The sequence below is a fragment of the Rhipicephalus microplus genome, chromosome 2 (genome assembly GCF_043290135.1).
Source record: "Rhipicephalus microplus isolate Deutch F79 chromosome 2, USDA_Rmic, whole genome shotgun sequence".
Classification (NCBI taxonomy): Eukaryota; Metazoa; Arthropoda; class Arachnida; order Ixodida; family Ixodidae; genus Rhipicephalus; species Rhipicephalus microplus.
The window spans coordinates 260336743-260408831 of record NC_134701.1 but is presented as its reverse complement, the minus strand read 5'-3'; the positions used below and the strand labels follow the sequence as shown (position 1 = coordinate 260408831).

Below are 72089 nucleotides of genomic sequence, written 5' to 3'. Positions count from 1 at the left end.
GGCCAAAGAGAAAAGAAGTGCGCCTAGAACGAGCGCTATATATAGGCGCGGCCACCCAGCGGTCTCCTACCAAACTAGAGCACGCGCTGAGAGTAGAGCAAGCGTCGCCTGATAATCTGTAGCGGTATCGACGCTCGCTGAGTGATGTTCGGCCAAAGAGAAAAGAAGTGCGCCTAGAACGAGCGCTATATATAGGCGCGGCCACCCAGCGGTCTCCTACCAAACTAGAGCACGCGCTGAGAGTAGAGCAAGCGTCGCCTGATAATCTGTAGCGGTATCGACGCTCGCTGAGTGATGTTCGGCCAAAGAGAAAAGAAGTGCGCCTAGAACGAGCGCTATATATAGGCGCGGCCACCCAGCGGTCTTCTACCAAACTAGAGCACGCGCTGAGAGTAGAGCAAGCGTCGCCTGATAATCTGTAGCGGTATCGACGCTCGCTGAGTGATGTTCGGCCAAAGAGAAAAGAAGTGCGCCTAGAACGAGCGCTATATATAGGCGCGGCCACCCAGCGGTCTCCTACCAAACTAGAGCACGCGCTGACAGTAGAGCAAGCGTCGCCTGATAATCTGTAGCGGTATCGACGCTCGCTGAGTGATGTTCGGCCAAAGAGAAAAGAAGTGCGCCTAGAACGAGCGCTATATATAGGCGCGGCCACCCAGCGGTCTCCTACCAAACTAGAGCACGCGCTGAGAGTAGAGCAAGCGTCGCCTGATAATATGTAGCGGTATCGACGCTCGCTGAGTGATGTTCGGCCAAAGAGAAAAGAAGTGCGCCTAGAACGAGCGCTATATATAGGCGCGGCCACCCAGCGGTCTCCTACCAAACTAGAGCACGCGCTGAGAGTAGAGCAAGCGTCGCCTGATAATATGTAGCGGTATCGACGCTCGCTGAGTGATGTTCGGCCAAAGAGAAAAGAAGTGCGCCTAGAACGAGCGCTATATATAGGCGCGGCCACCCAGCGGTCTCCTACCAAACTAGAGCACGCGCTGAGAGTAGAGCAAGCGTCGCCTGATAATATGTAGCGGTATCGACGCTCACTGAGTGATGTTCGGCCAAAGAGAAAAGAAGTGCGCCTAGAACGAGCGCTATATATAGGCGCGGCCACCCAGCGGTCTCCTACCAAACTAGAGCACGCGCTGAGAGTAGAGCAAGCGTCGCCTGATAATATGTAGCGGTTTCGACGCTCGCTGAGTGATGTTCGGCCAAAGAGAAAAGAAGTGCGCCTAGAACGAGCGCTATATATAGGCGCGGCCACCCAGCGGTCTCCTACCAAACTAGAGCACGCGCTGAGAGTAGAGCAAGCGTCGCCTGATAATATGTAGCGGTATCGACGCTCACTGAGTGATGTTCGGCCAAAGAGAAAAGAAGTGCGCCTAGAACGAGCGCTATATATAGGCGCGGCCACCCAGCGGTCTCCTACCAAACTAGAGCACGCGCTGAGAGTAGAGCAAGCGTCGCCTGATAATATGTAGCGGTATCGACGCTCGCTGAGTGATGTTCGGCCAAAGAGAAAAGAAGTGCGCCTAGAACGAGCGCTATATATAGGCGCGGCCACCCAGCGGTCTCCTACCAAACTAGAGCACGCGCTGAGAGTAGAGCAAGCGTCGCCTGATAATATGTAGCGGTATCGACGCTCACTGAGTGATGTTCGGCCAAAGAGAAAAGAAGTGCGCCTAGAACGAGCGCTATATATAGGCGCGGCCACCCAGCGGTCTCCTACCAAACTAGAGCACGCGCTGACAGTAGAGCAAGCGTCGCCTGATAATCTGTAGCGGTTTCGACGCTCGCTGAGTGATGTTCGGCCAAAGAGAAAAGAAGTGCGCCTAGAACGAGCGCTATATATAGGCGCGGCCACCCAGCGGTCTCCTACCAAACTAGAGCACGCGCTGAGAGTAGAGCAAGCGTCGCCTGATAATATGTAGCGGTATCGACGCTCGCTGAGTGATGTTCGGCCAAAGAGAAAAGAAGTGCGCCTAGAACGAGCGCTATATATAGGCGCGGCCACCCAGCGGTCTCCTACCAAACTAGAGCACGCGCTGAGAGTAGAACAAGCGTCGCCTGATAATATTGTCACGTCACTCCAGGGGGTGTCGACAAGATTTACTGACGTCTGAGCAACAGGGCTCTAACCAAGCGCGTCGGTTGGGCTTGTTTGCCAGAGCGAGGGCCCACGTGCACTTCTTTCTTCTCTGTGGTGTGGGCCTTAACCTTGGCATACGACCCACTACTAGAAAGAGGTGGCAATATTCCCCCTCAACAACAAAAAAGAGCATCGTCCCGATGCTGTAAAGTTATTGAAAAAGAAACCAAAACAAAGTAGTTTAAACAATGAAAAAGGGCACCAATAATGAAATCTTAGACGCGATAAGTTCACCCATGATGAGGCAATTGTCGGAGCACAAATAAAAAAAACACAGGAAAAGTGGTCTTTTAGGAACGCGCAAAATAGGGCTTCATGCGCACCACGTGAACTATGTCAGAGGTCGGTTGTTTTCGTTGTACCCATCGTCAAGACGTAGCGTCCGGAACCACTTCGTAGTTTACGTCGTTCACGCGGCGTAATACTTTATACGGACCGAAGTATCTGCTGAGCAACTTTTCGGAGAGGCCACGGCGTCGAACAGGGGTCCAAATCCAAACTTGGTCTCCCGGTCTGTAAGATACGTCATTGTGACGCATATTGTAACGTCGTGCATCAACCTGTTGCTGCTGACCAATGTGTAGCCGGGCGAGCTGGCGAGTTTCCTCGGCACGCTCTGCAAATTCTTCTGCGTCAGTTGTTAATTGATCGGCGCCTTCACAAGGAAGCATCGCATCCAGCATCGTCTGAACTTCGCGGCCGTAGAGAAGGCGAAACGGTGTAAATCGGGTTGTTTCTTGAACGGCGGTGTTATAAGCGAACGTCACATAAGGCAAAATGCGATCCCATGTTTTGTGTTGGACGTCGATGTGCATGGAGATCATGTTTGTGACTGTCTTATTTAGTCGCTCGGTTAAGCCGTTGCTCTGCGGATGGTAAGCAGTCGTCGTTCGATGCCTAGTGTTACTTAGTCGAAAAACTTCATCAATAAGTTGTGCAGTGAACGCTGTTCCTCTGTCGGTTATCACTGTAGATGGAGCACCGTGGCGCAGAACAATGTGGCACATGAAGAACTGTGCTACCTCAGAAGCCGTGGCTCGTGGTATCGCCTGTGTCTCAGCATAGCGGGTCAAATAGTCAGTTGCAACAATGACCCATTTGTTGCCGTCAGACTATAAAGGAAATGGGCCGAGAATGTCCATGCCGACTTGGTCAAATGGCTTGTGGGGTGGATCAATTGGCTGAAGTAATCCAGCCGGCTTGCTTGGTGGCGACTTTCGACGCTGGCATTCACGACAGCTTTTAACGTACTGCTTCACGCTTGCAGAAAGTCCGGGCCAGTAGTACGCCTCACTTACTCTGGCGAGCGTTCGCGAGTAACCTAGATGACCAGATGTGGGCTCGTCATGACACGCAGAGAGGACTTCATCCCGCATGTCCTTCGGAACGACGAGGAGGTAAGCGCGGCTCGTAGGACGGGCGTTTTTTTTGTACAGGACATTATCTCGGAGGCAGAAAGATGTCACGACGCGAGATAGATGGCGAGGTATAACGGCGCTATGACCCTCCAGATAGTCGATGAGCGGTCGAATCTCTTCATCCTCTCGCTGGCGTCTGCTCAAGTGAGATGAGCTAAGGGCGCCCAGGAAACCGTCATCGTCCTCTTCTTCTTGATTGACTAAAGGTATGGGTGCACGTGACAGCGTATCAGCGTCTTCATGCTTCCGTCCAGACTTATATACGATGGTAACATCAAATTCCTGTAGACGCAAGCTCCATCGGGCCAGTCGTCCAGAGGGATCACGAATGTTTACCAACCAGCAGAGGGCATGGTGGTCCGTCACCACTTTAAATGGACGAACATAGAGGTACGGGCGAAACTTGGTGATCGCCCACACAACTGCGAGACACTCTTTCTCTGTGGTCGTGTAATTCACCTCGGTACGGGACAGTGAGCGGCTGGCATAGGCTATGACTCGTTCTTTGCCGTGTTGATGCTGGACGAGCACTGCGCCGAGGCCGATGTTACTGGCGTCAGTGTGCACCTCTGTGTCAGCATCTTCGTCAAAATGCGCAAGAACAGGGGCTGATTGCATCCGCTGTCGTAGCTCGGCAAAAGCAGCCTGTTGTTCGGTAGCCCATACAAACGGTGTGTCGTCGCGTGTAAGGCGAGTCAAGGGTTCCGCTATCTTCGAAAACCCTCTAATAAATCGTCGATAGTAGGCGCACAAGCCCAGAAAGCGCCGAACAGTCTTTTTGTCTGTAGGATGCGGAAACGCGGCTACAGCGGCAAGTTTGTCGGGGTCGGGTCGTACTCCATTCGCATTGACATGGCCAAGGAATTTGAGCTCTTCATAACCAAAGTGACACTTCTGCGGTTTGAGTGTAAGATCTGCTGATTGAATAGCCTGTAGCACACTCCTGAGGCGGTGAAGGTGTTGCTGGAAGGTTTCAGAAAAAACGACAACATCATCAAGGTATACGAGACAAGTTTGCCACTTCAGACCAGTAAGCACAGTGTCCATCATTCGCTGGAAGGTTGCGGGCGCTGAGCACAAACCAAAAGGAAGGACTCGAAATTCATACAGGCCATCAGGGGTCACAAATGCCGTTTTCTCGCGGTCTCGCTCGTCAACCTCAATCTGCCAGTACCCGCTTTTTAAATCCAAAGAGGAAAAATAGTGGGCGTGGCGTAATCTGTCTAACGAGTCGTCGATGCGTGGCAGCGGGTACACGTCCTTTTTAGTCACGCTGTTCAGCTTCCGGTAATCGACGCAAAAACGTAGCGTTCCGTCTTTCTTCTTGACTAGGACGACCGGAGAGGACCACGCACTGTTGGAAGGCTCGATGATGCCGTCGTCAAGCATTTCTCGAACTTGCGTACGAATGGCTTCTCGTTCCTTCACTGACACACGGTAAGGCTGTTGGTGTACTGGGCGGGCGTCGTCGTAAGTGATGATTCTGTGCCTAGTGATCGAAGTCTGGCGCACCTTAGAGGAAGCAGCGAAGCATGACTTGAATTCAAGCAAGAGTTTCCGCAGTGCTGTCTGGTTTTCTGGTGTGATGTTAGAATTAATATCGATATTGTTTAGAGACGTATCGGCGGCCTCCACTGCTTCCGACGAGAAGCAGATGGGAATGGTTCCTAATTCATCTGCAAACGCTAACGAAGTGCCACGGAAAAGGTGTCGGTGTTCGTTGCTGAAATTTGTAACGAGCAGTTGAGATCGGCCATCACGTAGCTGTATGATACTCCTAGCCACACAAACACCTTGAGTCAGCAGGTGTTCAAAATTACTTTCTGCAATCGCTTCACCATTTCGCAATCCACAGCATGTGACGTCGACAATAACACTGGCTCTTGGAGGAAGCGTTATACTTTCAGCAGAAACACGAAGAACGTCGGTACGTTGTTGGTCATCCTGCTTGTCGATTGCTCGGTCGGCTGAGAAGGTGATGCGATTCTCTTGAAGATCAATGACAGCTCCATATTCGTGCAGGAAGTCAACACCAAGAATAACGTCGCGTGAACATTCACGGAGCACAAGGAAACTTCCTACAAAAGTATAACCGCAGACCCGAACTCTACTCGTGCAGGTTCCAAGCGGAGAGACGGTGTGGCCACCAGCCGTTCGAATCAGGGAGCCATGCCAGGGCGTGATTACCTTCTTTAGTTGTCTGGTCATTTTCCCGCTTAGTATCGAATAGTCAGCCCCGGTATCAACTAAAGCACCTACTGCATAGCCATCTATCAGCACCGGTATATCCAGAGAAAGCCGACATATCGCTCAGTCGAATCTACACCCTTTACTGTTAGCGTCGATCGGAGGTCTTCAGCACGTCGACTGCCAGCGACCTCGCCTCCAAGGGTCGCTTGCGTTAGTTTTCCCGGCGGGGACTGGAGAACCGTGCGCCAGCATGGCGCTGTAGCGAAGATGAAAAGCGCCTCGGCGACGGTGAGCGCGACTGCCGTCCAGAAGGCGGTGGCATGCGCTGTTGAGCCAGGTAGTCCTCAATGTCCCGGGGTCGCTGGTCATACCGAGGAGGCGCTGAATATACTGAAAATCCGCGCAGCCCGAGGCGCCGGTATGGACACTGGCGGTACAAATGGTCCGCTTCACCGCAGTGGAAGCACAAAGGTCGGCGATCAGGAGTGCGCCAAACATCAGATTTCCGAGGCGAAGCACGTCTGTCGTCAAGGTAGTGTGCTGGTTGTTCCGCAAGATGCACAGGGCTGGCGTAAACGAGGGGTGGCGGTGTGCGTGTGTTCTCGTAGTACCGTAGAGGCTGCGCCGATTGAATTGAAACCTTAGGAGGTGCCTGAACAAACAGCGGGGAAGAGGAAGCTGGGCGCTTCAAGGCTTCTGCATAGGTCGGACGGTGGTAGTCAGCCGGGGCGGGTGTGGCGTTATTCAGACTCACAGGGTCACGAAGGGCATGATGCAGCTCGTCCTTGACGATGCTTGCAATGGAACTCACCGTAGGTAGTGGTGGTGTGGCAGCCTTTTGCAGCTCCTCGCGTACTATGGAGCGGATAAGGTCGCGCAGACACTCGGTGTTGCTCCCAATATTCGTTAGAACTTGAGCAGTGGACGTGTTCACTTGCCACTCATACAGGGTGGATCGATGCTGAAGCATCTTTTCCATCGTGACAGCTTCAGACAAAAACTCGGCGACCGTGTTCGGAGGGCTCCGTACAAGGCCAGCGAAAAGCTGCTCTTTAACTCCCCGCATCAGGTGACGCGCCTTCTTTTCTTCTGTAATACTCTGATCGGCTCGTCGGAACAGGCGCGTCATATCTTCCACGTAGGTCATGACAGTTTCATTGGGCATCTGGATGCGGGCCTGGATCGCTCGTTCCGCTCGTTCGTGGCGATCAGCACTTCTGTAAGTATCCAACAGCCGGCGGCGGAATTCGGGCCACGATGTCATCTGTTCCTCGTGATTCATGTACCAGGTACGTGCTCCATCCTCTAAATAGAAGTACACACGTCGTAGTTTGGCCGCGTCGTTCCAGTCGTTCAAAGCAGCCACGCGCTCGAAGTCGACCAACCAGTCCTCGACGTCTTCGAGCTCGGTGCCATGAAACGGTGTCGGAACCTGCGGACTTTCGAGGGTGTACCGAGTCACCGGGGGGTTTTCCGTACCTGTTAGAGTGGTTTGAACGGACGTGCTCATCATACTGGTGTGAACTATAGGGTCAGCTTCAAGAGGCAATCCCCTGATCCTGCGGCTTGTCCGATGAACGGGAGTGTTGACTCGAACTGGGCTTGTGGTGCCGCTTCCAGGAGGGGTCTGCAACATCCGTGAGGGGCCTACCCAGCACCTCCACCAGTTGTCACGTCACTCCAGGGGGTGTCGACAAGATTTACTGACGTCTGAGCAACAGGGCTCTAACCAAGCGCGTCGGTTGGGCTTGTTGATGCTGATGCTGATGATCTCTGATGGATGGCGCTTACCCACAAAGGGGGATGGGCCAAGAACCGGGCGGCAGGATACTTAAATGAAACTAAACTAAAAGTGAAGCCAATCTGAAAAAGTAGCGTAAAATAATACTACCAAAAAAACAAAAATGTGTGCTGAGCAAGCGGTCAAACCATCTTTTGTTTTGAAAGACATTACTATGAATTATAAACTAAAGATCTGAAAAGGTAGTGGTTCACTAGCATGGTAATCTTTTAGTTGCTTTGATGTAGTCAAACACAGCGGAGCATACATCCCTGTGGCAGTAACCAAATGAAGCTCCGCCAAGTGATAAAATAACTGGTAAATTTACTTGTATACCTAGCTTTTGTAATGGGGCTACTAAAAATCTTTTTCTCTGATAAGAATAACGATGACAGAATAAAAAGAAATGTTCGATTGTTTCAATTTCGTTGCACCAAATGCATAGCGGTGACGCCTTGAGCTGAGCTTTATTAAGGTAATAATTTAGTTGTGGAACTGCACAGCGCAATCTGGTATAAGTGACCTCTAACTGGCGAGATAAACACCACTGTTTATTCCAGCAATAGCTCAAATGCTCGAAATCTTTGAAGTTATCCAAATTACCTTTTCCCCATTGCAGGCAAGCATTTCGGAACCTTAGCGCGGTTACGTAAGCCGTATCTGGCAAAACTGGAATGGTGGGCCCACCCAGGGATACTGCTGCTAAATAGTCCGCCATTTCGTTCAAATATAATCCGCGGTGGCCTGGTACCCATAGCAAATGCAGTTTTTTTACGTTTTTCGGTACTAAATGCCGAAACGTATTCATCAGCTCTGAATTTACTGCCGCAGAAAGTGCATTACAAACTGATAACGAATCTGTAATGATCACTGCTAATGATTCGCTTGAGGGTTGTTTGCCAGAGCGAGGGCCCACGTGCACTTCTTTCTTCTCTGTGGTGTGGGCCTTCACCTTGGCATACGACCCACTACTAGAAAGAGGTGGCAATATGTAGCGGTATCGACGCTCGCTGAGTGATGTTCGGCCAAAGAAAAAAGAAGTGCGCCTAGAACGAGCGCTATATATAGGCGCGGCCACCCAGCGGTCTCCTACCAAACTAGAGCACGCGCTGAGAGTAGAGCAAGCGTCGACTGATAATATGTAGCGGTATCGACGCTCACTGAGTGATGTTCGGCCAAAGAGAAAAGAAGTGCGCCTAGAACGAGCGCTATAAATAGGCGCGGCCACCCAGCGGTCTCCTACCAAACTAGAGCACGCGCTGAGAGTAGAGCAAGCGTCGCCTGATAATATGTAGCGGTATCGACGCTCACTGAGTGATGTTCGGCTAAAGAGAAAAGAAGTGCGCCTAGAACGAGCGCTATATATAGGCGCGGCCACCCAGCGGTCTCCTACCAAACTAGAGCACGCGCTGAGAGTAGAGCAAGCGTCGACTGATAATATGTAGCGGTATCGACGCTCACTGAGTGATGTTCAGCCAAAGAGAAAAGAAGTGCGCCTAGAACGAGCGCTATATATAGGCGCGGCCACCCAGCGGTCTCCTACCAAACTAGAGCACGCGCTGAGAGTAGAGCAGGCGTCGCCTGATAATATGTAGCGGTATCGACACTCACTGAGTGATGTTCAGCCAAAGAGAAAAGAAGTGCGCCTAGAACGAGCGCTATATATAGGCGCGGCCACCCAGCGGTCTCCTACCAAACTAGAGCACGCGCTGAGAGTAGAGCAAGCGTCGCCTGATAATATGTAGCGGTATCGACGCTCACTGAGTGATGTTCGGCCAAAGAGAAAAGAAGTGCGCCTAGAACGAGCGCTATATATAGGCGCGGCCACCCAGCGGTCTCCTACCAAACTAGAGCACGCGCTGAGAGTAGAGCAAGCGTCGCCTGATAATATGTACCGGTATCGACGCTCACTGAGTGATGTTCAGCCAAAGAGAAAAGAAGTGCGCCTAGAACGAGCGCTATATATAGGCGCGGCCACCCAGCGGTCTCCTACCAAACTAGAGCACGCGCTGAGAGTAGAGCAAGCGTCGCCTGATAATATGTAGCGGTATCGACGCTCACTGAGTGATGTTCAGCCAAAGAGAAAAGAAGTGCGCCTAGAACGAGCGCTATATATAAGCGCGGCCACCCAGCGGTCTCCTACCAAACTAGAGCACGCGCTGAGAGTAGAGCAAGCGTCGCCTGATAATATGTAGCGGTATCGACACTCACTGAGTGATGTTCGGCCAAAGAGAAAAGAAGTGCGCCTAGAACGAGCGCTATATATAGGCGCGGCCACCCAGCGGTCTCCTACCAAACTAGAGCACGCGCTGAGAGTAGAGCAAGCGTCGCCTGATAATATGTAGCGGTATCGACGCTCACTGAGTGATGTTCGGCCAAAGAGAAAAGAAGTGCGCCTAGAACGAGCGCTATATATAGGCGCGGCCACCCAGCGGTCTCCTACCAAACTAGAGCACGCGCTGAGAGTAGAGCAAGCGTCGCCTGATAATATGTAGCGGTATCGACGCTCGCTGAGTGACGTTCGGCCAAAGAGAAAAAAAGTGCGCTGAGAGTGAGCGCTATATATAGGCGCGGCCACCCAGCGGTCTCCTACCAAACTAGAGCACGCGCTGAGAGTAGAGCAAGCGTCGCCTGATAATATGTAGCGGTATCGACGCTCACTGAGTGATGTTCGGCCAAAGAGAAAAGAAGTGCGCCTAGAACGAGCGCTATATATAGGCGCGGCCACCCAGCGGTCTCCTACCAAACTAGAGCACGCGCTGAGAGTAGAGCAAGCGTCGCCTGATAATATGTAGCGGTATCGACGCTCACTGAGTGATGTTCGGCCAAAGAGAAAAGAAGTGCGCCTAGAACGAGCGCTATATATAGGCGCGGCCACCCAGCGGTCTCCTACCAAACTAGAGCACGCGCTGAGAGTAGAGCAAGCGTCGCCTGATAATATGTAGCGGTATCGACGCTCGCTGAGTGATGTTCGGCCAAAGAGAAAAAAAGTGCGCTGAGAGTGAGCGCTATATATAGGCGCGGCCACCCAGCGGTCTCCTACCAAACTAGAGCACGCGCTGAGAGTAGAGCAAGCGTCGCCTGATAATATGTAGCGGTATCGACACTCGCTGAGTGATGTTCAGCCAAAGAGAAAAGAAGTGCGCCTAGAACGAGCGCTATATATAGGCGCGGCCACCCAGCGGTCTCCTACCAAACTAGAGCACGCGCTGAGAGTAGAGCAAGCGTCGCCTGATAATATGTAGCGGTATCGACGCTCGCCGAGTGATGTTCGGCCAAAGAGAAAAGAAGTGCGCCTAGAACGAGCGCTATATATAGGCGCGGCCACCCAGCGGTCTCCTACCAAACTAGAGCACGCGCTGAGAGTAGAGCAAGCGTCGCCTGATAATATGTAGCGGTATCGACGCTCGCTGAGTGATGTTCGGCCAAAGAGAAAAAAAGTGCGCTGAGAGTGAGCGCTATATATAGGCGCGGCCACCCAGCGGTCTCCTACCAAACTAGAGCACGCGCTGAGAGTAGAGCAAGCGTCGCCTGATAATATGTAGCGGTATCGACGCTCACTGAGTGATGTTCGGCCAAAGAGAAAAGAAGTGGGCCTAGAACGAGCGCTATATATAGGCGCGGCCACCCAGCGGTCTCCTACCAAACTAGAGCACGCGCTGAGAGTAGAGCAAGCGTCGCCTGATAATATGTAGTGGCATAGACGCTCGCTGAGTGATGTTCGGCCAAAGAGAAAGAAAATGCGCTGAGAGTGAGCGCTAAATATAGCCGTCGTCACCTAGCAGTCGGCTACGCACCGAGAGTGGAGCGATCGTCTCCTGATTGGCGGCGCGCCATTTTGTGAGCCTTACTGAAACGAAGAGCACAGCTGCGCCTCTAGCGGGAGCAACGAACACTAGCGTACAAATGGGCGCAACGACAGAAACCCCCCAGCAAAAAGAGCAAGCTCCTAAAAGCCTCGGCAGCAAAGGCAATGCTGCGATAATGAAGCACGGAGCGTTGTGGGGATACAATAGGTGCGAAGTTCTTCGATGTTTCTGAAAAGGTGTAATGGTTCCAGGGCCTCCTTTTGGGAACTCAGTGGTGAGCATAAGAGATGTAAATCAAAGGTCTGTGGGACGCCTTGTGTTGGGTGCTCATAGAAATACCACAAATGAGGCTGTAAAGGGTGATATGGGAGTACAGGTTCTGAGGCGAAGGTATCTCATAGCCAAACAAGAATTGAAGAGAGGCTAAGGAAAATATGAAAGAGAGTAGATGGGAATAAAAGTTGTTCTGTTATGTTTAAAGGAAGGGCGTTCACACACAAAGAGGAAGAAGAACTAGAGGCTCATGGTGTGGCAATAAAGGGCGTTAAACTAAATGTCATAGAGGCGGAGAATATGTACTGGATGGCAGCGAAGGAGAAAAACTGGATCTGAGTAACTAACAGAAAAGGAAATGGAAATAAAGAGGTAAGCATGGTATGTTAATACGAGCGAAGCACTTTACTGTTTGAAGCTTAGAATGTGTTGATAGAAAGTGAGATTTAGTAACGAACAACAGTGAATATGCTATAGGCAAAATAAGGTAACAATGAAGCATATAAATTATAAGATATGGAGCCGGGTGTACGGTTCGGCACGAGGCAACATGAAGCCTTGGTATTTATATATAACAATAATGGAAAGCTAGACATGCCCACCGAAACAATGAGAGATGGTGGGAGTATTGGTTGCAGAAAGCAAGAGAAAAAGGAGACAACTAAATAGTGGGAAAAGTAAGGACATTCACAGAATGTGGCTATGAATTTGGGTTTTTTGAATGGTAAGCAACATCTATACGCTATATACATTTAGGGCACTAGGCCAACCTAACAAATTTTTTTTGTTGAGCCTGGTGACACACTCGTCAGCACTTCGATCTAAAGGAGATGATCATAGCATGCCTCGATCTATCCATTCATTGCACGTTGTCGCAGATGGCGCCAACGGCGCCGAGTTGTATGCGGCTTTTCCAATTTAGGCCAACACGTTGGCCTTTCTGGTCGCAGTGTCTAGTCGAAGCGTGTAGACTTCTCGTCATCCTGGCATAAACCAATACACGAAGGGAAGTTTAATATTTGCAATCCTATTGTCTCATCCATTTCTGAAGCAAAAAAAAAGAGTTCTTGCTGGAAAAGCTTGACTTGACATCGCTGAACCAGTAAAAATTAGTTTATGCGCAAGATGATGTTTAATCTCAGAGTTATACAACACCGTGGTATGATTTATAAGATTCCTTCATGTCTAAGCTCATCTCTACGTGAGAATATACAGTGCGTGTCGATTCCCGAATAATTCTTTAACAAGTGTATTAGTTCGAATCAAACAAAGCTTTTCTGGACTTGCGCACTGTATGCGGTAGACTTGCGGCGGGCATCGCGTTGTGAGCGACGCGGATGCATAATGGCACGCCTTTAATAAAGAACGCGGAGTTCATTTACATACTGAGGATGGTGGTTTACTGGTTCAAAATGAACCGGCGATCAGCGAAGGACAATAGCAGGCCGTTTATTCTCAAGGCGGTGTTATTGAGCGTGCTTATTAAATTTTTGGTGCTCTGAACGGCAGCTCTATAGCTTGCAAGCGGCTCTCATTTGCGCATCACAGAACTTACCGTGTTTACCTGATATTAATATTCCTGGTGAAGCTTTATATTGACGTTTACATACCGAGCTACTCTGCTTTTTTCTGCATGGAGTTTGCGAATCTGGAGCAGGCGCTTGGCAATGAACAACTTATGTGGTGCATATAATAGCTTCATCTTTCTTTGTTATAGGCAAGTCGTCAACTACAATGATGACGTGTAGCTAATGTATTACTGCTTCTCCTACGTGCTTCTTTCAACGTGCGTCGCCCAGTCCAAAAGAAACGTGAGCATTTCTTCGCGGTGCAATAGACATTTTGGACCTTTTCGTTAACTGAACGTTCACCGTACTTTGGAACGTTTTCGCGAACTGATCGTACTGCATATATATGACCTAAAGGTAGCGTATACAATACGTACAGATGTTCCCGGCGTTTGATTTTGTTGTTGTTTTTTTCGTTTCACATCGCAAGCTGGTACTGAAAGGAGCACATTTTCGTACGTTTCTAAGGGTCAGATTTAACTATAAAAGAAAATACAAAGTCATCGCTTGATACACCACACGCTCAACCTCCTCGATGATCTGTGTTTCAGCAGCGATAATTTATGCATTTAATCACCTCGTTATTATACCGACGACTGAATCTAACATCCTTTGCCATTCTGTGAGGTCGAACATTTAGTTACAATATTTACGCTATATATCAGTAACTAATACTACAATATGATTAAAATTTATCTAACATTATTTTGCACTAAAATTGTTCTGTTCAGTAAAAAATGTGTCATTTTCTTTGTTCGAAAGTTTTTTTTGTTTTTATTTGTTTATATTTAATCCCAAAATTTGGGGCTACATTACATGGCTGGTTCACTTGACCTTTAGATTACCTTCTCTGTATTTCACCCGCCACACCAAAAAGAAAAAAAATGGTTAAAATTCGATCTTTTTCAATAATTGTTGGTAGGCTCGTTGTTTTGTGCGTCAGTGTAGACACACACAAAACAACCTGTAAGTTTACTGCGAAGAAACACAGAACAGATAAATAAATAGAAACGAAAATTGTGGCGACGCTATAGAAAAAGGCGGAAAGGCGTCGATTGATTTGAAATCGATGTTCACGAGACTTGAGCTGTTATCTTGTCGCGTACATCAGAAAGCGGACTTTGCTGTGTTTACCTTTTTCTTCTCGCTGGGGAAACTGTCTTTTTTTGTTTCGTGTACTTTGACGGAAAAATGTTTCGCCGTTTTAGCTTCAGATATTTCTTTTTTTTGCGTGTCACAACACTCTAATCGTCTTATTCCTTCATGGATTTAACACTCAGTTCTTTGTGTTGCCGCTGATGTTCAGTCAGTGGCATCACCTTCACTTTTCTTTATTTTTGTCTAAACAGAAAGTGCAAAGAACGCACAGACAAGGGTTGAACTAAGAAAAAGGGACAAAGTACTATCTTTCGTCCTAATAGTTTATTTTTGGCACATGCGCTCTTCTAGACGATCGTCAATAACTAACTAGCCTAAGTCACAACTCTCCTGCTAATGGCAGAAATACGTAATTGAATAAGTGGTCGTTACCAAGCTCTATGGAGACTATAAATCAAGCGCGATAATTAAGGCCAGCATGGCGATCGAGTGAGTGCATAAACGAAAATTCACGAGTTGTATCAAAAGCAGAAAGAGTACTTTTGTGGCATAATGTGAATGTGCCGTTCATGTTCGCTAATTTGCATGTTTGGTTGCAAACTGGCAATGATCATTGTTGTCTACCTGTTTTTTTTATTTATCTTTCTAGTTCTTTGATACAAGACGATAGAAAAAAGTACGTGTGTTCGTTTTTATAATGAATGTGTCAATGAAATCTCAACAAAAGAATAAACTAAAAACATCACAGCATATTCACAGAGTGAATAATGATGAGTGGAGTGAAGCATCCATGCGTCCGTCCGTGCTTACATCCGTCAGTCCATCCGCCCGTACGTGTGTACGGGTGCCATGGTTGGGTGCTACAACAAACGCTACCGCGGTCGTCAAGCACTGACAAAGAATATTGGGGCTTAAAATTCCTTCTTAGTTAGCGGGGCTTGTACCATTTGTAACCATAAAGGAACACATTCATTTACTTTTTCTTCCTTGATAAATCTGCTATACTTTCTTTAAGATACTCAGCTGGTGGTCTCATGTCAGGCTAAACATTACAAAGCCATTCCGGTGCTCAAAACTCTGTTTCAAGGAGACGCTACGCAGGCGTTATGTCGGGAAGAAATAGCACTAACATGCGTAATATAGCACAGTAGAGGAAAAAAAATTGACAACCATGCATCACCCAATGCGAATTATGTAATCACGCGTCAAACAATACGAATTTCGTTGCGAGTCATCTTTCAATGCTCCCAACCCATTACAAAGGTCTCGGCCAAAATTATTCTCTATGGGCCGCCACTGCATCAACTATGTGCACTTGATGCCTAGCAACTGCGTGGCGGGTATCTCGCTTCTCTGAATAATGAACAATAATGAAGTAGTGCTCGCTCCCAAACTTGACAGATATTTTTATTTCTTGCGTAGGATACCTTGCAAGCGTACTTATATAGTAGCCCCAGGGGGGTTAGGGCTGGTTCTAGAAATGCCGCTCTTTCAACATTCGCTCTCACTGTGGCGCGTTCAGCGTGGACCTGACGTTAAACCCCACATATCAATCAATCAATTTCCAGAGAATATTGCATTACTCTTTGTTGCACGTACATTTCATACACGAAATGCCTTCTTTGTAACAGTAATATTTGTGTGTTACTTCATCATTAACAGCCAACTTTAAACCACGAAGTCTTTAAGGTAATCATATGTTTCGACAACTGATGGCAAGTGCATACGCTTGTGCAATATTGCTGCAATGTTACATGTTGTATTGTGAAGCCTGTATACAGGACACGTGTGTTTGGAAAGCATGAACTTCATTTTCACTGCGTTTCCGAGCAGAGGAAGTTCTTTTAACAGTATTTCTCAGCAGACGCGTGGTTGTCATAGTATTTATTATAATTATATGCGAAGACGCGTAGCTGCGTTGTGGAACACCTGCTTGCCCCGCACATGGCCTGGGATCGATCCTCAGTTAGATAAGGAAATTTTTATTATTTATTTCATTTGCATATTTATCCATTTTTCAGTGACGGACAAGATGACGATCTTCAGCTCACAACCAACGATGCCGGCTCCGGAATTTTCGCGAAATGAGCTCTTTAATGCTATCGTGTTAAAACCCTTCGCGTACAATCCCCTTGTGGAGGTATGAGCCACGATTTCTAGGGTCTGCTCTACTTTACAACAACAGCATCGGCGGCTTGAACAGCAACATGAATAGCATTTTCATCTTGGTGGATATGCTCCGCTGTGGTGGTCTAGTGGCTAATGTACTCGGCTGCTGACCCGCAGGTTGCGGGATCAAATCCCGGCGGCTGCGGCTGCATTTTTGATGGAGACAAGAACGCTGTAGGCCCATTTGCTCAGATTTGGGTGCACGTTAGAAAATCTCAGGTGGTCGAAATTCTCGGAGCCCCCCACTTCGGCGTCTCTCGTAATCGTATGGTAGTTTTGGGACGTTAATCCCGGCATATCAACCATAGATAGATAGATATGTGGGGTTTAACGTCCCAAAACCACTATATGATTATGAGAGACGCCGTAGTGGAGGGCTCCGGAAATTTTGACCACCTGGGGTTCTTTAACGTGCACCCAAACCTGAGTACACGGGCCTACAACATTTCCGCCTCCATCGGAAATGCAGCCGCCGCAGCCGGGAATCGAACCCGCGCCCTGCGGGTCAGCAGCCGAGTACCTTAGCCACTAGACCACCGCGGCGGGGCAGGCATATCAACCATTCTTCAAGAGGTGGATATTTTGTGCAGCAAGAACATTAAGTATACAGTTTTAAGGCACTATGCTGCCTGAAAAAGTACAAGCAGTCAGCACCCCCTCCCCACACTTACTGTACAGCCAAATACGTCACCACGCAAGAGGGGCTTGAACTTTTAAGCATTTCTTAATCGCACGATGTCGTGCGTCGGCATTGTCCACACGCGACGGCGCATGCTCGCGTGTCGTGCCGCATGCTTGCGTCTCGTGCCAAAAGTTTCTTCTTTCTGACAGCAAATTATGACCCGTTTGCTTATATTTATCATTTGTTAAAGGGAACATCTGTCACCTGCGTCGTCGCATGACGTGCCGCTGTTTCACTAACGGTAAAGACTTTTTTGTTTTTCTACGCTACGGGGTGTTATCGTGGAGCGATGCCTTTTGCTATGCTTTTCTTATCCACCACTAGCGGCTGGCTGATCGCTTTCATAACGCGGACGGATCGTTTTCTGACCACTGACCAAGCGCGAAAAGCATTGCCATCGGAAAAGGAATTGTTGCGCGATTGCACCCATGAAGGACTATCATCTCGGCCGGTGATCTACCGCTCCATGCACAAAAGCTAGCGGATATGAACGAAGTCATAGCAATAACAAGAACTTGGGCAGCTCCGCATTGTCAGGCTTAGCTGTGCACACAATCACCCAATACCACCCATTTAAAGGGATGCCCATACTGGTAGTGGGTACTAGCCTGGTCTGCTAAATGTGTTTCGTCGTTTCGTGGCGCTCGTGAGCTCGAGACAGCCGCGCGTCTCCGAGAAGCGTAGGAACGTTCGCTGCCGTAGTGCCTACTGTGGAACGATGACTGCCCCGACGAGAAACGGAGTACTTGGGAGGCATGACGACGTTATCAACATTGGCCTGTGGGATCATCAACTGGACTTCAAGAGGAAGTGTGACGCAGTGAACTCGGAGCAGAAGTGCTGGCTGAACGCCGACTTGACAGCCTGGAACCAAGCGCTGCATGAACTCGCTTTCGAAATCATTGAGACCGGGCCGGGAAGATTGCGCCTGCGACGATACCACGGGGGAAAGCCGTAGGCAACAAGATGACTGCCGCTCGACGAGCATCTTTTCAAGTTTCTTGGATTCTCGCGCAACACCGGTGCATCGACGAGTTCTGCGCTACCTGCGCCTTGCCGTGTGGCCGCTAACTGGAAGAGACACCCTTCCCGATTCGCCTGCGTCCCTCGACCGGAGATAAACGAAGCTTGCGTCGTCCGGAAATCGAGGAACGCCCTACAGCCACCCTGGTCGTGCGAGACATCGACGCCGTCACTGACCTCGAGACGGTGAGGATCATTGCGCGCTCGATCAGACACAAGTTCGCCGCCGAAGTCGAGGAACTTCTACGACGCAACGCGAGCTCAATCAAGACGCTCGACATCACCAACATAAATCATGTGCCACGCAACATCATTAGGCTGCTCGGGAGCCTCGTCAAGTGCGAGACGTTGAGGATCTGTTCGCTCATGGATTTCATCGAAGGTCTACCGGATGCGCAGACAGTTGCGAAGGTTGTGCGCACCTCCGATGCCCTGAACAAGCTCTCTGTCGGCCCTGTCCTCGAACCACAAATTTCTCTGTTGGCCAGGGCTTTGAAGTACAACCCCACGTTGACAACACTCGCTCTGGTCATGCCGGATTCGGCCACCGAGCCCAAAGCACTTCCTCGCACTGGAAGGAAACACTGTCTTGCAGGAACTCTGGCTGAACGGGTACAATTGTATCGATGCCGAATGTGGCCAGGCTATCGCGGCAACACCGAGAAAGAATTCTCACCTTCGCGGCATTCGCATAGAGAACGTTGAGATCGACTACGCTAGCATGGAGAAGTGGTCAGATGCTCTATAGAAGAACAATACATTGGAATGGCTTCTGCTGGAGAGATTAGAACTGCCGCTGAACGGGATTTCAGCCTTGTGTAGGATTCTGACGGTGAACAAGACCTTGAAGAAGCTTACATTTGATAAATTTCAAGCTTCGCAGCAAGAAAGGTATGAACTTTGTTATTTAGCTTATGCTTGTTCCCGTCTACCAGACGACGTCTGTGCCTAACGTTCAGAGCTGCACAGGTGGTTACGTTAGCTTGTCTCACTGGTGCGTCCAGTCTACAGTTTATTTTATTTTGGCGTCAAACCACGCAGAAAGCTGAGACGAAGACAGTCATCTCCAAAACGCTATAGATGACAAGTTATTAAATTTATTATTTATTAACTGTCATGCACAGGCACTTGACCGTTGTGAACAGCAAGTTACAGCATCACTTTGTGAAAACTAGGGGGCATAAAATTCAGTATTCGAAAATTTATTGCAACATACATGTTGCAGTTAAGAAAAATGCAAACAAACGAAACTGCTGCATTCATTCTCATTGTTTTTATGAGCGGAATTGCCGTGCAATAGGTCACAGGCCCGGAAGACATGATTTGACATTTATCAATTAGCCAGAATGTTACATTCGTGCCATGAGCATGTTTTGTCCGGCAGTCCAAGGGCAAAACGCACTTCATAGCATCAGACACGGTTAGGCTAGTCATACTCTGGGATGTTGCTAAGGCATTAGCGGATTCTTTTTTAGTTGGTCACGTCATCATTTACTAGCCATGGCCAAGAGGTTACGTGCGTGAAGCGCATCACGTGAATTCAGAGCACGCCATTGCCCAGGGGTGTTGTCAATTTGTTTCAGGAAGTGAAGGCACCGAACGCCTTCGCCCACCACCTCACATCCTCTTTTTGTGCATTCTTGTGTATGTTTGCACACGCGCGTGTTTAACGTACAAATTGAAAGAGAATCCGCGATGCCCCACGTACCATAGAGATCGATGCATGCGGAAAGAAGGGAACTTTGGTGTAATTTTTTTTTCATTCTGCGAGACGTTACGAAGTTACGCTGACGATATGTACAGACGATGTACGCACAGGTGCATGTTGAACAGTCGCATATGTTTTATGGAACTACACTCGCGGACAACCTGACAATGAAGGGAAAGCTACGGAGGCGGGGCTCTTGCCCATGTACAACTACGCGAAGTAGCCCGGTAAGGCATGTGCGTTCCGCACTGCAATGGAAAGTGAAGAGCAAACCTCATAAGCGCGAAAATGCACGCGACAGCGACGAGCGATGCTATGAACGACGAAACAGGGCGTTCGCGCGACGTGTCGCGTGCTCGTTTTTGCGCGATCGCTCGGTTCTCCAGATTTGGAAACCGTCGCTCATCGCCCGGAAGTGCTGGGCTCAAGCAGCCAATAGCGAAAAACCGGAAAAGACGAAGACTACATTGTTGGTTTGCTTCGCCGATGCGCCACGGATCCCCTGCACGTGACCCTGCCCGATTCATGTGTGCGCAACAAGAAATAACGCAATGTTTACGCATGTACACATAAAAAAGTGCTGCAAGGCATTCATAAACACTTTCCGTTTCATTACACAATTTATCTTATTTTTAAATTGCACACCGCTTGCTGCGTAGTTTTCTTGGTGGGAGTAGACGGCCTCATGCCAGCAACAGTGGAATTCGCTCGCCGAAGCCGTCGCGTGAATGAGGTTTGCCTGCGCTAGTGACTAATCGCGCGAAGACGATCTACGTCGCGTCGCTCGTCGCTGTCGCGTGCATTTTCGCGCTTATGAGGTTTGGCCCTGATGGCTGTGCGCGATCAGCGTTCCATATGAACGCAGACGCCGCTTGGCATTCGAGATACACGTAAAATGCACGGCTTTGTCATGCTTGCCTTAAAAACTACCTTAGAATGCCTACAGAAAGTACAGTTGTAAAGTTCCCACTACGTCATGGTTGTTCTTTAAGGACCCCGTACGCGCCCTAAATGCAACGCGCGAACCTACGCAGCCGCTCCCTTTGTCGGTGCTTTCGCAGCTGCTGATGACTGAATACATTGGAGTGCTTTGTAATGGGTGGATCTTTAAAAGATTCACTCTTGCTATGCGCATGTCTTGACGCCTGGTGCGTTTCTACGCTTGTGCCTCGCAGCATTACCAATAGAGGATATTCGTGTTGTATTAATCTTAGCGAACTTCGGTGACTTTGAGCGTATATATCTATCTATCTATCTATTTATCTATCTATCTATCTATCTATCTATCTGTCTATCTGTCTATCTGTCTGTCTGTCTGTCTGTCTGTCTGTCTATCTATCTATCTATCTATCTGTCTGTCTATCTGTCTATCTATCTATCTATCTGTCTGTCTATCTATCTATCTATCTATCTATCTATCTATCTATCTATCTGTCTGTCTATCTATCTATCTATCTATCTATCTATCTATCTATCTATCTATCTATCTATCTATCTATCTATCTATCTATCTATCTATCTGTCTGTCTGTCTGTCTGTCTGTCTGTCTGTCTGTCTGTCTGTCTGTCTGTCTGTCTGTCTGTCTGTCTGTCTGTCTGTCTGTCTGTCTGTCTGTCTGTCTGTCTGTACGTGGGATCTGTGCATTTTTATGAATTTACTTGCCTCGAATTGCCGCTCATGGACGATGTGGATTTTCTGCTGACGACCAACGATGCCTACGCCGAAATGTCTGCAAAAGAAGGTTTTTAACACTATCGTGGCAAAAGAAAAGAACGCGAAGGCCCATCAGGGCCTCTGCGTTTTGTGCTACCCGAAACCGGGGAGTGCGGCGTGGAAAAGGCGGTTGACTGGTGCTTGCGTAGCGCATCACGACCACAAAACTTGCCTTGTTATGATGTTTCTTTTCTCTTCAGACATATCGATTATGATTCCTATCACTGTAAGTGCCAACGTTTTGCTTGACAAGCCATGTATGCGGCTGTAAGGTCAAAAACGTTGGTTGCCAACAGTTGATATTACGGTATGGTCGGTTTATCTGTAGGATAACAGGCATCATACAAATGAGCGAAACGTGTGTGGACAGGCACAAACCGTGCCATCCAAACTGACCTTCCGCAAATCTTTCGGGCAAATATTTCTTTTTTTTCTCAGGGAAATCTTGTCGGAGCAGTTGAACGAATACAAGTGCTACGGTCGGGTGCATTTGCCCTGGATTGACGCCGATTTGGTGGGTCTAGCTGATGCCCTCACTTCACCATCCGGATGTCCCGAGGAACTGTGCTTGGGAGACGTCTGCCAACTGAGGGAAGCCTGTCTCGGGCCTCTGTGCCAAGCCCTGGCGTCGAGAAAGGGCGTTCGTCTTCTTAGCTTCATCATACGGGGTGACATCGAGGGCCGAGGAGTCGCGCTCTGCCATATGCTCAGGGTCAACCTATCCATCAGACAGCTGTTGTTCAAAATTTTGGACGACAGGGACGTGGGCTTCTGCCGAGACGTCTTCCACGCCCTGGCTGCTAACGACACCATCACGAACCTGGTCGTCCGCCTGGTCAAAATCGAGAGGCCCGAGACGGTGACTGCGCTGTCGTATATGTTCGCTCATAACAGGACGATTACAAGCGCCATGCTTGGGTTCGAAGCCGCCCATCGGGCTCAGTTCGTCAAAGAGGTTTCCCATGGGATGTCGCTCAACAGGTTCATCGTGGAGCTCCAACTCCTCAGTAAGAAGGTTTCGTGCGACGCCACGATCTTCCCGGCGTTCGAAGCCCAGCGAAGGAACAGAACCGCTTTGAACCGAGCCACGGACTTCGTGCTGACGCACCGAGCCGACAGGCAGCTGGCGGCGGACTTCGAGCACTTCTCGGGGCATTCACGTCTTCTCCGTCACCTCGTAGCGGTCACGGGCAAAACGGAACCGGAAGTGCTGGCGGAGCTCACTGCGGCCGAGCATTATGTCGAAGACAACTATCTGGTCCTCACGGGAATCGTCAAGCACTCTCTGATTTGCCGGCCGGCTGAAACCACACAGCTGGACGCGCTCAACGCACACTGTTGGCACGCACTGGTGCGCCATCTAAAGGTTACTGACGTCTTCAATTGAACAAGTCTTTCGTGTCAGTCGGACGTACCTTTTTTTTTAATCCTTGTAGCAAAACGTTATGCTTCTGAATCCTTAAAATATTGCTTGATATATCGTCTTGAACATGGCCTCGTTGCGCGTATTTTATTCTGATGCTGAAAATAGTCCTTCAGCTAGTAACGAGAGGCAATACGCTTGTTTTCTATGGAAGCTTTAGTTTGACTCATCTTGTATTCTTGACGAAATTGAGCTTAATAAGGGTTATTATGTGAAGATAACGGTGATACTTGGAAACCAATCACACGGGAGACATTTGGTCCCGATATTTTGCTCTGTGACGCTTTTTTACATCAAAAATGTGAATGGGCGATCATGATTCTGTTGATACGCTATATAACGCTTTTATTTTATGAACAAAAATTCACACGGCGTCTCATACGGCGTGTAGTTGAATAACGGGTGTGTTGTTTGATAACTGTTGGGAGGTCACTCAATAAAAACTTCTGCTGATCAACTTTTCGAATAGTGGTATTCATTGCACGCCAAATAGATGAGATTGTACTATATAGCAGCTTCTACGGCACTCTTTTAGCACATGGGTGAGTTTGATTGTTAGAGTTGACAGTGCACTTACTTTGTACGTCAGAGCGCAATATAAAGCAGAATTGTTTATATGAAAGTTTTAATTAGGCAATAGAAACCTTGAGCAGGGTCGATAGAAGCCAGTCGCAGCGTTATAACACTGTTATAATTCGTCGAAATCTTTACTTTCTTTACAATGTTTTTCATTCCTGTCCGACATATTTCAGTTTGTTACTCAATAAATGACGCTGTTGTGTAGCTATGGTTATAAATAGGTGATAAATAGATATGAAGTCACGCCACATGGTTTATACAAGCTCTACTTTATACAAGCTCTACAGGCCGTTGCTTGAATCTGAAGCCCTGTCTCTTTTATGTTTTTATTTGCTGGTATCTTTCGTCAACGAATGAAGTCACCACCATCATTATAATCATCACTATCGGCACCATAATAATCTGATCATCACCATCAGTTCCTGCATCAACATTGTCTGCAGCTACATAGGTGCACACATTGCCTTAGAGATGCTGCAGTGGGTACTTCTCTATTCGCAAGATGATTTATGACTATTGCGTATTTCGTAACCGCATTAGCAGCGTAGGCATCCTGAGAAATGACATCGCCTTTCGCTTACGCCTACGAGAGTTCATGGCGCAAGGAGAATATAGCAGACGAGCCAAACATTTCTTCGCCGAATGTGGGCTGCGTTGCACTTCTGCATCGTTTTGGTATTGCACGGACAAGGTATCTTTTGAAATAGTGCAGTCCCGTTTCAAACTTGATTTACAATTGATTTGAACTTAATATCAGGGTGCAACTCCTGGGTGCCCGTTCACGCGGTTGAGCGGCGTCGCCGTCGGTGGCGATGGCGTGACAAGCATAAAATAAGGAAAGGATACCTGGGATAGAACGAGATTGGAATCCGAACGCTATAGACAAATTCCATCGCACATACGTCACGGAAATGTGGCGGCGCTGTCGTCGGGCGTTTGGTTTTGCTTGGTAGGCAAAAGACGCTCTGCCTGTTGCAGTCCCTGCCGGGTTCTCGAAGGCGCATGTGGTGTTCTCAGTCGAGCAACGAGAAAAAAAAAACGGTATGCCGACGAGCCGCGTCGCGGTTGGATGTGCTGAAAGGCATAAGAACGGCAGCGTAAGTTTTTATCAGTTTCCACTTGACGAGGACCGTCGCAAGAAATGGGCTGCAGCCGTAGCGAACTGGTCCCCGACGCGGGCTCATCAGTAGTGTGTGCTGCTGGTCAGCAGCACTAAAGCTCCTGAAGTAATCACTGGTAGGAAACAGAACGTGATGGCGAGTCGCGTCTCACAATATCGTTTTGTTTGTTGGCGCACATCGCAACCATCAGTGCTTAAGGCGCGGGGCATGGAGTTGGGCTTTCCTGCCAAAAATTGTGAGCAAAAGCTACGTGTGGACGTCTCTATAATTTACCGATAATTTCGACGTCAGCCTGCCTGTGTAGTGCTCAGAAAACTGGCCAGGATGTGGAAAAGCATTACAAGATGGAAGAAAGATGCAAGCGGTGTGTGCGGGCAAAAACTGAATTTTCACAAAATGCGCGACGTCTGTATATATAGTGTATCAGATACTTCTCTCCTGTGATCGGTCCTACGTGGGCCAGACAGACCGATTATGAGCGCATGCGGAAACATCGCAATTTGCTGCCAAAAGGCCCAGGAGGGCATAGGCCTTGTATTGCACGAGGTTTGGCAGCGTCTTGATTGTGGGGAGGGAACACAATAAAATTGGAAGAAAAATGGGCGAAGCTTTTCACATCTGGAAGTTCGGCGCTGAATTGTGTTAGCGAACCTTCGGCGTATATCACCGATAAATAATTTTAGTACCAGGAGGATCTATAAATATCACATTTAGCATACGTGTTAAGGTGCGGTTAACACAAAGAGGGGGGTGGGAAAGGGGCGTAGAACGTGTTAGTATGGGCGTTGTGTGTGTTAGTAGGTCGACATGATGCTTTTGTCCGTTTTTGTTTTACGCATGCATCGTGGTGTTTCAGAGAATATCGTTTTTTAATACACTTAAGTTGTAAATGCAGCCTTGTCCTGCGCGTTTTTCTCTTCTTTACTCCCGTCTGAACTTGCTAAAACCCTTCACTTTCACATCATGTACGAACTAGGTCAGAATATCACACTAAATAATAACAAGTCTTAACATGTAAATAATGACATCCCTGCCATTGAAAACATGACTTGCATGCCAAGCTCGCGGTACGCTAGCGGCTGTTTTGCTTGATCGATACACACCAAAATTGGTATTGCGTGACGTGGTTGTATGAAAACATGATTGATGGGCTCTGACATGTAAATAATTACAAACACGCTATGTGCATCATAACTCTTGTCGATGGCTTCATGTAAGGCCCCAATACTTGGGACCTGCCGGTTTTTATTCATGGTAGTCGTCATTAGATGATTCAAACAGACCATTGAAGATCGCTGTTGCTATAAAATTGTCGCGCAATAGAGTATATAATAAAATATAGTATACGAGTAATTTAAATACATGCAGCGACATGTATGTCGACGTGCACTCACACTGACGTAAATAATTTTTGGGCATATAACATGTATTTAGCCTCAATACACAAGTGTGTTCAACGGACTGCATTGATCATGAAAATAATTGAATTGCAGGTAATTAGATATCGCGATCATGGGTTCACGGGAGAGGCATTTACCCTGCTGTGGGCGTGGTCAGGCTGCTGCTGATGATGATGATAATGAGATTTTGTGAGCACGCGCCCCTCGAAAATCTAATTTAGTGCAATGATAAAAAAGTGCTTTTTTTTAATGTTGAATGCTCGCCTATGCGCTGTATCACGCGGTCATCTTATCAGAGCGTGCATGCACGCTCGCCTAAAAACCACACGTCGCATTGAAGTAACGCATCAAAGTGACGATAAGGATGTTCGTCGACAAAGATTGATCACGGGTTCTTCGCTTCGTGGTCCTCGTAGATGTGCTTCAGTCCCGAAGCGTAGTAGAGTAGCAGCAGGTTGATGTTCTTGAGCCGCTCTTCGGCGGCGGCAGCTTGCGCCACCGATCCCGCATCGTTCGGATGTGCCTTGGCCCTAGCTTGCGCCTTCTCTCGCTCCTCTTTCTCCCTTTCGTACTCGGCTTTCACTCGGTGGTACTGCGAGGAAGTAAGTCGATTAGCAGGAAGCGTTCTCGGCGAGGCCACCTGTACGACTCCGTCAAGAGCCGATTAATTTATGTGCGTTGCACGTTTAATTTTAGCATATTCTAAAACTGCAGCGCGAAGGGAAAAGAACGAAGACGAGAAATACAGGATGAGCGTCCGGTTCTTTTTTGTTGTCCTTGCCCTTCTCTCTTAACATCGAAATTTTCAATAACAATTCGCCCAACTTCCTATTCTCCTGAAATAGTTCTTCCATTTTGTTGAGTATTTTCGGTTCTTCATCGACATGCTGTGGTGGCTCAGTGTGTATGACGTCACGCTGTTAAGCACGAGGGCACGGGTTCGAGTACCAGTGGCCGCATTTCATGCATTTTAATAAGTTACTGTGCGTTTTAGCATCAAGTTTTAAAAAATGGGCCCCGTACCTGCGTGCTTCACTGCAAGGGTAGGCGAAAGACGATAGTTTATTGTCTGGAAACACTGCGTGACATCTGGACGCCATCTGGCAGTAATGTCAAGAAACGAATGTTTTCTAGAAGCATCTAATATATGTAACAGCGCTGTGTTATTTTAGCGAAGCGTAAGAAAAATCCGCTCTTTCGTTCATCGGGCTCTTGGTATTGTCTGAATACACCGTCACTCTAATTTAGTCATGACAGTGACTGATCATAGAGTAGCTGCTTACGTTGCTAGGTAGGTGTTGAGTGGAAGCAAATAATAACAGCTGCCACCGGTGGTATCTGTCGCCCAGGTTGACTACATTGTGTTTTATTGCAATAGCAATAAGTAAATATCCATTTTAAAAGCAAAGGAGCAGATTACATAATATTCAAGTGTTGATGTTGCGCCAAAATATGCATAATTTTTGCTTTTTTATTGACGATGTTCACTAGTATGAACGCAATCATGCAGGACATTAAGATGTGTTGTCACTCAACAAGGGCCTAAACTTTCGCTCTGGTAGCTCACTCGATTGACATACATACATACATACATACATACATACATACATACATACATACATACATACATACATACATACATACATACATACATACATACATACATACATACATACATACATACATACGTACATACATACGTACGTACGTACGTACGTACGTACGTACGTACGTACGTACATACATACATACATACATACATACATACATACATACATACATACATACATACATACATACATACATACATACATACATACATACATACATACATACATACATACATACATACATACATACATACATACTACGTACGTACGTACGTACGTACGTACGTACATACATACATACATACATACATACATACATACATACATACATACATACATACATACATACATACATACATACATACATACATACATACATACATACATACATACATACATACATACATACATACATACATACATACATACATACATACATACATACATACATACATACATACATACATACATACATACATACATACATACATACATACATACATACATACATGCATGCATGCATGCATTTCCGATGGAGGCGGAAATGTAGGCCCGTGTACTCAGATTTGGGTGCACGTTAAAGAACCCCAGGTGGTCGAAATTTCCGGAGCCCTCCACTACGGCGTCTCTCATAATCATATGGTGGTTTTGGGACGTTAAACCCCACATATCAATCAAATCAACATACATACATACATGCATACATACAGACAGACAGACAGACAGACAGACAGACGGACGGACAGACAATTTCCACATCGAAGTATCCCAAGAAAGACTATCGTCTAAAATGCCCGAGGCATTGGCAGGGACAGCTATAACCGGCGGAATTTATCTGCCAGGGTGAACTGCATTTTTTAATTGTAGCGGCTGAGCATTATATATTTCCGGCTCCTTTGCTTTGAGCGGGTTCCCTGCTCGCCATGTTCGAATCAGCGGATCGATGTTCTGAGGAATTGTGGTCCGGCATCGACGCCCATGGCGCGATTATATAGAGCCCGCACAAGTTAAAGGCTTACAAGTGCGCCAACTGTTTCATTCTCTCAAGAGTGTCTCGCAGAGCAAGCTGTTATGTCACAGAAAATCTGTGCTGTTCATACTGCAACGGTCGATAATAAAGTAAATACGGCGTTCCTCAGAAGTAAACATTATCTAACGATGGAATACCCTAACTTGCACCCGAACCTCTACAATGGTGTGTCTTGATTTCGCTCCGATGTATAAGCGACCACAGTGGCCGAGAATAGGGCCCGCGCCCTAATGCTTAGCAGCGCAATGGTGTTACTGTTGAGCTGTACTACGACTGGTTGCACGAAGCCCAACCCTCCGAACGATTGCGAGGACGTACCACCTGGCGCACCCGCTCCGTGCGCGCGTCGGGTGGCAGGTCCCGGTGTATGTTCTTGGCCTCTTCGACGGCGACGGCGTACATGCGCAGGCCGTACTGCTTCGACTCGAGGTACTTGAGCGCGCGGTTGAGGCCGCTCGCCGTGTCCGACATCTCGAGCTTGCGGAAAAACTCGCGGTCCGGTTCGGTCAGAGGCGGGGGAGGAGCCTTTGGTTGGCCACCCTGTGGGAAAGCGTTCGAATATACAAAAAAAAGCCCTTTGACCTTTCCTGTGAGCTTTGACTTAGCATACACGTGATCCTCTTTCAATTAAAAAAAATCCAAGGTTCCTTAATAAATCCACTGAAAACGACTGAAAAGTGAAATCTATCTTTTTAAATCAGTCGATTTCTACACCGCCTCGACGATCGGAAACACTACAAGCTTTCTGAACCTCGGCGGTTTTGCAGCTACATGATCCGCGATCGCCGTTGTGCGAGGTACATGACACTGTAGTGACGTCACAAATCTTGGCAATCTGTGACGCCATCACGTGATGATGGTTTTTAGCATCACTCTTGATGACCCCACCTCCCATCATTTTTGCGTTTGATGAGGCATCCAAGAGTTTAACCTTAAATAATAATAGTTGCGACTTTCAGTAATAGAACTACAATAGGTCCATGAGCGACGCTGTATTGGAGGTCTCCGGATGTACTGCCCACCTGGGGATTTTCAACCTTCACCCTGTAAATCTCAGTACGCGGGAATCAATTATTTCACCTCCATGGCTGCCGAATTTAGACGGAGGTGAGAACCATGATCGCTATAGACCACCACGGTGACTCTTTTGATAGACATGTTAACTTTCTTTGGTGTTCTTTACACGCTCGTCGGACACTCCAGATACCCCAAAAAGAGTTACCACGTGTCTTTATTATGAGCCACATACGGGGCCGCGCAGGACTCGCCCATAAGTGCAGCATAAGCCGTGATGTAAACATTTCGGAGACACCTGACAGGTCATCTTGACAGGCAAGATGTGTGAGCGCGTTAACGTTCGTGCTGTGATCATCATCACTGACGACACTCGATAAAAATGCGCTCATTTCTTTTCCCGGCGGACACACGTTTTCAGATATCTATGTAACTGTAAGCTGTTTGTGCTCAACTGTACCTTCCCTCTCTTAGGCATTCGGCAACCATAGCTTGTGTGGTAATATAGATGGATTCAGAAATACGTTGGCCGAAATTTTGTATTTTCTTACTTCTATGCTCAAAAAAAGAACTAACACAAAATGCGCGTAAAAAGAAACTCGCCTCATTTGTTGCTACTTGAAACATCCTTGGTGCCATGAACATCTTCGCTTTCGGGCTAATGGTGCCTTTTCGTCCGTCCTTAAAGGAAGCGAGAAGGGTGTTGTGGTAAAAAAAACGTGAACAAAAAGAACTAGCGAACTAGTCCTTACTTTGGCCATTCGAACAAAAGAAATCAAAACATTACCGAAATTGCTAAGCCAGAGAGACGGGGATACAGTGTTGTTAATAAGTGGTGAAAGATATTCGAACACTTGGTCTATGGCTATAGCTAATGTTTGGACAGGTGGTCTTGTCGTTCCAGCGAATGCTTGGGAAAAGTTGCTGCCTAGAAGAAGACAAGACCGCTTGTCAGATGATAGCCCTAACAACAACTTCCTTTCAAACATCACCTTAATCCCACGTCCATTAACCTCGGAAGGCTGTGATATCGGCGTCATGCGTACTCTGGTCTACCGAAATTGGTGGCGGGGTATTTAATGCGCCGCATATGGTCTGGGGTTGCCCAACTACGAGCGGAGTGATAGAACTTTAAAAAAAAGAAAAAATTGCAAACATAAATCTTTTTGGCTAAATTTTTGGAGACATATGTGGCAGAAAAAATGTGCTAATATTACTAACCTTCAAACACCTTACACAAACACTTTCAACTAATATGTAGACCAAATTTGGTGTAGAAAAAGAGAGTGGTACTTTCAAAATACTTTTTTTTCAGAAACAACACCCAGACGAGATTCTGGGAAGTTCGGAAGGTACCCACGTGACAAAATTTTTTCTCTCCGAAATAGTCCAGCAACTCAATATTTTCAATGAAAGAAATCAGCATGATTTTTTTCGAATGCATTTGAGATCGTCGCCGGATTGGCTGGGACGTTTGGCGTTGAATGACCCTGTCACATATTCTGCGTGCACTTTCGTGTGACTCACGCTCTGACGAAAAAAGACCGTTTACATGAACGATGCCAGTAAGTGAGGCGGCCGCAAGCTTGACCGAGCCTTGGTACGACGCCTCCTCTGGGTAGAACTTTTCGCATCTAGATCGGCCCAACTGTGGCTTTGCTCTGCCTGCTGAATTGCCTCCTGGCATGCTTCTTTTTTTTTTTTCATCGCAACGCCAAGCGAGGTGGGGAACAAAAACTCGTATCGCGTGGCAGCTGGTATACTTGTTATTTCAGCCTCAATTGATGTACAAAGCACAACTTCAGCGCCCCATTAAAGTAGAATGAGCGGGATCGCAAAGTCAATCGTAAATCCACACGTGCAATCATAGGCCTTCCGATGTTCACCATGAATGCGGCACTGCAGGTACGTAGGTACATGTCAATACACTGGATGAGTTCATTCACTAAAGACGCAAGACAAAGATGCTAACTAAATGTTCCTGCCGCCGCTACCACAGTACATGGACCCTGAATCTCCTTTGCTTTATGGACCAACGTTGTCAGGTCACCCGTGAGATTATCGACAAGCGACCACCAATCAGTCACTTGGATGCGCTCGTCAGGAGGCGAAGGTTACACTTTCTCATATTCTCCATCACTCCGCTTGCTAGTTTCGGCTTCTCTGAAACTTATTAGAAACATATATGGACGCTAGGTTGACATGTATACTGCGCACTTCCTTAGTGTGCCCTCCTAAATCCCATGTGGACCAGACATGTTCCTACTCGTTGGACATCCACATTCTTTCTATACTATCAGTGATAAGAGCTCTCTGTGATGACCTTGGCCTGTCCGCAACCTGTCCGCATACACCATCGCGTTGACCAGTCTGCTGACTGTCGCTTATCTGAGCTCTGTTAGTTTGCTGTATTCGCCAATGTAGTGTTCAGGCAACATGGCGCGGCAGATGCCGCATCCTGTGACAGTCGTGTACCCCTTGCCTCTGCTCCTGTAAACCTCCTGTAAACACGCGGTAAATAGCATCGAAGAGATCGTGTTTCCCTGCATTTCTCCCTTCTTGGTTAGGATTCTGTCGCTGTCTTTATGGAGAACTATGCTGGCCGTGGATACACTGTAGATTTATTCCAGTATGTCGTAGGGTTCGCCGATGCCCCGATTCCGTAGTGTCTGACTTACTGCTGGTGTCTCGACTGAGTCAAACGCCTTCTCGTAACTTACCAAACCTATATATGTATAGAGCTTGGTTGTATTCCGCGCATTTTCTATGTCCTGATTGATGGTATGGGTACGGTCTATTGTGAAGTAACCGGTATGAAATTGTGCTTGGTGTTTTGGTTGATTTAACTTTAATGTTGCCTTAATTCGATTAGTTAATATTTTTGTAAATAATTTGTAGAGAACGAACAGTAAGTTGATCGGCCTGTTCTTTTTGAAGTCCTTGGCGTCTCCTTTCTTAAGGATTAAAATGATGTTGGCGTCCTTCCAAGATTCTGATACTCTTCCCGTCAAGAGACTCTTCGTATATAAGGTGGCCAGTTTTTCTAACACAATTTCTCCGCGATCTTTCAGTGGATTCGTTGTTACCTTATCCTAACCAGCGAATTTCCCTTTTTTCATTCCTTCTAGGGCTTTCCTTACTACCTCTGTCGTTACTGGTAGGATGTCGAATTGCTCTGGACTATTATTGCTTCTTACAATCTCATCCTAGTTGTTTCGGCTTCTATACAGCTCTCTTTCGAACTACTCCGTCACATCAACTATCCCATCTATATTGGTTATGACATTGCCCTTTATGCATACATCCGATTTTTGCCTATGCACAAGTTTCCTTTCGAATCTTTTTACGGCCTGCCCAATTCGCCCATGTTATACGTTCTGATGTCGGCTACCTTGTGCCTATGGATTAACTTCGAAAGCTCCACTAGCTCTTTATTGTAGTTGAATTTGATACTTTCGTGGTTTGTCGTCTATTAATGAGATTTTTCGTCTCCCGAGATAGTTCGCTAGTGTCCTGTCTAGTGACTGTACCTCCGACTTCCATTCCACACTCTTTGATGATACGAGTAAAATTATCGTTCATTGTGCCAACGCTAACGTCGGTTACCTCGTTTAGAGCCTCGAATCTATTCTGAAGAGAAACTCTGAATTCTTGTACTTTCCCTCACACTGCTAGCTCATTACCTGGCTTCTTGCTTATAAGTTTATGCCTTTTCTGTTTAAGTATAGGTGAATACGAGCATCAGCATTTTATCGTCACTGCATCGGATTTTGCTAACTACTACTACGTCCTGTACAACGCCTGAGTGGGCACACAGAATGAAGTCTATTTCATTTTTAGCTTCGCCAGAAAAAAGTAGCGTGTGCTATGAATCAGAGGGACAAAAAATCTAACCTTTGACATGTACTTGGCATACAAGATGTGCAAGATGCACGCATGTGCAAGAAGCACGCACGTCTCAGAGCCGAAGAAATATACGGCTCTGGCACGAACGTACTAGCTTTCGCAACAAATGACATATATTGAGGAAAAAGCACGGTAAATGGCAGAGGGCAAATTGGGTGCACGACAAGCGTTGATTTACGACAAGCCCAGTTTGCGCTCAGCAACTTATTTATGGACAAACTTGCCAGCAACAAATTTTCATGAACTAAAGCAGCTGAGAAAGAACACAACACCGCTTCGGCAAGACTTACTTCGTCTTTATCTAGAGAGGGAAGAAAATAAAAACATATACTTGTATTAGAATCGAGAGCGTAATTCAAACGTTATTTTGTGTTTTCTGAAAACAGACAAAAACGGGAGCTTCTAGAGAGGAGCCGTACCAAAGAAGGCGACAAACTCTTACCGGTGTCGACGGCGTCCTCATCTGGCCAGATTTTCCTGAAAATGGAGGAAGCATGACCCGATTTGAACAGTATTATAGCTGCTTTGCTGTTTGAACATTTTGACATTGAGTGCTCATTTCTTTTTTCTTGGTATACTTATGGCCTAAGAAAAGTGATTTTCGTTCACGCAGACTTCCTATTTAGTAGTGCCTTATATCGAAATGTTTTGTTTTTTTAACACTCAGAGTGGTCAAAAGTGGCACATTGCACATTATACCCCAACGGAGCACGCGGAAGAAAGTGATCGGGCAAGACGCATTGGTTTTTCAGTCTAATTTGGATGCTGTCCATATTCAGATCATTTCTGCGTTTTACAGTGCAAATGAAGAAATCAAAGTCGAAAATATTCTGCACGACCAATGAAATGGGTTGAATTGTCACGCGGTGCTGTTTCACTGCTACGTATACGCACTGTTTGCATAGCGTCTTCTGCTGTGCCAGGGGGCGGCACTTGCTGTGCACGATCATGTTGCACACCTTGCACCGACATCCGTAACCCAGCCAAATCTGAAACAAAGGAAAAGTAAGAGAGAGATTACAGAACACTCAATTACACACAAAATGCCACCAATTACGAAGAAATGCGTTGTGCACAGAGTGGCGTTACAAAGGTTGCGTTCTCATATCCCAATGCGTATTCGATACGCTGCTTTTGACATTTTTAGGTAATATTTTGAACGCTTAGCTGGGCGTAATGAATGTCTCCGATGTTAAGAATGTCTCGAATGTCTCTGGCGTACTGAATGTCTCGGATGTCTCAGTATCGCTACGGTATCACTTACATGAACACTATTTAAGCTGTGGATGATATGTGGGGTAGGCTCGCAGCCAGGAATTTTTATGCTGCATGGGGGAAGGGGGGGGGCACAGTTGTTGAAGGTTTCGAATAACACCTTTTTTATTATCTGTACTGGGTAAAACACTCACCTCCATCCTAATTTTAAAGGGGGGGGGGGGGGTAAGTCAAGACCCGCAGGGCAGAAACCTGGCTACGGACCTGATGTGGGGCATTACGTGCCAAAATCACCATGTGATTACAAAGCACAGCTTCATTTTTGGCCATACTGAATTTTATTAATTGCGCACGGACAGTGCACAATACGTGGACTTCTGACGTTTTACTTCCATCGAAATGGGCCCGCCGCCGTCGGGGTCTAACCTACGACCTCCGGACGAGCAGCAGCTGAGGAAGATTGACACCCATTGCACAATAAGGAGTCAACAATAGGAGTGTTTCTGGGGTATTGTACTATGAAGTGTGCTGCATCACGCCTTTCCTTGCAAATCATATATTGCTTTGCAAACCACGGCAACAATGATCTTGCATTCAGACCTTATGAAAATTGACGATGGTATTGAAAACGGCACGTCTTGGATTTCGCAGTATACACAGACAAACAAGGGAAACGAATGCCAAATATTAATCACGTGCATCTTTTAAGCACGCCGTCCTTACCCGGTTGTCACAATACTTGCATACGATGATCTTCTTCAGAGTAACATCTTCGAACTTATGGGCCAAGTTTTTCGGTGCTTGAGTTTTCATAGTGGACGACCTAGGTGGAACGTAGAAGGGTCACATACAGGAAGCGCGTCTTGAGCATTCAAGTTGAAGTTTTGTTTTGAGATGAACTAATATTTCGTTACTAAGCTGCACTTTAAATGTTCGCTTGGTTTGATTATGCAAGAGTGAATCTTGTACGAAAAAAATGTTGTGGCATTTCAAACAGCAGGCCAAGTTACAATGCATCTAATAAGGAGAAGACGTTTAGAATCTGCAATTACAAAAAAAAAAGTCTTGCAGATAACTGCTCTTTCAGAAACAAATTTATTGCGATTTCAAGCGCTGTCTGTTAAAACAACTTAAGCTGATACATTTGCTAAATTTTTCGGATACTAGAAATTCATGACGGCCGAGAATACCTTTGAACGATCGACCAACTTATGTGCTTCGTTCTCAAAGTTTAGAATCGTAGTTACGGATCTCTTCTATGCAAGGAAAGCGGCTGTACGCGCTTTCGTCTAACGAAAGTGTGTTTCCAAACATTCCCACCGACATAACGTGTAAAAAGTATTAGAAGTGAAATCCGTCAGAGAGGTAGGCAAAACTTGCGTAAAATGAGGTGCCTGTTCAGCAAAGTAGTTAGGATATCGGTGATTAGGCTGTCAGAAGCAGTCACGGGAGGTGCTGGTAGCGGCTATCACTGCTATAGTATTGTTTCCCTTAGTTAATGTTGTGTTAAGTTTGCGTACTGGCTATTTTATAGACGATCTTGGTTAATTTATCTCTGCGTATTCCCGAAGACGCTAGAGTATCCCGAAGAGAGTGGCTTTGCTTACAGCATGAGAAAGTGGGATTGAAGAGACGCCGATGTATTATTACACCGATGAGTGCATGCTGCCTTACCAGCTAGACTCTAGTCCCATCAGGTCGTGCATTTCTTCCACGTCCTGCTGGGGACCGCCCCTGAACTTGTATTCTCCCTTGAAGACGAAGTGAAGCGTAATGTCGCCGTAACACAGCCGCGGGTCAAAACCATTGAGCGTGGAGTACTTGTTGAGATCCCTGTTGAGAAGATTCAATTGTTGAAAAACAACACTAGCAACAAGACATTCAGAACCAACTAGCCAAATCAAGAAACTTAAGCAACAAAAAAGCACAAAAGACGCACCGTTTTGCGAAGTTCTCTGGAAGTATGAACTACAGGCTACGTGCGCTATTGAGTAAACAAATATGATTGTACATCTGGCTCGAAGGTGTACAAACGAAAAGACGTTCCGGCTGTGAAAGCCTCCGCTGGAGAAAGCTAGCAGAGAAGTCAAACCTATGGTGCAACGTTCAGTTATTACGCTTTGAAAAGAAATCGTAAGATACCCAGCCATTCACGCAGTGCGAAAGGCTCCGTCACTAGGTGTTTATAACTCATTGCTCATGTTCATCCGTTTTTTAGCAAGTGACCAACGCTTGACTTGGGCGAGTTGCCTCATGCTATACGGCAGGTAGAACGCAAAAAGCTAGCGAAAGAAACCAGAACAGCGTTCTTGCCTATCTCTAATTTTTACGCTGTACCTACAATATTCACCAATAAATGAAAATTGACAGCCATTCCTTTGTAGCACGAAGCCACAGCGAGACCCATACGGATATCTCAGAAAGTTTTTAGTTGTCGAAACATTTTTCCTAGTCCTGGGACCGAACTCGGGACCAGCGCCTTGCAGGGGTGATCATTCTAGAAGTTGAGTTGACCAGTGTCACAAACGAGTGCTGAAACCACCCTCAAAGAGCGCCAGAACATGGCGCCAACCAAGCTTGCACCACAATTGAAGCTTTTCTGAAGTGTAACCCTCTTACCTCCTGCCCAGACCACGCCCGCCAAGAAAACGACCACCAAGCAATAAGGCGCGTCCGTCTCCACAGAACAACAAGCTAGAAAGTTCTAGCCCTCTCTCTAGCTTTCTCTGTGCTACGTACAGATGAGTTGTATGGAATATTAGCGTACTCAGCTGCAACCCAATATAAGAAACATACATTGTTGCAAACAATATGTGGCCATGTGCAACAAGCTGTCGTAATAGCCACTGCATGGCGAATTTCTATTTCCTGGTCAGCTAAAGTCGTAAAACGACTAACCCGGCAATGCGTTGATCCCGGGTTCGATCCCTGGACCAGCACAAATTTTTTCGGGAACTAAGAAGCTTTCTACCTGAGAAATGGGTATTGACTTCCGTGCGTCCTCATGCTACAAAAAAACGGTGATCCATTTCCCTTTGGCGACGCTTGCGCCACCTTGCGGGATTAAGCAGAACTCACTTGACTTGTCTTTCTAGCAATGACGCGATCAGGAACCCGTCTACAGGTGCATTTGTTCGCTCACTTGGGCAGTTGTTGGAATTCGGGACAGAGCAACTTGATCACCGGCCCAAAGAATCCTTGCGTAGTCTTCTGACATTCGTCCAGAACGTACGTGAGTGGGATGCTATTCTGAAAAAAAGTGTAGGCAACAGCGCGTGTCAGGCGTTCCCCGGATAATAGATTACACGCAAAGAGCATTATCTCGTTAAAAGAAGTGCCCAACGCGTCTGAACTTATGTGCGCTTCATTCACAACTTCAGGGGAAACTTGCTAGCTGTCGAATTCAACTCGGACAGTGACATCAACGGAATGCTGTTAATATCATAAAGGAAGCTAGTAGCCAAGACTATGCTTACATAAGCCAGCATGGTGTCAGAGGGTCTCTTCTTCATGCCGTGGAGGCTGATGATCTGGCCCTTGCTGAATATGCCGATGTTGATGTACTTCAGGTTGTTTTTTACATCCAACGTGAATTTTTCCAGGAAGACGGGGTCCTTGAAAAAAAAAATGACAGTTGTCGATTCTCGGTAGTTCTTTCAACGGGCATGGTATTATTTAGCATTCGTAAGCGAAAATGTCACACAAAACTGCACTTATTAACTCGCGCGTTTAATGAAAACTCGCTGTTTTCATCTTAGAAGACTGGGCGTGCTAACACGAACACGAGACAAAAGTTGATGCTTGATACGTGGGGTTTAACGTCCCAAAACCACCATATGATTACGAGAGACGCCGTAGTGGAGGGCTTCGGAAATTTCGACCACCTGGGGTTCTTTAACGTGCACTCAAATCTGAGCACACGGGCCTGCAACATTTCCGCCTCCATCGGAAATGCAGCCGCCGCAGCCGGAATTCGAACCCGCGACCTGCAGCGAGACAAAAGTCAAGACAGCATAAATGGTGCTTATGTTTTGTTCTGTCTTATGTGTTTGCACGCCCAATTCTTTAACATGCCTGCCTACCTACTAGCTCAGCTCTTCATTATTCAGCACCAGCATTGTTCTGTGTTGACAACAGTTGACCATGCCTAAGACGGCGGCTCGTAGTCATTGTAAAGAAAGGAACAAAGTCCTATAAGCACAAGGGGTATTCGTTTCTGTTTAGGCCAGTGATCTCAAGCACGTAGCCCACGGGCCGAATTCAGCCCGCTGACCTTGCGCTTTCGGCGTGCGGCTGGCACTTGACAAGTCCTCGTCCGATTTTTTTATGACATCAGGAGTGTTGGTGACAACGCTAAATGGTGCTGACATTACTTTCTCGCCTATGGTGAGTAATAATGCTTCGTACGGGTAAGCTACAGAAACGTGACTAGTGTTAAGCATTATATTTTTCGTGAAACACCCCATGAGGCCATCTTGCATTGAAACATAACTGCTGAACAAATTCTCCATGATTCAGGATCGGCATCCCGATTTAAGTCATTCTGGAGATCAGTATCGATATACTTTTCGAGTCCAGAAGGGCGATCCGCTTCAGAAATGGCTCATATTTAAAATAAATGGGAATGAGGTTACTTCAATGGGCGACGTTAGCTGACTTTTAGTTTAGACTCCCCACCCGGCATGTCCCGGGCACTGCTGACTTCTTCACTGCCTCGGCCATTTGAACGACTAGATTTTGTGACTGTGGCCCGGTAGCTGATGTGAGTTTAAGATACCTGGTTTATACAGTCATCTTCAACTGTTGCTGCTTAACATTTCTGCCGTATTTTGCAAAATTCATCCCGACTGTATTGGGTAAAAAAAAACACTTCTTGTAGTTTTCAGAATACGCAGTGGTACTTACTCTGGTTGAGAGGACGAACTGAGTCCGCTCGATGGGCTGGTTCTTCGATTTAGCGCGGGCTTGAATCTCCTCGCTGTCTCCAATTCTCTTGAGTTTTTGAGCGCCTGCGACAGTTGTATTGTTTGAACTTAAACTCACAGCAATGCACAGAATTTCCGTCACTAAGACAGGAAGCAGTACTTTGAAGCAGGAGTTCTCCAGCATGTTGCACCCAGGGAAGCCTGCTGAGCACCACTACGTGCTAAAACCCCGCCCCCCTTTTTCCAGCTTTTACTAAACTTTTTTCCCCGCTACGTTCATGTGCACTACATTCAAAAACAGGAATATATAAAAAATAATCACCGGCGTGCAACTGAACGAGATCACGCGTTTCGGTTATGCACTGAGGTGAGCTTATTGACACTCGAGAGTGAGTAATGGGGGTTGCTTAGATGGATCGCAACCAGGGTTCGCCATCTAAGTGATATGCTGCGTGCGAAAACATCAAAAACAAATAAGTGACTCGAAGAATTCCGAGAAGAATCCTGCGGAACCCCTTTTTGGAAGTCCCTTAGACGAATCGCAACTCGAGTTTGCCATCAAAGTGATATGCTGAGTGCGATAACGGCAAAAACTTATCAGTGGCTTGCAGAATTCCGAGAAGAAGCGTGCGGAAGCCTCTTTTGTATAGGTTCCTTAGATGAATCGCAACTCGGGTTCGTCATCTAAATGTATGTTAAGTGCAAAAACAGCAAGAACGTATCAGTGGCTCAAAGAATTCTGAGGAGAAACCTGCAGAATCCCCTTTTGTAGGTTCCTAAGATGGATCGCAACACGGGTTCGCCATCTAAGTGACCTGCTGAGTGCGGAACCGGCAATAACTTATCAGTAGCTCGCAGAATCCTGAGGAGGAGCCTGCGGAACCCGCTTTTGGAAGTTCCTTAGATGGATCGCAACTCTGGTTCGCCATCTAAATGTTTGTTTAGTGCGAAAACAGCAAGAACGTATCAGTGGCTCAAAGAATTCCGAGGAGAAACCTGCGGAATCCCCTTTTGTAGGTTCCTTAGATGGATCTTAACTCGGGTTCGCCATTTAAGTGATCTGCTGAGTGTGGAACCCACAAGAACTTATCAGAGGGTCGCAGAACCCTCTTTGAGAAACCATGCTTTCAAGTATTTATCGTTTAGTGACCACTCTAGCATCAACGCTTTACAACATAATGCGATGTTTCCCATCGCTAGGAATAGATAATCAAGGTACGCGTTTGTTGCTAGCGCTGAAAGACATCGAATGTGCGGCACGAATGAGTTCATCGCTCAGCCTTAGCCCTCTGCTAGAAGCATTGGACGTGATAATGGAAATAAAACTGCTGCAGATTTAACGCGACGATACGCAACTTTCGTTATGCCACTCAGCCAAGTTGTTTCCTGGTAGGCACCTCCAGTCAGTGCTCAACTTTTGGTCTACATTACCTCTTATTTTAGTATCGCTGAAGCCTGTTAGCTTAAATAACAAGGAAACAAGTTCAGTAACGTAGATTTCTAGGTGACTTGGTTCATAGTAAAGGAAACAAGTGTACCGAGCAGGCTAGCCAGCGTCGTCTTTGTGGTGACAATAGAGTTCTTTGTCTTGGTGTCCTCCATCGCGGATGTTCCAGGAGCGGGCGCTGACTGTTCACCAGGCTAAAAATAAGAAAAAAAATAAAAACGAGCAGTTTTTGTGTATTTTGACGACTAAAATATGGCCTTACATTTTCTTGCAGATGCGAGCGTGCATGCAAAATATGGCCATGGTGTAATGAGTGCAGAACCCATTTAGTTGGTTTATTGAAATTTTTATATAGCAAGACGAAGTCGACAAAACAAAATACACGCATTACCGTTCACACAGCCTGTTTAATGCTAAGATTGTGATAGCGGTGCCCAACGAAGGCAAACTGATTTTTTTTTCTGACTGTGCTACACTGAATATAGAAAAGAAACTGCAGACAATGAAGTTTAGAAGTTATGATCACTTATTTTCATATGTTAGCATCTAACAAAAAGCAAAAAAAATGATGCCTCGATGTATTCCCGTGCTTGGAGAGAGAGAGAGAGAGAGAGAGAGAGAGAGAGAGAGAGAGAGATGCACGCTAGTAACTAGGTGCGTGAATACAGCGATGACGTTAAGCCTTGTTTGGGCTACTGTGTTTTTAACATTTCCTCTCTAGGGTTTCGACGTTTCACTATAACAAGGCGTGCGTCTGGCCCTGAAGCCCTATTGGATAGCTTGCGCCGCATCACTGGGTGCGTATACTCGAACACGCACATTTAGGCAGTTTGCATATCTCACTGCATATCTGAACTGCATATCTCAACTGCAGGTGCATATCTCAACTGCAGACCCTGCTGCACAATGTGCAGCAGGGTCTGCAGTTCAGATATGCATGCACTCTTGGTCAAACCCGGGGAATAAGTGCGTGTTGTTGCGAGAAAAATTTTACTATGTTATCATATGTAGCACATTTTTCCTGTTTTTATACACAATTTGTCAACATTTGACAGATTTAATTGAGTGTCCGCAACAGCTTTGTGGGCACCGCCTGTCGTAGGAAATGGCTGGCAGGCTGCGTACGCAGAACTGCTACGGATGCCCAACTAAGTCTGTCTATTATTCCTTCGCCGAGCGTCCTACAGTATGCCTTCGACTGTTCTGACGTAGAACCAGCAGAAATGTGTTGCGGCTGTGTATGTGCCATCCGCTCAAACATCGTGCAAACGATATCTGTCACAGTCTGCCACATTTGCCGAAGAGCAACCTCGAAATAGCAAACGAGCAAACGGACTCTGAGGCAGGTTCTGAGGCAGAATGGGCTATCACTCATTGTGCGCGCTGCACCACTCATGATTACGATGATATTAGATTACATTTACTTCATTTTGGTAGTCATTATTTACGCTGAGTTGACTGACTCAATTTGAAGTGTGAAGCTGATTTTGTCCCAGTTTACATCGTTTAAATTGTTTACCCCTAAAGCAGTAGGTGGTGCGGAGTGCGAAAAAAAAAAGCTGCGATATAAGCACAACTCAACTAAGTCCCACATCCCAGCAATACATGAATAAATTAGGCTGGCGGCTTATGCGAACGGAAAGAAAAATATGCCGCTCTTTGAAACTGATTTCGGAACATACCTTATGGGGTTGGGCTTGTTGTTCCTGTGCGGCTTGCTTGTGCCATTTGAATTCGGACTTTCTCTCGACTTTCATGGTGACTCTGCATGAGAACAGTTGATGTTATTTTATCCATACAAGTTGCACGTATGCCTCCAGTACGTGCTTCCTTACTTTTCACCGTGCTTGGCCAAGAGCTTGTAGGCTTGCTTGATTTCTGTGACGTCTGTGCCTTTGATCGATACCACGATGTCTCCCTGAAAGAGAGACAAAAAAGGGTCACTTAAGATACCTTCTCACTGTTATAAAATAATCCGGGCTATGTCAAGCAATCACTCAAATCTTTATAGCAATTAAATCTTTATAGATCGCTAAAGGGCCACTCACCAGGCTCTCAAAATACAAAAAAAAATGAAGCGCAGTATTCTCTCCTGATACTTCTAGTCCTTCTTGAGCACTCCTGTGACGCAGATAGTAGTTCTCGTGACGTCTATAGTGTCCATGTTCTCGACTGGTGCATACGCGCGAGATATGAAATGTGGTTTGTCTCTTCCACTGCTTTGCCATGCAGCCACCCATCCATTCTTTTTTGTCTCGCATGCTTATTGTGCATGATCAGCCGATCACTCTTCATTTTGTGCGTTTGCAACCGTGCAAGCGGCGTTAACCGCGTGCAGCCGAGAAGCCGGAAATCCTGATAGGCTCTAGTGCTCAGTGCTGCCATTGTTCACGTGCTTTTAGGAACTAAGGGGCGAGGAGGATACATCGCGTCTGTGAAGGGTAGTGAAGGAGAGGAGAAAACTTTTGAACGCGGAAAGGAGGGGTGAGAGACCCTTTAAAGAATTATGCTTCAAGGGTAAGACGCAGCAAGATTTCCTGTAAAAACGCAAGGGTATGTTACAAACAGCAGATCAGACCGTTAAAAGAAGGCAACATAAACGACAAGCAGAGATATACCCCACTATTACCTCGATAAGTCCGCCGGCTGCGAAGGGCGAGTTTGGCGCTATAGTGTCCACGACGACACACTCTCGAAACCTGCCTTCGATTAACTTCTGTAAAAGAAAGAACAAAGCGTGTGCTTTGGTACGTGCAATCTTCAGATATCGTATGTTCACTGCGTACTATGTACTCGCTCATTATTAAAATCCAAAACATTTATTGCACGTAAGCTATAAAAAGTAATACAAAAAACAAAAAATAAATACATTGGGTCAGCATTAAAAGCACGCAGTCAGCGATGTATTGTAGAACATAAAAATTATCCCATGGAAATGTAAACAGGAAGAAACGACTTTTACAAATGTGCTGATTGTTGGCCTATTTGGTACTTGCTTAATGACATGCGTAGGCCGCAAATATCACAAACACAAGTAAAGGAACACTCAACCACAAGCACATCCACAACCACAAGCGCTGCTTGTGCTTATGGTTGAGTGTTCCTTCACTTGTGTTTGTGTTATTTGCGGCCAAAGCATGACTATTATAACATTACCTGAAAAGGATGTATATAGGCTTCGCCGAACGAATAGTGGGAGCCCGGACAGATTATGGCTAGTGCTGACTATGGTTTGAGAAACGTCTGAAAACGGTATTCTCTCTGCCAACAAAGTATTAACACAGTGCACTGCTATGCCTCTGTTTCAGTCTATTGAACGCTTCACCGTACAGTACTAAGGACAAAACCTTGGTGAAAGTTGCTACATTTTTGATGTGCGGTGGAATTTGGTATCTCATTTCAATAACGACGATGGTAAGAAAGAAATTTAGGCACAGTCTCTGCCGAAGCTGAGACTGTCTCTCCGAGTTTCAGCTCAGTTTTACAGGAACGAATGAAAACATGCTGGCAACTTGACACCTGCTGGACACACACCAGTGAAACTACTTACCAGTGACCTTAACGCATTGTTGTAGCCATTGCTGTTTACCCAATGCTTACCTCCTTGAGTTCTACCCCAGTAGCCTGACCCCTCTCCTTGTTTATCTCTAGCTCGATGGGAATCCAGGCTGTGCCGACAATGTTGTCCACGTTGATCCACTGCGAATCCTCTGTATGAGAAAATGTTTGAAGTACACGGACTTAACGCAATGAGGAATAAACTTCTCAAGTGCGAAAAACGCTGAAAAAAAGGGCATTTTCCATTTTCCCTGAGAAATAAGTAAAACAAAAACAGCAAGAAAATCGCACTATAAATTCAGAGTAAAGCGCTGCTTCTTAGACACATGCTGAAAAGTTATATTTTAATGCGGTTAACATGTTTCATGAATAAGAATCCTCACACTGTGGCCGTGTGGGAATTCTTGGTGAAAAATGAACTTTTGGGGGATTGTGCGAACAACCTATAATATCATTATGAGGGACGATAACATGAGAAAAACAAATTTGGCACCCAAACTTACATAGTGCTCTCTGAGTGAGACGAAGAAGCTAATTATTGAGGCTTTTAATCCTGCAGCCTGCGTTCATGGCTTCGTTTTTTTTTTACTTAATGTATATACGAGATATTTGATGCTTGTTTTTATAATGTATTCATCGCATTTCCTCACCTTTGCTTGTGGGGCGTTCTAGCTGTTTAAACGTGCTGTTTTTTCAATATTTCTGTAGCCTAACATGACTGCAGTGCCCACAAACTAAATAATAAATATAAAGCTTTCTGAATGACACACTGGAAGACTGTAGCTAGGTTGTGGGCACGAGACGTGGCCCACGTAATTGTGAACATATATTTCATTGAGGGTCATCTGTTAAATTACTTTAAAATAGAACGGTCGCAAAAACTCTGCATTTTTGCGCCGTTGGGTATTAATGACAAGAAAAAACAAACAAACAAAACGGCGGTTGCTCACCGATGGAGACCATGCAGTAGAGTTGGAAGGATCCCTCGCATAGCACGATCCTGGAGCACTCGACCACCGTAACCTCGAGCTTGCCGCTATGACTGATCTTCTCCTGAAGTGGTGCCGCGATACGCAAGTTCGGCAGCAATACGAACGGCTTGATGCGAATCTTGTAGCTCGGGATGGTGTGCTTGATGCGCAGCGTCCGCTTGATCTGTGAGGATCGGGAGTTCAAACAGAAATCAACTGTAGTGCTCTTACTTAACCGCGACATGCGGCGAATTCATATATACTGTTATGCTTGGTATAAAAGCGAATGCAATGAATGTGTAAGAAAGAGGGTAAATAGAAACGAGTGAGTTGACTTGCGCCCTGCGTTTTAATGCTGGCGTGCCACATCGGGACAGATAGGGGGAAAGAATTGAATGATAACAAAGTAATCAAGTTCAGAGACGGAATGAAGACAGTGTTGGTGTCAGGCCAAAGCATAGCCAACATTGTAACCCAACCCTTAAATATTAGCCAAGATTGGCTCTGCTCAACTAGTTCTGCAAGTAAACGTGGTAATATAAGTAACGGGACTCAGTGCGATGCTAAGCGAGAATGAATGACTAGGATGGTTCTATACAACAGAGACAAACTGGTGCATTTTGGTTAAATTGCAGTGTCGCGGTGTCACGCAGCGGACCACAAATGACTAGGTTTCTCAGAATGTTCAGTATATTACAATGTGACCCAATGTGTTTCTAATGAGCGGTGTTCAATCGTCGTGTGAAACCACACGTTTTGTGATGCGATACTGCAATTTTACTAAAATATTGAGGTTTTTTTTATGTGCAGAACTGAGACTCTGCCTCAATAAACATTTTTATTTCGGCTATGATTTTTTTGCTTATAACTCATTCAGGTATAAACAGAGTGCCGCGTGCAGATGTCCCCAAATTCTGGAAATGTGAGGTGGTGAACACGTACCGTTGACGAGATGATGTTAGCAATCTGTGGGAAGCTCTGGCCCTGGAGCGAAGATTCCACAGATATCAAGATCTTTGGTTCCTGTAGGATAGGTAACAATTAAGGTTACACGTTACCGCCAGTTCGGTACGTTTTTTTTTTTTTTTTTTTTGAGAGTTACTATCAAGGGAAACACTCGATCAGTTTAATCTTGCTTTAAATGTTCTAATTTCAAAACAGTTCAAAAAACAAAAGGTTCACACAAATGTGTTTACTGCATAGGAAGTTAAACACACACACATACATACACACACACACACATACACACACACGCACACGCACACGCACACACGCACACGCACACACGCACACGCACACACAAAGACATGGTAAACGCTAAACTGTCACTAAAATATGAAAACTTGTGTGTGTCTTTCAATGTATAGTCGTCATTCCTTACACTGTGAAACAGAATAATGGCGCACCGGCCCCGCCGCGGTGGTCTAGTGGCTAAGGTACTCGGCTGCTGATGCGCAGGTCGCGGGATGGAATCCCGGCTGCGGCGGCTGCATTTTCGATGGAGGCGAAAATGCTGTAGGCCCGTGTGCTCAGATTTGGGTGCATGTTAAAGAACCCCAAGTGGTCAAAATTTTCTGAGCTCTCCACCACAGCGTCTCTCATAATCATATGGTGGTTTTGGGACGTGAAACCTCACATATCAATCAGAATTATGCCACACCAACGACCTCGACGATAATCTTCAGTATAAATATGCAAACCAACAAAAGGATGAAAGCGACAACAAGAACTGGAATTTTGAGTTACTTCATACAGACGAAAATACGTCGTTTGACAAAGCGATGGTGACCATTGCAGACAGTCTATCGCACTTCCGAATAGATAAATAGATAGGAAGGGGGGACTTAGTTACTTTATTCTGTTTTGGAAGAAACTTAACTCACACTCTACACTTCATCACATTCTACACTTCGTCGATATCATTAGTTGAACCTCCGTACATCAGTTTGCCTATAGTTGGACCAGAAGAGGTTGAAAAGCTTTTAGGGTACACATTACGTCACCACTAGCGTCGCGTCAAAGTTCAGTTGAGTGGTATACATTTGGGCTGATCTTCCTTAATAAGACATGCCGCTCTATTCCATTCAGTGCGTATAGCCCACCTCGTAGAAGGCGAATGACCAGTGCGTGTAGGGCTTTCTGGAAAACTGCAGGCGGCTCTTGGCCGAGAAGTGGTTCACCTTGACCGCTAGCGAAGCCACGCCGCCTATGATGAGCTCGGCGTCCACAGCAAGAGTCACACCACCGGCGTAGTCCAAGCTGATGAAGATGTCCACTTCCTGATAACAAAACAAAAAAGAGAGTTGCTTTAGTGCAGTATTCACCAGAGGGACACTCCAATCGAAAATGCACCGCCAGTGCTCCTTGAAAAGTACTACAGCTATAACTACAGCTAAAAAAAAATTGGGGGACACTTGAACTCGATCTTTTAAAAGTAGCACGTGAGAGCGTAATCGGGCTGGTGTGCATCAACTTCTGAATAGCTAGCCTGGTTTCTGTGCCATGTGCATACCTCAACCGTGCCGTAAGAAAACGTACAACTGTGCACGTAACATTGAGGGTTTCAGACTATCTTTTATTTATTTTTAATTGTTTTATTTACAAAATACTGCAGACCCATTTAAGGGCCCCAGCAGGAGGGGCAAAGATCGTAACATCGCACACAGGTGTAAACAGCATGCTCTGTACAAGTACAGTTGTCAAGTTCCCACTACGCCATATATTTGTTCCTTTTGCGAAATAGCGAAGGGCCTACTGAGCGTCTGTAAGGCCAAATACGAACCTACGCAGCTGCTTACGCTGTCGACGCTTGCGCGGCTTATCGTGATAAATTCTGTCTGATCGCTTTGTAATAGGTGGGCCTTTGAAAAAAAACCACGCGTTACGTAATTCAGTCGTGTGCCACGCAGTATTACATGCATTCAATGAACTCCTTTTATTACGGGACATTTATATAGCGTCTGTTATCGAAGAAGTTACTAGAATCAGGGCATGCGCTGTACTGTCGTGATCTCGTCTTTTGTATTCGTTCGAGCGCGGCTCCCATTTTGTGTCATTGTGAACCCAAACCAGCTCACTAGCCTTTGTGCAATGCATCTCTGCAGAAGCTTCAGCTATGATTCACATAAAAAACAGCGCTGATAACGAGGGACAAGAAAAGAAGGAGACAAACAGTGCCACTGTCTGCCTCCTTTTCATGTCCCTCGTTATTGGCGCTGTTTTTTTATGTGAATCATGCCGTACCAACTCGCTCAAGCAACCACATTAGCTTCAGCTATGGCTGTGGGTGAAGCCGACGTTTTTTTATTAGGTTGTAATTAACCATATTGTGATAAGGATCTGTCACACTCAGAGTGCGAAAGGCTGGGGCAGTGAGAACAAGCATGCGGGGCAAACCTTGATTTTAATTGTATCTCATTAAGGCATGTAAATTATGATAATCACGATTGAAACGTGCAAATATATCGAATACCTCTTTAATATAATAATAATAATAATAATAATAATAATAATAATAATAATAATAATAAATAGTTGTGATACAGTGCATTCATTCTCTTTTTTTTCTCGTCTTTGCGAGCACTGCGCAAATCAATCTCCTTACCTCTAGCGTTTTCCAAGTGTCATGTAGGATGACGTCATCGACAGATATCTTCGTGAAAGTAAGGAAATCGCTGCCAAGGTCAAACTCGCGTAGCTGCAGTAATAAATAGTGATGAAATTCCATTATAGGTTAGTTTATACCTGAGGTGATTAGCGTTGATCTGGCTATCTTTCAGCAGTTAATAAATACAGTGATAAGCTGAGGATATGCCGTCGTATACATGGCAAGTGCATGAAACAAAAATAGATGGCGTGAGCGAGTGTAGTATAGTTGTCATGCGACCTTGCATTATTCAAATGAGGTGTAGCTGTAATGAGAAAAGTCAAGAAAGGGAAAGAAGACAACCAACCGTTTGTAGCACGAAACCAGAAGAAAATCCATACAAATTTCTCAGAAAGAAAAGCCTCTCGGTTGCTGAAAAATTCGTCTTGGTCCGGGGTTCGAGCCCATCGAAAGCAACGCCCTTCCGGGGGGGAGGGGGTTGCTCTGCCAATTGAGTTAACTAGAAAAATAGCAATTGACCCGTTCGCCACCCTGCGGTTTTCCGCAGAACTCATTTGCGATTTGCAATACATGTGTCCATGTGCTTCGAGTTGTCGATGAATTCGCCTTCGCGCGGTCAATTGCTGGCTGTGACGTATCTCAGTGACGTATTTCCGTGCCGAAAATACGTCCCTTAAATTTTGTTGGACCCTGCCATGAAATGTTTTCGAGTTGAAATACCTAAAATCGATTACGTTTTAGTGAGAAGCGTGCTGTAGGACATGAGGTTTGAAAGTTGAAACCGAGCCCCAAACATACTGGCAGTACATTGACGCGACAACTTCTTTCTCCCGACCTAACACAGTCATCGCTGTAAAACATCAGGCCTAATGCTTAGGGACCTCACACATTTGCGAAGTGCTCTAAATAGGTCGATATAAGCGTTTAATACATAAACAAGTCTCATTAGTTCTGAAGAACAAGCATAAAAAGGGTTGTGTGCTACCATTACAGCTGTGTATGCGCGTTCACGTACGTCCTCAGGATGGTAACAGAAGTAGTATACGTTGTGAAAAGCACCTCACTACATCCAGGCCCTGGTGAAAACGTTTGCTGAATCACTATTAAACGAAGAAGTTTCGAAGACTGTGGGCAAGTGCCTAGAGTAAAGGTTACAGGGAATATAACCTTCGATTTTCAACCAACACGTCCTTAGACAACGAACGCTAATTACATGCTAAAAATATTGTTGCTGGCAACGAACATTAAGTGGGCCATGTCTATTTCCAATTCTAGACAACGAATAGATGCGACAAAGCTGCACAATAAATGGTCAACATGAATTACGAAGGTGGCACTATAATCGCGAATAATGAGCGGATCTTATCACTTCGAAGTGAATGTCTGATGAATGGGCTTATATGCAGGGCTTGATCTTTTATTCAAAAGTGCCTTCAATTCTCAAGAGATAAGAGCTTCGGTCTGCGCATTGGAGTGACCGAAAACCATCGGCCTAATTGGAGTACTCACTTGAATTCGCTCGAATATCTTTCCAGCGGCACCTCGCTGGGCTTCCTGGAGTCCCTTGCTGATGGCACTCAGAAGCAATCTGGAAAGGTTGTAACGGCACGCTCGTAGTGAACATTGCTTACGGAACGCTAAAATCGTGCGCAAATGGGCCTGTTGTTTTGTCTATCATACAAAGAAGCGTACGCCAAAGTTATGGATGATGTATGACGTGAATAAACTTGCCGTCCTATAGGCAGCGTTAAAAGGAGCGAGAATTAACGGCAGAGATATTGTCACGGGGTCGTGACGTGGCCAAAGACAGGAAACTTCGTGTTGGGATTTAACTGTTTATTTGGGCGAACCTGTGCCCGGTAAAGGGAAAGTCTAATTACAGCAGCAGTCTTGCACAGATAGCAGTCTCGGACTGATAGCGGCGAACGCAGCGTCGGCCTTCGATCAACAACTGACAAGCGGCGAAGCGCGTCGGCATTTATACCCTTGCCGTCGAATGTTCTAGCGTTATCGCTGGCGGTGGCGTAAGTTCCAGAACAATCTGTACCGTTCGCACAGTGGGCGTGATCTTATCAAAATGATCTACTACAGTCCGGAACCTTCTCGAAACCTGCAGGCGCGGTTTGCGCCGAGAATCGTGTGGTGTTTCGGAACGATAACAAAAACTTGTGGAATGGAACGTGGCATTGCCCCCCTCAGAAAAAAGGCATCGTCCCGATGCTTTAACTAAAGATGAAGGTACAATAATAATGCAAGAAATTACAATGAATAAATTACAATACAACAATAATACAAAAAACACTGTTTCAGTTTGTTAACGTGCATGAAACGGCTTGAGGCGCGCGACATGGACGACTTCAGGTCGCGATCGGCGTCGTTGAGAGTTCGTGATGCCGTCGGGGACAACCTCGTAATCAAGTGGTCCGAGACGTCGAACCACCTTGTACGGTCCGAAGTACCGTCGCAGAAGCTTTTCACTTAGCCCACGTCGGCGTATCGGCGTCCACACCCAAACACGTTCACTGGGCTGGTATTCCACGAAGCGTCGTCGAAGGTTGTAACGGTGGCTGTCGGTCGTCTGTTGATTCTTGATACGGAGACGCGCAAGTTGTCGGGCTTCTTCGGCGCGTTGAAGGTACTCGCTCACATCGAGGTTTTCTTCGTCGGTGACGTTGGGTAACATGGCATCGAGCGTCGTTGCCGGGCTCCTTCCGTACACCAATTTGTATGGAGATATCTGCATCGTCTCCTGCACCGCCGTGTTGTATGCGAAGGTCACATACGGAAGAATGGCGTCCCACGTCTTGTGTTCGACATCGACGTACATTGACAGCATGTCGGCGATCGTATTGTTAAGCCGCTCGGTGAGGCCGTTGGTCTGTGGGTGGTACGCTGTCGTCCGGCGGTGGTTTGTTTGGCTGTATGCCAAGATCGCTTGAGTTAAGTCGGCAGTGAATGCCATTACTCTGTCGGTGATAAGGACCTCCGGGGCGCCGTGACGTAGGACGATATTTTCGACGAAGAACTTAGCTACCTCGGATGCACAGCCTTTTGGCAGGGCTTTTGTCTCGGCGTAGCGGGTGAGGTAGTCGGTAGCTACCACGATCCACTTGTTTCCGAAAGCCGACGTCGGGAACGGCCCCAGTAGGTCTATACCAATCTGCTGGAAATGTCGGCAAGGTGGATCAATTGGCTGCAGAAGTCCCGCTAACCTTGTCGGTGGTGTCTTGCGTCGCTGACAGTCCCGGCATGTCCTCACATAACGAGTGACGTCGGTGGTAAGACGTGGCCAGTAGTACCTTTCTTGTATCCTCGCGAGCGTGCGGGAAACACCGAGGTGCCCTGCCGTCGGATCGTCGTGCAGGGCCTGCAGGAGTTCTGGTCGCAAAGCTGAAGGCACCACAAGGAGGTACTTAGCTCGAAGCGGTGAAAAGTTTTTCTTTTGTAGAAGACCGTTTCGTAGAAAGAACGACGCAAGTGCGCGCTTGAATACCTTCGGGACTTCGGCGGTCCTGCCTTCGAGGTACTCTATTAGGGCTTTAAGTTCCGGGTCAGCCCGCTGTCGTTCAGCGAAGTCGTCGGTAGTTATCGTTCCCAAGAAGTAGTCGTCATCCGAGTCGCCGGGTAGCGGTTGGTCGACAGGCGCACGAGAGAGACAGTCAGCGTCGGAGTGTTTTTTGCCGGACTTGTAAATGACAGTAATGTCATATTCTTGAAGTCTCAGGCTCCATCGTGCGAGGCGACCTGAAGGGTCCTTCAAGGTGGCTAGCCAACACAAGGCGTGGTGGTCGCTCACAACTTTGAAGGGCCTGCCGTAGAGGTAGGGGCGAAATTTCGACGTAGCCCAGATGATGGTGAGGCACTCCTTTTCTGTTGTGGAATAATTTGCTTCTGCTTTGGATAGTGATCGGCTGGCGTAACTAATAACCCTTTCAAGTCCGTCAGCCCTCTGCACAAGAACGGCGCCAAGACCTACGCTGCTTGCGTCAGTATGTATATCTGTCTCGGCGAATTCGTCGAAATGGGCAAGTAACGGAGGCGTCTGGAGGCGATGTTTAAGCTCCTAGAAAGCGTGTTCCTGTGGCGTTTCCCACTTGAACTCCGAGTCGGCCTTGGTAAGGTTAGTGAGAGGATTGGCGATGCGGGCGAAGTTTTTCACGAACCGCCTATAATAGGCGCACAGGCCCAGAAATCGGCGCACGGCCTTCTTGTCAGTGGGCGGCGGGAAGTCGGCGATGGCGGCTGTTTTCCGTGGATCGGGATGAACTCCAGACTTGCTGATAACGTGCCCCAGAAACAAGAGCTCCTCATACGCAAATCTGCACTTTTCTGGCTTCAGTGTGAGTCCGGACGTCTTGATGGCTTGAAGTACAGCTTCAAGGCGCCGAAGATGCTCGTCGAAACTCGAGGAAAACACGACGACGTCGTCCAAGTACACAAGGCAAGTCTGCCACTTCAATCCTGCCAGTACTGTATCCATAACGCGTTGAAAAGTTGCAGGCGCTGAGCAAAGGCCGAAGGGCATCACCTTAAGCTCGAAAAGGCCGTCCGGTGTTATAAACGCCGTCTTCTCTCGGTCTCTTTCGTCGACTTCGATTTGCCAATAGCCAGTCTTGAGGTCCATTGACGAGAAGTACTTGGCGTTATGGAGCCGATCAAGTGCGTCGTCTATTCGTGGGAGAGGATACACGTCCTTTCTTGTGATTTTGTTCAGGCAGCGATAATCGACGCAGAAACGTAGGGTCCCATCCTTTTTCTTCACTAACACAACGGGGGATGCCCACGGACTCTTGGACGGCTGGATAATGTCATCTCGCAGCATTTCATCAACTTGTCTCTTCATTGCCTCACGTTCTCGCGTCGAAACCCTGTACGGACTCTGACGGAGTGGTCTGGCATTTTCTTCGGTTATGATTCGATGTTTCGTGATTGGGGTCTGCCGAATTTTCGATGACGACAAAAAGCAATCTTCGTATTGCAGGAGCAGGGCCTTGAGCTGTTCTTTCTTATCGTTCGGAAGTCTGGAATTGACGTCGAAAGCTATGGGAGGGGCTTGGTTCCTCTGAGCAGGTTCCGCAGAATCTGCGAGGGCGAAAGCACTGGTGGCTTCGACAATTTCTTCGATGTATGCGACCGTTGTTCCTTTGTTCACATGTTTGTACTCATTGCTGAAAATCGTGAGCATAACCGTTGCTTTGCCTCCCCGCAGCTCTGCAATTCCTCTTGCGACGCAAATATTTCGGGTGACCAACAGATGCTGACTGCCTTCAACGACGCCTTCCAAGTCAGGTGATTTAGGAGCGCCGACTGAAATAATGACGCTTGAGCGAGGCGGAATGGTGACTTGTTCTTCCAGCACATTCAAGGCATGGTGTCCTGATGGCGTGCGCGGCGGTAGTGCTTCTTCTGTGGATAACGTTATCGACCTTGTTTTTAGGTTGATGACAGCACCATGGAGGCATAAGAAGTCCATGCCAAGGATGACATCTCTCGAGCAACGCTGTAGGACTACGAAGTCTGTAGGATAAATACGGCCGTTAATGGTGATTCTCGCTGTGCAGATTCCTGCAGGCGTTACGAGATGACCTCCAGCTGTGCGGATTTCAGGGCCTTTCCAAGCTGTCCTAACTTTCTTTAACTTCGCGGCGAACGACCCACTGATGACAGAATAGTCAGCTCCAGTATCGACGAGAGCGGTCACACTGTGGCCGTCGATAAGAACGTCGAGGTCGCTAGTTCGCCGTCTCGCATTACAGTTAGGGCGTGGCGTCGGGTCACGGCTGCGTCGGCTTGTTCCGCTGCTTCCATGTTGCGTCGTCAGGCCACCTCCGGTAAGTGAGCTTTTGCCTTCAGGGCTTTGCCTGGTTGGTGTTGTGTTCAAAAAGCTCCGTCGCGTCGGTGTCGTCGTCGGAGGATCTTCGGTAGTTCGTCGCACAGCAACCGCACCTCCATCGGTTGCTGCCCTTAGTTTCCCGGATACGGGCTAAAAGACCGGCCCCGCGTTGGGCCAGAATACTGCCGGGGGTGCGTTGACATGCGTCGGCTGGGCGACTGCGAACGGGAAGGACTTCGTGGTGTCCATTGAGTTCCTGCCAGGTAGTCGGCGATGTCACGTGGCCGATCTCCTGGCTGCGGACGCGGTGCATTGACGGCGAATCCACGCAGTCCCATTTGTCGGTACTGGCAACGGCGGTATGTGTGCCCGGCCTCGCCGCAGTGGTAGCAGAGCGGGCGGTTGTCAGGTGCACGCCAAACGTCCATTTTCCTCGGTGCACTGCGCTGGCCCGCTGGGGAACGGTAGGACGTCGGTTGGGGTGGTGGCGGCGGTGCCGTCTGGTGACGGAAGTGTGACGGGGCGGCGTTTCGGCGTGGACGGGGAGGAGCGTTGTGGCGCGCTGCAGCGGCGTAGCTCATAGTTTCTGGCTCGGGCGGCGGTGTTTCGGGAATTCGAAGCGATTGCCGGACTTCTTCTCGCACAATGTCGGCGATCGAATCCACTTGAGGCTGCGCCGAAGGCAACAGTTTGCGCAGCTCTTCCCGCACGATCGCTCGGATCGTTTCACGCAGGTCGTCGGAGTCACTGGCTTGAGCAGCAGCGCATTCTGGAGTCAGGCGACGATTATACTGTCTGGTGCGCATGTCCAGCGTTTTATCGATGGTGGTCGCCTCGAATACAAATTCTTGGACGGTGTTCGGTGGATTCCTCATTAGTCCCGCGAAGAGCTCCTGTTTGACCCCTCGCATGAGGAATTTGCCCCGCCGCGGTGGTCTAGTGGCTAAGGTACTCGGCTGCTGACCCGCAGGTCGCGGGTTCGAATCCCGGCTGCGGCGGCTGCATTTCCGATAGAGGCGGAAATGTTGTAGGCCCGTGTGCTCAGATTTGGGTGCACGTTAAAGAACCCCAGGTGGTCGAAATTTCCGGAGCCCTCCACTACGGCGTCTCTCATAATCATATGGTGGTTTTGGGACGTTAAACCCCACATATAAATCAATCAATCGCATGAGGAAACGAACTTTCTTTTCCTCAGGCATGTCTGGGTCAGCGTGACGGAATAGGCGGGTCATCTCCTCTGTGAAAATTCCAACCTTTTCATTTGGTAGCTGAACCCGGGTCTCGAGTAGAACAGCGGCCCTCTCTTTGCGAGCGACGCTTGCGAACGTTTGCAGAAATGCACCGCAGAAGACATCCCACGTTCGGAGCGTGGACTCCCGATTCTCTAGCCAGGTCCTTGCGGTGTCTTCCAGGTAGAAGTACACACGACGGAGCTTTTCTTCGTTGTCCCAGTGGTTGAGGGCGGCCACACGGTCGTATGTTTCTAGCCAGGTTTCCGGGTCTTCAAACGATGAGCCATGGAACGTTGGTGGTTCCCTGGGTTGATGAATGACGATCGCAGGCTGGGACGCTCCGGTTGTCATTGTCGCTGCAGTCGAGGTCATGGTCTTGGTCTTCCGCGCCTTGTCTTGTAGAAGGCCGTACTCCGGTGGGAGACCTTGCTGTCGGCGGCTCGTTCGCTGCTCTTGGTTGGCGTCGGTGTCTTCTCCGCGACGGGGGCTGGGTTCACAGCTTGACGGGGGCGTCCGGTACATGAACGAAGCAGCACCTCCACCAGATGTCACGGGGTCGTGACGTGGCCAAAGACAGGAAACTTCGTGTTGGGATTTAACTGTTTATTTGGGCGAACCTGTGCCCGGTAAAGGGAAAGTCTAATTACAGCAGCAGTCTTGCACAGATAGCAGTCTCGGACTGATAGCGGCGAACGCAGCGTCGGCCTTCGATCAACAACTGACAAGCGGCGAAGCGCGTCGGCATTTATTCCCTTGCCGTCGAATGTTCTAGCGTTATCGCTGGCGGTGGCGTAGGTTCCAGAACAATCTGTACCGTTCGCACAGTGGGCGTGATCTTATCAAAATGATCTACTACAGTCCGGAACCTTCTCGAAACCTGCAGGCGCGGTTTGCGCCGAGAATCGTGTGGTGTTTCGGAACGATAACAAAAACTTGTGAAATGGAACGTGGCAATATGAACGTTTCGCGATCGTCGCTTTTTTGTTGTTGAAGGAAACAAATTATTTTCATGAGGTTAAAGCGAATAGTTCTTCTGGGCGCAGCTAGATTGCGTTACCTGCGCAGAAAGATGCTGTCCTTCCATTCCCGAAAAAGGAACTGCGCCAAGAGGTTGGCGACGATGAGGAAGCCTCGCTGTTTGCTCCAGTTACCGGGTTGCACCAGCCGCAGCAGCTTCTGCGTCATCGCAAACGAAAAGAGACGGCGCGTATAAGCGTGAGGTAAACATGTCACCTGGTAGAATGCAGTGATCAAATTTGTAAAGCTTTCCGCTTGATCTAGGCTGTCCGCCTTCGTTAACATATTGCGGAGCATCAACAGGAGCTAGAATTAGCTCCTATGAAATAGCTCCTTGTCTGGAGATATTCGTGAATACAGATCTTCTTTTGTCAAGCTAGAGACTGAGAAGCAGTCGACTTCCGAAGTCCTTAATAGTGAGGTGAATTACCGGCACACTTCTTGTACTGGTCACTTGATTGTCTGCGATGCTCCACGTCGAAATTCGCACCCTTAACGAAAAGTCTACGGGCTTCACTAAAGATGCGAATTTCCACCGTGTTAGTGCTCGAAGCACCTAATCTACTGGTATACCAGAATAGGTTGCAAGAACGTCTTTGGCTGAGACATTTCATTCAGGCCTATGTTCTCACACTGTATGGAGGTATAGCATTTTCGAAAATTTGGTGTCCAACGGAATTTTGGTGGAAGGTGTACAGGTAATGACGTGAAGATATATGTATGTAACATGTGAAACGAACGCAATGGGAAGCTGTGAAGTGCCTCTTTAGAAGGGCAGATTATCGCCCAACAACGCGACTGACAGAAAAAGCCGTTAAGTGGCAGGTGTGCGTTCATTATTAGCATTGGGGTAAATATTTAGCTCCTAGCTTACAACCAGCAGTGGTACCTTTGTGGCTGCAATGCTTGAGTACAAGGGCTTAAATCCTGGTCACGGCGGCCGGATTTTTATATAGGGCGAAGTACAGAAAATCAATCAATCAATCAATCAATCAATCAACCAATCAATCATGTACCTAAAATTTAGGTGTGCATAATTTAATTCAAACTGCGGCCTTGGGATTTACGTTTAACGCGACGTCTACTATACCAATTCCAAAGTAACGATTCGCGACCCACAATGCGTCATTTTATGCACTGTCAGTACACCTTATACGCAGCCCTCACCTGAGGCAAATGAATTGGAAGGAACTTTGTGAAAGGCTTGGTGCGTGGCCTAGGCGGGAGATTCACGGACTTCCAGAAGCCGAATATCTCCAAGGCTATCATGAAGAAAGCACCGACGACGAACCCCACGACCACACTGAGGTAGATCAAGATCTGCATGGCGTGGACTTGGTTCAGCACGGGGCAGCGACAAATCGCCAGTCGGATTCGCTGGTCTCATCCTTGATTGCCCGCTCGCTCCTCTCGAGGCCCATGCACACGCGCTGATGCTGCTACTGATGATGATAATGTTCTTTTACATGTGGCTCGTATCTCCACTGTTGCATTGAAAAATGTTTCATATGAAGTTTTCAATATGTACACTATAGCAACTGATAATTAAACACAAAATAAAGTTAATGGTATCAAGGAAGAATTGCAATAATTATTTACTTATACATTCAGACCAAACGGCTATATATTTATCAAGAAGATAAATTAAAATAAGTAAATTCAAGTGGAATTCAACTTATTTTTCATTTATTTTTAATTATTGGCGCATTAGTTATATCTCATAATTATAACACTTAAAATACTTATGCGGGCCGCTGCTAATGATGATGATGCTTCTACTTTGGCTCATACCCATGCAGGGGGATTGGCGAAGAATTGATTATATGAATTATTTAGACATTCGAAGCAGTAAATATTATTTTATTTATTGATATATTTCTATATTTCAATTTACTGCAGGCCAGCTTGGCCCTATCAGGATGGGCTGTACACACAAAAGAACAAAATACAAGGATAGCCTAATTCATCATCATCATCATCATCACACCACCATCAGCATCATCGTAATCATAATCATCATCATCATCATGGTCATCATCATCATCATCAGCCTGACTACGTCCACTGCAGGACAAAGGCCTCTCCCATGTTCCGCCATTTAACTCAGTCCTGTGCTTGCTGCTGCCAATTTATACCCGCAAACTTCTTAATATCATCTACCCACCTAACCGTCTGTCTTCCCCTAACTCTCTTGCCTTCTCTGGGAATCCAGTTAGTTACCCTTAATGACCAGCGGTTGTCCTGTCTACGCGCTACATGCCCGGCCCTTGTCCATTTCCTCTTCTTGATTTCAACTATTATATCCTTAACGCTCGTTTGTTCCCTAATCCACTCTGCTCTCTTCTTGTCTCTCAAGGTTACACTTACCATTTTTCTTTCCATTGCTCGCTGCGTCGTCCTCAATTTAAGCTGAACCCTCTTTGTAAGTCTCCAGGTTTCTGCTCCGTGGCTAAGTACCGGCAAGATACAGCTGTTATAGCTTCCTCTTGAGGGATAGTGGCAATCTACCTTTCATAACTTGAGAGTGCTTGCCAAATGTGCTCCACCCCAATCTTATTCTTCTAGTTACTTCAATCTCGTGGTTCGGCTCCGCGGTTATGACCTGCCCTAAGTAGACATAGTCTTTTACAACTTGAAGTGCACTATCACCTATCTCAAAGCGCTGCTCTTTTCCGGGTTGTTGTACATTACTTTCGTTTTCTGCAGATTAATTTTAAGACACACCTTTCTGCTCTCCTTGTCTAACTCCGTAATCATGAGTTGCAATTCGTCCCCTGAGTTACTCAGCAATGCAATGTCATCGGCGAAGCGCAGGTTCCAAAGTACTCTCCATTAACTCTTATCTCTAACTGTTCCCATTTTAGGCTTCTGAAAACCTCCTTTAAGCACGCGGTAAACAGCATTGGGGAGATTGTGCCCCCTGCCTTACACCCTTCTTGATTGGTATTCTGTTGCTTTCTTTATGAAGCACTATGGTAGCAGTTGATCCCCTGCAGATTTCTTCCAGGATGTTTATATATACCTCATCGACGCCCAGATTCCGCAATGTCTGCATGACGGCTGATATTTCTACTGAATCAAACGCCTTCTCGTAATCTATGAAGGCTATGTATATAGTGGTTGGTTATATTCTTAGCATTTCTATATTACCTGCTTGATAGCATGAATGTGGAAGCTTAATACATGCAATGATACAATTTTACACATGGGTGCATAAAATAGGGTACGTATAACGATTGGTGCACAAGATTATTCCTGGTGTGACAATGCGCACTTGGGGTTCACGTAAGCACCACATGGCTGATGGTGAACGCGCGGAGGGTGTGAAACCTGGCAGTAGAAAAGCGTGGTGAGAGCGGACGACATTGGAGGACGACGCCTGTGGTGATAGTTCTGGAAGGTATGGCGAATGACTTGGCGTCATCCGTGAAGTATGTTCAATATGAAATCTCAGTGCGATGGCTGAACATGCAATCTCAGTGCCGTTCAGGCTGCCAAGGTGCTTCGTGGTAGGCCGAGGCAAACACGTAGTGCCTGTGCTTGCTTGCACGCTCTGAAGTGCATGAACACTTAACATGAACGTTTTAAAAAGCACGGGAGAACTATAGCGTAGTAGTCCAGAAAGAAGTGCTTGTTATAGTTGTAGCATGCAAGTCGGGGATGGACTCCGTGTTTCTCGGCGACGAATTACAAGACATGGGCAAGAGATACGAGTTTTGCTTTCAAGTAAGAGAATTGGGGGCTCCAGGACATGTCTCCGTCCACAATGGCACCTAAAATACGATGACATCATTTGTAAGAGATAGGCTGGCCATTAACGCATATTGGGTAACTTGTCATCGCCTCTCACATGAAGGCCACCAGCGCAATTTTTTCTGTTGAGATTGTTAGGCCTTGCTTGCGAAGATGGTCAAATGCCTGTTACGCTGCCTTCTGTAGCCTTGCCCGAACCTGTAGGTGTGTCACTGCTGATGCCCAGACGCAAATGACATCAGCATATATTGAAATACTGTCTGTTTCCGGAAGCGCTTCCACCATACCAAGCACGACAAGGTTGAATAGAACCGGGCTAAAGACCCACGACAATGGTAGTGGTCGGAGGTCACACCATCTTCAGTATCTACAAAAATTACCGTTGTGCCACGTAACCTCCTATTCATTGAACTATTAACTCTTTCTGCTCAATTAATAGAAGCGGATCTGATATAGTTTTATGGAAAATGTTGTCATAAGCTCCTTTAACATCAGGAAAGAGCGCAATCGCTAGTACTTTTCTGCAATTCTGCTGCTCTACTAACGACACATGATTGATGATGTCAGTCGATGAATGACCTCATCAAAATCTCACCATTTAAATAAACAAAAATGCCCGTGCAACTTTCGGACGTTGCTGAATACATGGAGTTTTGACAGAGATTAAGGACCTTAAAAGGATGGCGATGCTACGAGCATGGGCGTAGACCCTGTAGCGTTGTTCACGCACGAGTCAGTGGCTTGCATGAGTCTAACGAATCACAATAAATTTTCCATCTTTAGTCCTGTAGCGTGTCGATTCTGCGAACAGAACGAAAAATATCCGGCGAGGGACCCGGCTGCGTCGGTGCTAATGCTTCTCCGACAAGCGTCAACCCTGCGGGGAAGGTGTTCTTGTGGTGTTGGTTGGAGCCTTGGAGGAAGATAAACCTCAAGTGCGAAGGACGATAAAGAGGCTTTCTCAGATCACAACTCGTACCAAGAAGCCTTGAAGGAAACCTATTCAGATGTTTGGAAGGGATTTGCCGTGGGAACCGAATTTGCCTTGCTTTCGGCATCAAACCTGGTACAACGCGTTTACGAAGACACTGCAGTCACGATCTATGCTAAGCCTGATGCAAGGTGTCCGCTACTGTGGAGCAGCGCTTATGGTGCTCTGCTGCTAACCTAAAGACCATGGGTTATACCTTGGCCGTGGCAGTCGAATTTTTATGGAAGCGAAATGCTACACGCCATGTACCTTGCCCCGCCAATGCACGTTTAAAAAAATACCAGATGGTCGAAATTTCGGAAAGCCTCCCATACGACATGCTTCATAAATAATGATATTGCTGTTTAGGCTCATAAAATTTCAGATAATTTTACATGCTAGAATATGGCAAAGGTAAGCCTAATTTATTGACATACTGAAGTAGGGAAGCACGCCAGCGGCGAAATGGAATGCCGTCTCTATGAATGTCTGTTTTTTATTCATTCATTCATTCATTCATTCATTCATTCATTCATTCATTCACTGTTTATTCAGACAAAAACAATGATTGCCTAGGTTGAAGGGACTAAAGGCAGATTGCCTCTGCCTGACTAAGGTCCCTCCACCCATACATTTGCTCAGGTAAAGTGGAACAAAGGATACAAATTTCATTCTGTTTATAACAGCCTTCTTTTCTGCAGAACTTAGAAGTTGCGGATTTTTTGAAGAACTAGTGTCGTTATGCACAGAGCACGTGTGCTGGCTGTGCATGAACTTTATTTCACTGACCAAGGCAAGTCAATAAGCACGAGAAACCAATATTAGGCTACCTGTGGTCTGGGGTTAGAGCTTTTGTTTGTGTGTGGGGAAGTTTGTTGCAGCGTCTCCCACTCGCTTCGTAAGATGGACTTGACAGGTCTGACTGCAATATCAGCCGCACAGACAACTCCTCCTCTTCTCATTTTAGAAGAGCAAAGATTCTTTCTCTGCAGTTGCCAAATACCAATCGCCATGATTGGCGGTTTCTAATTAGTGGTAAGGTCCACCGAGCGTCATGCCTTCTCGACGTCTCCCCACCCATAAAGAAAGTGCACAGAAACACAGAGATAAGAGAGAAATTGCGCGCGTTCTCCTTAGAGAGCAAGGTTTTTGCTGCGTTTTCATTTTTGTAATTAGATGGATAGATGGATGGAGAAAGATTTCCGAAATAGTAATCACTGGGGTTGTAGTCCCCTATATTGCACATATTCTATACGAAGCTGTAGCCGCTGGAAGAAGCGAGATGGTACTAACGGCATAAAAAGAAATCCCGCTCACACTGATGCATATACTCTCATACACTTCTGTTTTTCAGCGGAAAATGTAATCATCATGAAAGGTTATGATGCACCCTGTATTTCATAGATTTACGAGAAACCTTCCCCGTTTCCATGGTTTCAATTTCAGAATGGTTGTCGTTATCACGCTATAACTAAAAGATCCACCCACATCTGTGTGCAATCTCTTCGAGTGCGCAAAGAGATGGGAAAAGTTACCTCACTACAAAAAAAATAGAAGAAAAGAAAAAGTGATTTCATTTCCGAGTCTCTATCTCTGGTTCTTATAACGTCGAGGCGCTTCTCATATAAACTGGGTATCCAAATAAGGCTGGTCAGTACTGCGAAACCCGTGCTCCATACTCTGAAACCAGAATCGCTACGACGCGAATGGCCTATGACACGGTCGTGCGGCTTATAGACATGGTCGATAAAGCACACATTTACGGCTTTCGTGAAATCTGAACCTCGCTACATGCGAAAGGAAATTAGCCTACAAATCACAAGCTCTTCGCCTAGGATGTTTCGCGCCAATGCGAGGTTGTCATCCTCAAATTTTCTTTTTTTTGTTCTTTTCGCTGCTATAGCTGCTTCGTTTTTGAACATGGTCGTCTGGATCTGATACTGAAAAAGGAGGGAAGAGAGTGTAGTACAGGAACGCCCAGTAGTGAAGTTAAGGAGTGCTGACGTCAGTTTTATATTTTTTTGTTTAGTTGTTTTAAATAAACACACTGGTGTTGGGAACCGCGGGAAGAGTATCGTAATACGTCAGAACGCAATAAATATTGATTGATACTTTTACCTAAAGAAATAACCAATTTCAGTCTCTGCATAGAAAGGTGTAGTTTCACGGTGACATGCGAACACACTTTGACGTAGGTTCAGTTAAGTTCACTTGATTACTTTGGAAGCTTCCTCTTAGAGGAAGGGGTACTACTGAAGGCAAACATTGTTCCAGTATTGAAGGTAATCAATAACATGATCTTGAAAGGCAAGTGATGAAGTGATGGTGACGATGTGCCAGGGCAGATCTTTCCAGTCTGTTGTTGTCGAAAAAAAATAAAACAAAGGAAGTAGAAGCGCGCGATGATGAGCGGGTAACTTGAAACGAATGACTGTTGCGGTGGCGTATGGTAGGTGTTCTGGGCTGTGGCTGTTATATAAGGAAGTTAACTGAGCGAAGAATGAAATAACTTATGATAAAGCACAAGACTTGCAGTGCGGCTACGCGAAGAAAGAGGTGACAGCCAAGATTTTGCTTTCAAATATGATGAAATACTGATGCCGCGTGAATAAGATGAGTGAATGTATCTAGCAGCATTATTTCGCACTTATTCTGGTGAATTGATTAAATGCACTTGATGTGGGATCCGTATGATAGATTTATATTTTTTTTTAATTTCTAATTTCGTCTACTTAGCGACTAATACACAGGCATTTTTACACGGTAGTAGAAGGGGAGGGGGCTTAGCGGATGATGATGATGATCAAAACTTTATTACTCCCAAAAGGGCCCTCTTTTGGGCTCAAAAGCCCTTTTTTGGGCTTAGCGCAGTGAGCATGAAGAAAATCGAATGTTATTATTGATGTTGAAATTATAATTTGGTGTTTCTTCACCTGATCAATCATGAGAAAAGGTTATTCCAAGATATCTATAAACTGATACTGATTCAATTGGCGTGTTGACGACTGAATACTGCAAACAATATTGGCTGTGGCGACAAAACAGACACACGCGTTCGTATTTGGGAGGACCGGGAAAACGAGGGAATCCATACTGATTCAACAGAAATTTCATGTGCTGCCGAAAAATGTGTCCTATTTCGGAGATCTTACACGGGATTCCCGCCTTTCTCGCGTGGTCGTTCTGCAATAGCTTCCCTCTTTTAACTTATACGCCAGCTTCGGGTCATCTGGAATAATTATTTCAGAGGTGAGTGACAGAAAAAAAATCGAGGATACATATGCGACACTTATTGATTTAACATTCTTCAGCATACCTTGTGGAAAACGAGTTCATACTGATAGATGATTAAGAGTCACGTTATCAGTCGCGTGTGTAATACCTTTTTTTATAGAAAAGATGTGATAGCTAGTTTCAATGATTTGGTGTTAACTGATGGTGACCGTGAAGATGCTTCAAGTTCTTTAATAGAGATAGATGCTAATACGCAGCTAAATGTCTCCCCAGAGTGATAGCACGTGATTGGTTCATGCATGTCGTTAATAAGTGGGATGTCATGAATATGCTCTGGCTTTAGAACTTGCCTAACTTGCCTCAATAGCTCAATAGCCTTGGTAAGTCATTGCGATAAAGTGAATGCTTGAATTCGCCAGTTATCAGAATTGAGACCTATGGCGTAGTGAGCGTTTAGCAACTGTACATCCAGTAGACACTCCAGGATACGCTGAAGACCAATGTTACGTGCACAACCGTTCCTTTCCTTGCGGTATGGTTGAAGGTACTGCGCACAGGGCCCGATCACGCTAAGGCATTCTACTCTTGAAGGTGTAGCTCAAGCGTCCACAAGTTTTTATTTTATAGCCGACTCAAATGTGCGGAAAACCATGGCCTATTGTATTCGGTACGAAAAGTAACCTTAGAAATGAACATGCTAGCGAACCCACCCAATTTGTTTTTAATATCAACCAGTTTTTAGAGTTGTGCGAGTGTGACACATGAATTTGTTCTAAAAAAATAAAAGATTGAATCTTCAGCGAATGCATCGTAGCTCCCCCTATCGTAAATGCTTATTCTTATCGCGCATGTGTGCTTAGGAGCGGAAATGAATGAGAACAGAATATGTATGAGAATAGTCACTGATTATCGGTATGTAACTAATGAATGATAGGTTCTCAAGGTTGTTAGTATTAAGTCTAGGATGTTTTTTACATAACGCACATGGGTTACAAGACTAGCTGGCTGAGGTTAAAAGTGAAACGTATGTCAATGAAGTTCCTAGCTTCTGCATGGCGTGTTTATCACGAAATGACTGGATTACGTGATTCAATGTTCGGACAATTGAAGTGACTCGAACGACGCAAGCATTAGAATAAACGACGACAGGTTGTCTTAGGATATTGCTCAGGCGTCTACAAATTCGTGCAAGTCAAAGTCAAGATTGCGACGTCTGAAACGTGACCGCTCAACTAAGTTTTGTTAGTACCATTATGTTGCTCACGAATAACGAAATTACGTTCGATAAGAGTTCGTTCTTTGAAGGGACACTGCAAATGTTAGTATCGCGTGGTATGAGAGGAGGTTGGGAAGTGTCGCAATGTGACGATTTGAAGGTGCACGGTAGCGGGATGACTACTGCTACGCGATTTCTTTGTGTTTGACAACTTATCAAAAAACACAACGTTTTGAACCGATGTGCAAGATTTCATACCACAAAGAGATCTTACAGATTTGCGGAAATAACGTGCATGAGGACAGAAAGACGGGGAGGTTCTAATAGCAGCCAGTGAGGGTGCATTCGAACAACGATGAATGAGTGATCACCCGATGAGTCTGACAGTGTTTTCGGCTGCCTGAATTAAGCAAGAGTTCACAAATACGACGAACTCTGTTGACTCGCCGTAGTAATAATTATTGTGGTGAGGCTGGCTTGCAGATGCTTGGCGACGAAACGTTTAAACGAAACCAAGAAGTATGCGTGCTTCCTGGCTCCAGTGTGGAAAGAGCGTTAACAGTTTATGCCAAGAAAAGAAAAAAGAAGAAATGTTTCTTTTGAGATGTCTCTAAATATTGGTAGCTTTATTTTAAGACGATAGGTTAGATTGGACGAGCTGAACAGTGGAAGCATGAGAGCGACGCATGGTTCTCTTTATTGAGAGTGCTGTTTCTCGGGTGCGTTGGGAATTCCTACCTGGAAGGGTAGCCATAGTGAACACAGACCAAGCATAGCACACGCACACACAGACGGAAACGCTTCCGTCTGTGTGTCCGTGGGCCTTCTTCAGTCTGTGTCCACAAGTGTTACTATTCCAAGTTATATAGACTATTTGTATTCGTTCTTTTCAATAATATTACCAGCTGTAAGCATCACTCCTTAGTGTTTCTTCCTGAAATTACGTTCATTCTTTACTGCCAGATAACTTAGGCCAAAACCATTGAGATATTTAACTTGATTATGTTGCCTTCGTCAGAAGTGTAGGTGTATAATATCACACTGAACCAGATTTCATCACTCGAGTGCAGCGTATACGTTACGAAGGTATTCTGCGCCCCACAGGTGAACTCGGGGAGGCATCCGAACGCCCGCGTTCGTTGTCAAAGCAGCCAAATGCAACGTACGACTCAGACTCTAGCGGCGCTGTGTGTGTCCCTGTAATTTTGTCCCGTTTCGAAAACAAAAGTCTGCTCTAAATCAGTGGAATTATGTCGTACCAACAAGGTCAAAAGTCAGTCCGCTTAGGCCTACTGCTACACTGCACAAATAACATTCATCAACAAAAAAGAGTGTGTGTGTGTGTGGGGGGGGGGGGGGGGTGATGCGAGAACGAGATTTTAGCACTCATGCATGGCTACTACAGCTGTTGGCACGTCGAGGATAGTGAAAACACAGGCTTCAATCCTTTGCTCGACCAACTGTACACGTGGTGGTACCTAAAAGGAGAGGATGCAATATATCAGGACGTCCCCGCATAAAGGACCATCGCTGTCGCTTTCTATTTGTTTTTGCTATGTTCGCTCTATATCCTGGAAAGGCGCAAGTATTTATTTCACTCTGGGCGAGAAATTGCAAGCCATGGCATCGATTCCCCGCAGGAGGAGAGCACCCGCGGATAAGCAGCGTCTGCTAAAGGTGACAGCGAGAGTTTGGCTTCGTGTCACCTTTGCGTGAACTTGCACAGAGCATGTTTGCTGCCTTTCTTATGCAGGAAACATCCCCCTGAGGTGCAACGTGCAAAGCACAGAGTTCGCGAGCAGAGAGACGGCTTGTACATAAGCAGGCGCTTGGTGCATTAAGCCGTGTCTCCATTAGCGTCAGCGCAGTCTTCCTCAGAACCTAGCAGTGCTGCCCCTTTCCTATTTATTGTTTCTGTATACCCTTGGGAATACACTTCTTTGTTCGGGACGTCTCGAAGAAGTTCCTTCAGACGAGGTTTCCCCGGGGTACTCTAGGAACACAGTAGTTGGAGGGAACAATGAAACCAGGCCCGCCGTCGAAACAGTAATAAAACATGTAGTAACTGACACTGAAGTCATGGGTCAGAGTTCTCCGTATCCAGGCACAAAAAGAGAAGAAGCAAATAAACAAAAAAATCAGACTGCTTATGAATCCAATCGACAACGTGATAAGGCGCTGACAACGGCAATTCAATGAACGTCGCAAAACGTACCGTACGAGGTCGCAAAATCTTCGCAATATCAGGCGGGAAAGTTGTTGGGTTTCGTGTATTCAAGGTCCCCTGTGGGTGTCTGCATTTTTTATTTCATCTCGCTCAGTTCAAACGATATGAATAACATGTTGGCAAAAGTAGGAACGAAGCGATACTCTACATGAAATGTCTTCCTAGTCCACAGTAAGCTTCATCCTCAGACTATACCAATAATTTTCTTAAACAAGCGTCATTTAATTATGATGTAGTTTCGATTTCTCAGCTCTGTCTTTCGATAATGGTGATTTTGATATATGTGTTTTTTTATAAACGTGAACGAAGCGTGTCAACGTAGATTGACATTATTCTCGTGAAAAGTATCGCGCACAAGATCGAGGACTTTTTCTAGTGTTCAAACATAAAACTTCCTGCGTCCGCTGATGGTGATTATGAATACGAATTTCTGAAAGCAGCAACGGATAAAAGTTCCAGATGAAGAAACTTGCTGAGGTGCAATATGCTAGCTTACATTCCTGGCACGATGACACTTTTCATTCACTTAGTCCTCAACTTTGTGTACTTTATCAGACACTTCGCATACCCCTTTATGTGTACCTCGTATCACACTTACGATGGCTTGCCGTTCTGCCACAAGCGAAGGTAATATCTTCTCTCGAGTCACAACCTTGTTTTGTGATTAAATTTTTTTGTTTGTTAGTGCAATACTGGTCCTTTTGCTTGCGATTGAATTGAATGACGGGAAAATTAAGACCCAATAATGATTTGTCCAAATTGTGGTTCACAATTAACATGCTATTGGACAAGTGGTCTGTACTTGGACAATGCGCAACACTGCTTATTCCAGGGCAGATTCCACGTCTTTTGTGACGTGCCTATAGTGAGCGTAGTCTTTTAGAGGAATATCGCAATTTCGCAATATTATGTGATCAAAACATCGTACTTCAACAAATGAAAACGTGTGTATAGCCAAACACGACGACTCGTCGGCAAGCCTAACCTCTATTTACAGCAGATTGATTGATTGATTTGTGGGGTTTAACGTCCCAAAACCACCATATGATTATGAGAGACGCCGTAGTGGAGGGCTCCGGAAATTTCGACCACCTGGGGTTCTTTAACGTGCGCCCAAATCTGAGCACACGGGCCTACAACATTTCCGCCTCCATCGGAAATGCAGCCGCCGCAGCCGGGAATCGAACCCGCGACCTGCGGGTTAGCAGCCGAGTACCTTAGCCACCAGACCACCGCGGCGGGGCTCTATTTACAGCAGGCTCGTTCGTCATGTTCACATCATAAGTACATTCGCTGATTTGTTTCTCAAGCCATGGGTATCAATTTGTACATTCTACACAGATATTTGTAATAGTGTTCAAGATCACTCCAAGAAAAGTATCCCGCTCGTGGTCTGTACTGGATGAGTCACAGATCAAAGAAGATAAAACTTACAGTTGCGGACCACGACAGCCTATTTTGCTGGCCACAGCGGCACCCTGCTAGTTTCCCGATGGTGTTTCTTATTAGAACACTGTTCGACACCGTGCTACGTCGATAAGGAAGAGCAAAGAGGATCGGCAAGAGGTCGCAAGCATTGCTTGTATACATTTTGTTGAGAGAAAAGCCGATTTGCTTAAACCTGCTCGGTTTTTCGGATCTTCCACATGAGTAGCATTTTCATGTCCTTTTAAGCAAGTCTCAGGAAGTGTATCATGCACAAGAAAAGAGAGAGAGAGGGAAATAGAGATGAGCACGAGGGGTGTCCTAGGGTGCTAGAAGTCAAGGCCACACGCCACGGTCCCGCGTTGCCGGGGCCCCAGTATGAGCGTTGAAAAGCAACAATTGCTCATTGTAGTAACTTCTCGGAACATTTGGCCTTGTGCTTGCTTGCTCTATATAATCGGCTGCTACCTTCTGCCTTATTAACATGCCTCGCGGCTTTACCTAAGCTTTATATGTCAATTTATTAGTGCAATATGAGGGCAAGTTTCTTCCATGTCTATCAGTGGCATTTTTCTGCGTGGTATTGAAGACGTACACTGTGTACCATACATCTGTTCTAAGTGATTTTCGGCACATAGGTAATGGCAATTACAAAGTATGTAGTAGTCGGTAGGGCTTATTTTGGTACGTGCATTGAATTTGCCGCTGTGTGGTGCCCTCGGCGTGTTTAGAAGTGCGCTCGCATCATCCGATGAGAGACAAGACGAACTTGGCATTTTGTGCGCGGTACTTAAGAAAACTCGACACAGTGTCATCTCACCCTCTCATGCACACAAGACGGTATCTTGCTCCGAGACGCGTATTATTGCGAGTCTTGCACTAAGCTCACTATCTATTTCACAAGCTGGTGGGCGTCGGGGCTAAAATGTCTCAAGGTCGTAGACTTATACGGCAGCGTTACGTTCGAAGCAGGCGTCTATTGCGCCACCTAGCGCTTCACTATGCGTGTAGACGTGAGCCTGTGCACCGCTTGCGAAACATTATGCTCGCATATGCTTCGAGTAAAAACGAAATTTCCGCTGTGCAGTTGCTGACTGTTGAGCTCGCGTTGGCTCGAGCTCATTCCAATTTCATCATAACACGAACTATGTATAGAACTTGAAACAAACAAAAATACCGCGTACAGTCTCCGAGATGGTATAACAAATCACACGTGAAATATAGCTATAGCGAATATACCGAACTTTCCTGCGTGTGCGAAAGGCTCGTTCTAGAGATAAATATCTCCGCGTTAGATGTCTCGACCTGGAAAACTCGAATGAACTTGGAGAAAAGCCTGCTTATCCTTTTAAAAGAGCGAGTAGGTTTTCCATGTTTTACTTGCGTCGTACTCTACGCCGCAGTTCTGCGTAAATCTCGCTTTATCGCAGCAGGCAAACGCGCTGCGCCGCATTTTTTTATGTACTTTGCAGAGACAACAACAAAAAAATGCAATTTAGAATATTTTCCACTGCTCGAATGCTGACGGAAGCCGAACCTTTCACGAACGTGCAATGCGTCACTGCAATGCGAAATTTTCAGTTCCACTGCGAAAGGAGCGTCAAAATGAACGTAGGTGGGCGTACGCAATAGTCGCGGTTTGTACGCACACTCTTGCAATGCAAGGGCCGAGAAAGGAGGCGCCACATATCAGCGTGGTGCTGAGGCAATGTTTCAGCGTTATTACTTTCACCACAGACTTGGAAGATTCGAGGAACTCAAGTACATAGCACGGTGTTGTCAAGAGAAGCGAATAAAGTGATGAA

The 72089-nt window shown here is 46.4% G+C and overlaps 2 protein-coding genes across 2 annotated transcripts; both read right to left on the bottom strand.

Annotated features, from left to right (window-relative positions):
* Positions 1-25619: 25619 nt before the first annotated feature.
* On the bottom strand, positions 25620-29820 carry LOC142794739 (uncharacterized). Its single transcript, XM_075885939.1, has 3 exons — positions 29815-29820; positions 29053-29274; positions 25620-26686 (listed from the first exon to the last, which is right to left on the bottom strand). The coding sequence occupies exons 1-3, from the start codon at positions 29818-29820 to the stop codon at positions 26480-26482; spliced, it is 435 nt and encodes a 144-aa protein (XP_075742054.1). The 3' UTR covers positions 25620-26479.
* Positions 29821-30277: 457 nt separating this feature from the next.
* Positions 30278-49497, bottom strand: LOC119169258 (uncharacterized). Its single transcript, XM_075885934.1, has 17 exons — positions 49375-49497; positions 47873-48049; positions 46713-46793; positions 45750-45954; positions 44842-44951; positions 43871-43957; positions 43077-43159; positions 42924-43005; positions 41333-41435; positions 39775-39878; positions 38346-38483; positions 38012-38118; positions 36544-36702; positions 35593-35692; positions 34549-34643; positions 34097-34131; positions 30278-30429 (listed from the first exon to the last, which is right to left on the bottom strand). The coding sequence occupies exons 1-17, from the start codon at positions 49495-49497 to the stop codon at positions 30407-30409; spliced, it is 1812 nt and encodes a 603-aa protein (XP_075742049.1). The 3' UTR covers positions 30278-30406.
* Positions 49498-72089: the final 22592 nt, after the last annotated feature.

Bases quoted from the DNA above. Each gene is read 5' to 3' on its own strand.
- LOC119169258 (XM_075885934.1), bottom strand. From the start codon at position 49,497: ATGGAATTTCATCACTATTTATTACTGCAGCTACGCGAGTTTGACCTT. The intron at 41,436-42,923 runs GTATGTTCCGAA...TCTTATTTTTAG, and splicing joins AACAAGCCCAACCCCATAAG to CCTGGTGAACAGTCAGCGCC. The intron at 39,879-41,332 runs GTACACTTGTTT...CAACTGTCGCAG, and splicing joins GACGCTGGCTAGCCTGCTCG to GCGCTCAAAAACTCAAGAGA.
- LOC142794739 (XM_075885939.1), bottom strand. The intron at 26,687-29,052 runs GTACGTCCTCGC...ACTTCCTCGCAG, and splicing joins CGGAGCGGGTGCGCCAGGTG to TACCACCGAGTGAAAGCCGA.